A 72,089-nucleotide genomic window follows, 5' to 3' on the forward strand; every position below is an offset into this window, starting at 1 on the left:
ATCAATAATTCCATCCAAGTAGTCCTTGTGAAAGAGAGTAATGATATTATAAACACTGAATAGGAATCAAATCAAAATGATATGAGGTAAATATGTAAACTCATCAGGGGAAGATGAAGAATGAGCGTGTGTGTGTCTGTGTGGGGTAAAACCCGCTGCCATCGAGTCGATTCCAATGCATAGTCATGCTATAGGACAGGGTAGAACTTCCCCACAGGGTTTCCAAGGCTGTCATCTTTACAGAAGCAGACTGCCACATCTTTCTCCCATGGAGCGGCTGGTGGATTCAAACCACCAACCTTTCAGTCAGCAGCCAAGCGCTTAACCACTGTACCACCAGAGCTCCCTCTGTGTGGGGTAAGAACATTTAACATGTCTGCGTGTCTCTGAGGAAGAAAGATAAATCCTCATCCTCCATTATGAGAAGTAGCAAAATAAATAGGTCTGCCTTAGTCATCTAGTGCTGCTATAACAGAAATACCGCAAGTGGATGGCTTTTACAAAGAGAAATTTATTTTCTCACAGTCTAGTAGGCTAGAAGTCCAAATTCAGGGCATCAGCTCCAGGGGAAGGCTTTCTCTCTGTCAGCTCTGGAGAAAGGTCCTTCTGGTCAGTCTTCCCCTGGACTAGGAGCTTCTCCACACAGGAACCCCAGGTCGGAAGGCCACGCTCTGCTTCTGCTACTGCTTTCTTGGTGGTCTGAGATCCCTCACTCTCTACTTGCTTCCCTTTCCTTTCATTTCTAGTGAGATAAAAGGTGGTCCAGTCCACACCCCAGGGAAACTCCCTTTATATTGGATCAGGGATGAAAAGGGTGTCACAATTCCACCCTAATCCTCTTTAACATAAAATTACAATCACAAAATGGAGGACAACCACACAATACCGGGAATCACGGCCCAGCGAAATAGATACTCACATTTTGGGGGGGACATAATTCATGACAATGTCATTAAGAGACATGGAGGTAAATGCTAAAAGAATTGACTGGAGGAGTTGCAAGCAGCAGGCTCTAAGGAGGTAGAGATGATGGGGTTTGGGGACATGAGGGGGATGCTGCTCTTCATAAGGAGCTCTGCAGAACTATTTGATTCAACTATGCTAAAAATAAAAATACATAAATGAAAAAAATGATTTCGTTACATGATAAGGCACAATGGAAATCTCAATGAATTAAAAATACGGGCCACATTCTTTTAAACATGATATAGTAAAGCTGTATATGAACACATCAATGTTAAAAAAAATAAAAATAAACACAATTAACAACCTTTCCTAATAGAAATTTTTATCAAATGAGGTGAGGTAAGAAGAGAATGTCGGGAATAAGCCCATACCAGGGTTGAAACAAAATTGGTTCTTTTCCAAGTCAGTCAGCTGGCATAACATAGTCAACAAAGTTCATGTTCTGCATCGTAGAGAGGTGAGAAGCCTCTGGGGCCTTAAAAGCAGCCATCTAAAACACAACTGTCGGTTTCCATTCACCAGGAGCAAAAGAGTAAAAAAGTAACCAAAACCCCAGAGAAAAAACAAATCTACAGGAATGATAGCCTTCTTGAGCCATGGCCTCATCACCCCGAGACCAGAAGAACTAGATGGTGCCTGGCTACCACCGCTGACCATTTTGATTGGAGTCACAATAGATGGTCCTGGATAGAATGGGAGAAAAATGTAGAACAAAACTAAAATTCTTAAAAATGGCCAGACTAACTGGACCAGTTGAGACCAGTGGACGGACTCCCTGAGACTATCGCCCTGAGACCGTTTTTAAACGTTGAACTGAGATGACCTTTTAGCAAAATAGCAGAATGGTACATAAAATAAAAGGTATTACCCATAAGAACAGTGCTCTACTTAAAAACCATCTGTGTGAGACCAAAAGGTCAACATTTACTCTAAAGCACAGATGAGAAGATAAGGGGGCAGGGAAACTAGAGTACAGGAAAAAGGAACAAACAGAACATAATTAAAAAGAATGTTGACACATATTGTGAAAAAATGTAACTAATGTCACTGAACAAGTTGTGTGGAAATTGTCAGATGGGAACCTAACTGCATAAACTTGCACCAAAAACACAATAAAATGTTATTTTTTTAAAAAAAAACTTAGGATCCACCCCCCAGGATGGGGAAGTACCAAGGTCACATCAGAGAAGAGCAGAGTTATTATTGTAGCCTTCTAGGGAGAATATAATCTGCCACATTGTTTTTGTTAGGTGCCCTCTAGTCGGTTCCGACTCACAGCAACCCTATGCACAACAGAACGGAACACTGCCTGGTCCTGTGCCATCCTCACAGTGGTTGTTATGCTTGAGCCATTTCTTGCAAAAATTGTGTCAATCCATCTCATTAAGTGTCTTCTTCTTCAGTGACCCTCTACTTTACCAAGCAGGGACTGATTCCTCCTGATACCATGTCCAAAGTATGTGAGAGATACTCTCGCCATCCTTGCTTCTAAGGAACATTCTGGTTGTACTTTTTCCAAGACAGATTTGTTTGTTCTTCTGTCAGTCCATGGTATATTCAATACTCTTGGCCAACACCATAATTCAAAGGCATCAATTCTTCTTACTGCCACATTAGCACATATTAAACATAAACTAATTTAGAAAAAAAATCAGTCCCTTCTCAGTTAGCTCTGTATAGAACAATTCGGTATCTTTGGTTAGGACTAAGTAGAGACCAGGAATCATCCTACGTCCGTATTACCCTGACGTATGACGAAGAAGCTGATTAGCTTTCAGGCTCTTCACCCCACTCCCATTCCAACACCACCAAGAGGCAGAAAGAAAGATGAGCAGCTGTAAGCCCTAAAGCGGGCTGGCATAGAAGAGCAGAGAACAGGCCGATGAAAAGGATGTAGCTAGCAGAAGAGAGAGGGTTTCTGCGAGCTCACCCTACGAAGGTTACTCAAGTCTTCCACTCCAGAACTTGGCTCCCTGTCCCAACACCAGCCGCTAGTCAGCTCAAAATTAGACTCTTGTCTTCCATCACAGGCCAAACCAACTTCCAATGTAAAATAAAGAGTTACATATTTTTGAAAATAAGCTTTAGAAGGTATGGGAAGCAGTCAAGGTGTTACAAACAAGATTTTAAGTCTACCCACAGGGACCTCGGAGGAAAGGTCTGGCAATCTACTTCCGAGCAATCAGCTGTTGAAAACCCAGTGGAGCACAGTTCTACTGAAACACATGAGGTCACCACAAGCTGGCATGGACTTGATGGCAACTGGTTTTTTGATTAACTGATCTGAACCGGGGAAGGTTATTCAAAGTATAAAACAATAAGTCAAATCACAAAGTAAATATTGGCATATTTGAATATATTAATTTCTTTAATTCTGTATGTCTAAAAGAAAATTTAAATGAAAGTAACATTTAAGTGATTAATTAGGGAAAATTATTACCTATGTAAATGATAAACCATTAATATCTATACTACATTAAAAAATTCCCACAAATCAACAAGCAAAACCTTAATGTGTCAGTAAAAACTGGGGGAAAAACCATGAGCAGAAAATTCATTAAAAAAATTATAATAATAAAGTGGGCACTAAACATGTGATAATTGGAAAACACGTCCAACTCACCAGTAACTTTTTAAATTATAAATTAAAATCCTATCAGATTGAAGTAGATTTTTTAAAGGCAATAGTCAATACCAGTGGGCGTGAGGAAAAAAAAACAAACATGTATTCTCATAAACTTCTATCAGAAATTCCAATTGGAAAGCTATTTGACAATATGTATTAAGAGCCATAAAAACGTTCACACTTTTGAATCAATAAAACCACTTCTAGAAATCTACCCTAGGTAAATGAGAGCTGTTGTAAAAGATTTATGTACAGAAATATGTATCGCACGGTTATAAACTCACAATAGGGAAAAGATTCAGTAAACTATAGAATTTCTCTGTAATGGACTATTATGCACAAATTATACGTCATATTTTTAAAAAATATTTAGTAGCATAAGTAGATGTTTATGATAAAATATTAATGTTAAAAACACATGGTACAAATTACATGCAGTAATGATTTCAATCTTATAAAATACACATAGATCAAATATTGCTATATATTCACATATACTCTATATGAGTATTAAAAAATACTGGAAGGAAATATAGGAAAATTAACAGGAGTTAAGCCCAGCTAAAAAAGCATGAGTGAATCTTACTTTTTTTTTTTTTTTTAACTTTTCTAAGTTTTCCAAAAATTTTTATAGTGAGTTTGAATTACTTTCACGGAACAAGTGAATAGAAATAAATAATTATTCTTCCATAAACAATATAAACAATAACTATATACATAAAAAATATGTATATAGTTATATAAATTTAGATTTTATGTACTGTATATAATCTAATTTTAGAGTTGATATATATAGTTATATATATTTACATAGTTATATAAATTTAGATTTTATGTACATATATAATCTAATTTTAGAGTCGGATATATATAGTTATATATATAATTACATAGTTACATAAATTTAGATTTTATGTACATATATATAATCTAATTTTAGAGTTGGATTGAAGTTTGCCTTTGCTTGGTAAACACTTCATCAAAGACTACATGATTATGACAAATAAGATTATAAAAGGAAATACAGTAATAAAAATAAAGGCTAACATTTATTGTGTACCACACATAGCATTACCAGATCTTTTACCATGTATTCTCTCATTTATGTGTGTCTTATTATAATTTCCCCATTTTATGGGGAAGGAAACTGAGTCTAAAAGTTTGTGACTTATCGAAGCTCACTCAAGGAGCCCTGGTGGTGTGACAGTTAAGAGCTCAGCTGCTAACTGGAATGAAGATTACAGTACAGAAAACTCTATGGGGAAGCCCTACTCTGTCACATGAGGTCACTATGAGTTGAAAACCCACTTGACAGCACCCAACAACAACGAAATGACAAAGGTCACCAAGTTAGCAAGGGTGCTTGTCAAGACTCATAGTGAAGTCTGACTTCAGCTGCACAGCTCTTGACCTTCTAATGGGTCCCAATCCTGACTTCATATTACACAATCATCTGACAAGCTTTAAGAAAAATGCCTGTGCCCAGGCCTTACCCCAGAACAACTGAATCAAAGTCTCTGAGAATGAAGATTAGGCCTCTTGAATGAACTCTCCGGGTAATTTTAAGGTACGATCAGGACTGAGAACCTGCAAGTCTAGTCAGTTCCTAACTTTTAGTTATGATTGCTAAGAGGCCTGTTAAAAATTCTGATGCAGCTAGCCGGGGCTGGGGCCCAGGAATCTGCATCCTTAACATACACTTCCAGGTGGCAGTAAAGCTGGTGGGCCACAGACTGCAAGGAGGTTAAAGGCTAGTATAGCAAAAAAAAAAAAAAAAAAGAGTGAGTTGGAATCGACTCAACTGGTTTAATCAGAATGAAAGAAAAATCGCATTTCAGGAAATTATCATTCCATATATATATATATATATGACTTACATGTCATCAGGCAGAAATTATAAGCACCCTCAGGCATTTCTGAAGTATCTATACATAAAAAATCTATCAACATGCCACTTGCAAATTACCATTATCTCTTACCACGATGTTGTTGTTGTTGTTGTTGCTGTTAATTGCCGTTGAGTTGGTTTAGACTCATAGTCAGGCTATCTACAACAGAACGAAACACTGCCCTGTCCTGCACCATCCTCACAATTGTTGTTATGCTTGAGCCCATTGTTGCAGCCACTGTGTCAGTCCATCTCATTGAGAGTCTTCCTCTTTCTCATTGACCCTTTACTAAGCATGATGTCCTTCTCCAGGGACTGGTCCCTCCTGATAACATGTCCAAAGTATGTGAGAGATACTCTCGCCATCCTTGCTTCTAAGGGGCATTCTGGCTGTACTTATTCCAAGACAGATTTGTTCGTTCTTTTGGCAGCCCATGGTATATTCAATATTGTTCTCTAATACCACAATTCAAAGGTGTCAATATTGCCATCAATCTTGATAGTTTAAGTGAATGAACAAAAGACGAAATGAATTACTAAATTATATTTTCTAGCCACAGTTATGACATATTATTTTTAATCAAGATTTCATTTATCCATATTAGCCTTCTTGTAAATATTGATATTGTACCAGAGCCTTTTTTCCCCTTATTTTCAATATGACAACCATTAAATGTTAATATCAGCAAGATTCAACCAAATCCAGTGTGGGATCTAGGTGGCAACATTACAGGCCTTTCCAACCACTGTCCGTACTTGGCTTACCACACCACAGAGAGATTTACAGGAGTGTTAAATTGCTTGGTGGTTTTGTGATTCAGATAAAATGCCCAGTTCTAAGGGACTGGAATCCATTGACAGTTGCTTCCACTTGAAATACTATTGTTGTTTTTGTTATCTCCCACCCTCCAGCTCAAGGTGACCCCATGCACAATGGAACAAAACCCTGCCCAGTGCTGCGCCATCCCCGTGATCAGTTGGGGGTTGGACCATTGTGATCCATAGGGTTTTTATTGGCTGGTCCCTGGAAGTAGATCGCCAAGGCTTTCTCCCTAGTCCATTTGAGTATGGCAACCTGTTCAGCATCACAGCAACGGGCAAGCCTCCACTGAGGGACAGGTGGTGGCTGCACATGAGGTGCCCTGGCTGGGAATCAAACCGGGGTCTCCTGCATGAAAGGTGAGAATTCTATCCGTGAGCCGTCAATGCCCTCCAGAACCAGTTTCCATGCAATCGATTCTGATTAATGGGTGAAATGCTATAAAGAGAGTCTAAGACCCAGGTGTGCAGGAAGAATGGCAAACTTTCTAGTCTAGTATGCAATCATCTGAAATGAATTCTCCTAATAAAAGTGCAAGGAGCCCTGGTGATACAAAAAGTTAAATGCTTGGGCGCTAACCAAAGGGATGGCAATTCACACCCACTCGATAGCTCCTGGTATCCGCTCCCAATAAAGATCACAGCCTAGAGAACCCTACGGGGCAGTTCTACTCTGTCACATGGGATCTCTATGAGTCCATATCGATTCAACAGCACCTAACAATGGAACAGATGGAAGCGCGTGGACCGCAGTAGTGTTGGGGACTTGCGTGGCTAACTGTCCTTTCTGCAATCCAGAGTCAAGAGCCAAAGTGCTCGGACCTCAACACCTGCCTCAGAAAGAACAGGGGGCTCACAGTCCAGAGGTCTTGGTTTCCAGTAGAACGCTTGTGGCTCAGATTATTCATGGAGTGATCCTACTCTGGTTATTACAGCAAAGCAGTAATACTTTGCATATGTCTGTGCTACAGGCATTTTTCATGGCACGACCACGGATTCCTTAGAGGCAGACCCAGACTAGACTAAGTGAGAGGGACAAATCTTTCGACTCAATTAAAGAGGGCAAATTTGGAAGGAAAATCCCTCTGGCTGCAAACCAGAAGCTGAAAGAGCGAACAGAACTCCATCATCAAGCTTTGTGGGTAATGATATACAAATGGCAAAATAAATTATGTCCACTTATCGTGTCTTTTACCCAGCCCATGGCTTGTACATTCTACGTCATCACAAAGCACTCATAGGGGCACATGCTACTTGTAGAAACCCTACGTGTATCACAGTAGAACTGTGTTCTACTTTCTCGGAAGTGGATTGCCAGGCCTTTCTTCTGAGGTGCCTCTGGGTGATTTGAACCACCAGCCTTTTTGTTAGTAGCATCCAAGGACAGCCTGTAGGAGGCATTTGTATTCTTTGTTCAATCCCAAAGGAAAACCTTAGAACGAGGTCTTGTCTCTCTGCCCACATCAGAGTAAATTAAGTCTGAAATAAGAGGAAAGGTTATAGAACCCCATATTATAGTATACGCACTGTACCCATTGCCAACGAGTTGATCTCAACTCATAGTGACACCACAGGACAGAGTAGAACTACCCCACAGGGTTTCCAAGGCTGTGATCTTTACAGAAGCAGACGGCCACATCTTCCTCCCGAGGAGTGGTTGGTGGATTTGAACCACTCACCTTTCGGTTAGCAACCGAGCACGTAACAACTGCACCACCAGGGCTCCTTATATTATAGTATATTACTCACAAAAGTTCCTTCTGGAAAAAAAACAGCAGGCATGAAGAGCTTATGCAACTGACGTTGTTACTTAACTCACTCACATAAAGGGGCACAAGCCCTGAAAGACCTTCACAGAGAGCACAGGGCCCCCCTGTCTGAGCAGGTGTGAGTGCTGCACAAAGGCCACGGTGGCATCTGCAGTGAGGCTCTCAATTTTTTTACTGCCGTTGAATGAGAAAAAAAAATTGATCATCAGCAAGACTGACATTTCAAGCAAAACACATAATTCTCCTAGAATTTTCAGCTGACCAGGAGAAGGATCACAAACACGGCTTCACATTGGCTCGTTCTGGTTCAGCCCCCTGAGAACTTGCATGTCCACCCCAGCACACTGAATCAGAATCTACATTTTAACAGGATGTAGATTCTGATTCGGTACATCCAAGGTGGAAATGGAAATTCTTAGCAGGGGATCAAACCAGATCAAACCGGTCGGAAGCCCTGATCACAAAGTCAGAATCTCCACAAGGCCGCAGGTCGCCTTCTAACCCAGATTTTCATGGGGCCATCATTCCATACAAATTACATAAGAGACCACCATGCTCCCAGCCAGCCATGTGAGCTGTGAAGTTTCAAAATGAAGTTTCAAAACCTGGCCCCAATCCTGGAATAAAACTCTTTGTTCTTTCAACAAATATGGCAGGCTCTCAAAGAAACGGAGGGTTCAAGGTCCACTTTCACAAACAAGGAACATCCTTACAGCAATGGCATCTCCCACCCCAGACAGCCACAGAAATGCACAAGAAGGTGAGTGTTTCCTCTCTGGACAAAACCCTGGCACCTCCGCTCCGCTTTGGTGTCTCAGCTCCAGCCACCTGCCATCCCATTCATTTCCAAGTCTCTTTCACTGGGGACTTAGCAAAGCCTTTAATTTTGTTTCCTTCAAAAGAAGACACACCTGCAGATGTAATTTTTGAATTAGAGGAGCACCAATAGAATCTATGTTACTGTTTTTCTTTTCACACTCATGCCAGGAAGTGAAGTTTGTGTGGGTGCATGAAAACTCCAATAGGACCAAGGAGGAGTTTCTGACCAGGGAGAGGGAGAAGAAGGAAGAGGAGAAGAGAAAGGGGAGGAGAGAAGAGGGGGAGAGAGAGATAGGAGAGAGAAAGGAGGGAGAGAGAAGAGAAAAAAAAGACAGAGAAGAGGTGGGGAGGAAGGAGGAGGCGAGAGGGAAGAGAGAATGAGAATGAATTAACCAAGCCCAAGGAGGAAAGACGTTTTTATAAACCCTAACACCCTCTCAGCAACCTTCGTCTCTTGTCAAGAGTTCCTCACAAGTTTTGCACAAGAAACTTAACTCCGGCCTGTTTAGTTAATTATGAAAAACCAACATGGAAACCATTATTTCAGTGTGTAAATTTATTCACCAGGTGTTGTCCGCCCACTGCCCTTCTGTTCTCAAGCTGACAGGAGCAGCCGGGGGCTCCTGAAGAGCCGATCCGCAGGGAGCTGTCACATTGTTCCAGAAGATGCCAGGTGGACAAAGCAAGGCTCCACTTCCCCACCCTACTGAGCTTGGATTTTAAAAAGAAAACTGCGTGGTGAAGCCAGGGCAGCACCCTGGGGTCAACGCCCAGCCGCCAGGCTTGAACTCTGTGTTCTGCTGGCAGATCCGTACAAAGAAGCCTCAGGGGCGCCTTGGGAAGACTTTTAATAGTAGGAGCCTGCACAGTATGATCTGAGCTCACAGGAGAGGGCTGCCTGCCCCATAAAAATCTCTCCCATTCATCAGTTTTCTTAGGTTTGGTTCCTTAGAAGCAGAACTAAGATAGGAATGCTTGTGGGATCTCAGGAGAAACCTGAAAGGGCGTGAGGAGAGCAGGAAGGGGAGGGGCTAAGCAAATATGGTTGCGGCTGATGTCAAGCTTCAGCGGACCCTCCCTGTTATGGATTAAATTGTGCCCCCCCAACATGTGTTGCAGCCTTAACCCCTGTACCATTGGATGTGATCTAATGTAATATAATGTAATCACTTTCCATAATGCAGTTGAATCTAATGTACTGTAATCAATCAGTTGAGGTCATAACAGTGTAAGGTGGGTCCTAAATCTAATCACTTCTGAGTTATATAAAGAGCAGCACAGATGCAGAGAGAAGCAGATAGATACTGGGGAAGACAGATGCCACCTGAGGACCGCCAAGGAGCCAAAGAACGCCTGGGGCTACTGACAAGGAAGAAATCAACACAGCTGAGATCCTGATGTGAACTTTTCACCTTCAGAACTGTAAGAAAATTGATTTCTGTTCTTTAAAGCCACGCACTTGTGGTATTTGCGTTATAGCCACACACACACACACACAAACAAAAAAAAAAACTCACTGCCATCAAGTCAATTCTGACACACAGCAACACTACAAGACAGAGTAGAACTGCACCGTGGGGTTTCCAAGGCTGTAATCTTTACAGATGCAGACTGCCACATCTTTCTCCCATGGAGCAGCTAGCGGGTTTGAACCATCGACCTTTCAGTTAGCAGCCAAGCGCTTTAACCACTGGGCCACCAGGGGTCCCTAGCAGCACTAGCTAGCTAAGGTATCCCTGGAAGTTTTGCAGCATGTGTTGAACCCAGAATGGGCCTGAGCTGGACACCACCAACTACTACCACCATGCCATGCAGTCATTTGTTGTGGGTTGCCCCTGAGAGAGAGAAGGATGCATACTCTCCCATAAAATGAGTTTCCCTGGAGATGGGGGGAACTGTGAGCCCTTAGAAGCCAGCACTTCAAGGCCCTGGAGATAGTGCACTGGCCCAACACAGTGGATCTAGGCGAGGCACCAAGGGTATCTCAGACAGTTTGCCTGTTGCACTAATCAGAGCCCTGCATTTCTTAACTTCAGTATTCCAGGCGCAGCTTACCCGGGGATTCTGATTGGTCAACATTTCTAGGGCTAAGAGTTTTGAGGAAGTACCATCTCAGCTGCTCAGTTAGTCTTGAGCCGTAGCCGATACTCATCAATTCATCACCCTCCTCTACCACCCATTCTAGGTCCCTTTCACCCTCAGCTGGCACTCCCGCTGGGCTAGGTGATGTGGCTGGTGGAGGGTTCTAACCTCGTCCCTGAGGGATCTGAAACCCTGATTACCAGGGCATTGTCAGATCCAACCAGCAAAACCATCAAGTCAGTTCTTACTCGCGGTGACAACATGTGTTTCAGAGTGAGCTGCATCCTGTAGGGTTTTCAATGGCTGTGATCTTTTGGAAGTAGATCACCAGGCCCTTCTTCCAAGGCATTTCTGGGTGGATTCAAACCCCCAACCTTTAGGTTAGTAGCCAAGTGCCTAATCGTTCATGCCACCCAGGGACTCCTTTATCAGACTGGGGTAGCTATAATTTCCCATTTACATGTAGAATTGAACATGAAAGAAATACCCCACCCAGCACACCATCTGAATGCAAAACGCTTTCCTCCCTGCCCCCATTATGCAGCATCAGCCCTCCTTCCTCATGATGGTCAGGGTCAATACTCTGCCAAGAGACAGGCTCTTTTTTTTGCCTATGCTTATTCTGGCACCAGGAGCCCAGATGACCAGTGGCAGCAATAGCTTTAAGTTTACTATGACTCCTACTGTGATCATCATGGAAGTGTCTCCACCTGGGTGTCAAAACCTATAGACCCACGGAGCCTAACATTGCAGAGACAAGAAGCATAAATTCTACCAAGTGGGTCACTGGAAGTGGTGATGGGCTGGCCATTCCTATTTCCATCCCTTGGTTTCAAGACCTAAGTATCATACTGTCATGGATTGAATTGTGTCCCCCAAAAATGTGTGTATCAACTTGATTAGGCCATGGTTCCCAGTATTGTGTGGTTGTCCTCCATTTTGTGATTGTAGTTTTATGTTGAGAGGATTAGGGTGGAATTGTAACACCACCCTTACTCAGGTCACCTCCCTGATCCAAGGTAAAGGGAGTTTCCCTGGGGTGTGGCCTGCGCCACCTTTTATCTCTCAAGAGATGAAAGGGAAGGGAAGCAAGCAGAGAGTTGGAGACCTCATTACCAAGAAAGCAGCACCGGGAGCAGAACGCGTCCTTTGGACACAGGGCACAGGGTCCTTGCACCTGAGAAGCTCCTTGACCAGGGGAAGATTGAGGATGAGGACCTTCGTCCAGAGCCAACAGAGAGAGAAATCCTTCCCCTGGAGCCAACACCCTGAATTTGGACTTGTAACCTACTAGACTGTGAGAAAATAAATTTCTCTTTGTTAAAGCCATCTACTTGTGGTATTTCTGTTATAGCAGCACTAGATGACCAAGACACGTACCCAATGGCCACTGGTCGATATGATATTACATTCTGAAGACTAGCATCCCAGCTCCACAGGGTATCATCTACAAACTGGAACCTCCGCTGTGCCTTCAAGAGAATATTTCACCATGATACCATGTCAGCAATTTCTGGATGATACAGCATGTTATAGAACCAGTGGATCCCTTGGTCCTGTGGTCACCACCATGGTTCCTTTTCCATAGAGGAGGTCTCTTGATTCAAGGTGATGCCTTGCAGGACTCCGTGTCAGATTTTAGATACTCTGTAAGCCCTAAGATAATCATGTTGACTAAGACACTGTATGTAGGAAAGGGAAACCCATACCTAAAACATGTGCTAATCTTTTGCAGGATGAATTGTTGCTTTTTCCAGGTGGAAAGGTTCCAGTATAATCAACTTGCCAATTCATTGGCCAAGGACAGAGGCTAGCTGACACCTACTGGTTGAGGCATCCTGTCCTCTTGGTTATTTAGCGACACTTTTGCAGTGAATGTTCTCCAGTGGGCATCCCTGGGCAATACAAAGTCTGCTCCCACTGCCTCAGGTCCATCCACAAGCCTCATCCCCAGACCTCCTTGTCCCTGATCTTCCAACCTTGCTCCTTCCCAGGCCCCTAACCAACCAGCTAAGCTACACACCAATGCCCATAAGTCTGCGTACATGCTTACTTTAGACACGTCATCATGAAGACCAAAAGGACATCATGTTTGGTAACGTAGAGGATCAGGGAAAATGAGAGAAACCTTCAGTGAGATGGATTGACACAATAGTCACACCAGTGGGCCCAGACATACAAATGGTCATGAAGATGGTGCAGGACTGGGCAACATTTCATTCTGATACGCATAAATTCGCCATGAGTCAGAGCCAACTCGATGGCCAGTGACAACAACAGTTTACCTACCTCAGACCACATCTCTCTCCACACAAAATGGATGACCACATTCTCTGCCTGAAGTTCTGCCCTTTGTGAGGATTTCTTCTCAGCACTGTCTTTTAGGTCCACTCCTGGGTAGAGTAACAGCATAGCAATTAGCTGGTTTGGCTTACACCAACATACTGTACAAACCCATTGGTGACCAAACTCAGGGTTTTTCCTCTTCTGTCAGCTAGTCATGGGGAACCCGCCGTGAAACCACGGGTACGAGGTGAGGAGAAGCATCAGTGCAACAGTGTTAGGTGGCATGGGGTCTGGTGTCTCCACCTCAGTTCATACAGCTACTTGTGACCTCCAAGCTCCTGGAAGCCAATCCTACAGGTAACATTTCCTTCTCACAATAAATCATTGTCTTAGTGCACGTCTGACATCTCAAGCCCGTAATAGACAGTTCTGGCTACATGGTCACTTGATGTTGGACAGTCTTTCTCAGGGCCTCATAGTTTCCCAGTAACTGCTTTTATATATGCTGTTGTTATTGTTAGCTGCCATCGAATCAGTCCCTGACTTACGGCAATCCCAGGAACAACGGAACAAAACGATGCCCAGTTCTGCACCATGCCGGAGATCAGTTTCAGACAGAACTGCTGTGACCCATAGGGTTTTCATTGGCTGATTTTTGGAAGTAGATCGCCAGGCCTTTCTCCCTAGTCCATCTCAGTCTGGAAGCTCCTTTGAAACCTCTTCAGCATCCTAGCAGCACGCAAGCCTCCACTGACAGATAGGTGGTAGCTCACATGAGGTGTACTGGCAGGGAATTGAACCCAGGTCTCCCTCGTGGAAGGCAAGAATTCTACCACTGAAGCACCATTGCCTCACCACAACCACTATTCAGGCACACACAATCGGTGATTGCCTTTTTAGCATGTGATGAGCAGGACTGGGTGTGAAGAGCTCAGCCCAGCCAGAGGAAGGCATGACTGTTGTCTTTCACATATTCTGTACTGGAAATACGAAACAAGACACCAGGGAGGCAAAAGGCCAGAATGAGAGGAGTTTTCTGAAAAATTGCTAATTTAGAGCCGTAATTCTATCTGTTGTTTTCAGACAGAGAAGAGCAAAGAAGGGAAGGGCCCAGCAGAAGACAGAAAGATTGGAGTACTGGGTTCGCTTTTGCTTTCATGTTCTGTGTCAAGTTTGAAAATTAGTTAAATGTGATTTAACCAAAAAAAAACCAAACCCATTGCCGTTGAGCCGACTCTGACTCATAGCGACCCTATAGGACAGAGTAGAACTGCCCTGTAAGGTTTCCAAGGAGCGCCTGGTGGGTTCCAACAGCCGACCTTTGTGTTAGCAGCCTGACTTCTTAACCATTGCTCTACCAACCAAAAACACCCACTGCCATTGAGTCGATTCAGACTCATAGAGACCTCATAGGATTTCCAAGGCTGTATATGTCTGCAGAAGCAGGCTGTCACATCTTTCTCCTGCAGAACCGCAGGTGGTTTTGAACTGCCAACCTTTCAGTTAGCAGTTGATTACTTTAACCCCTGCATCACCAAAAAAAAAAAAAAAAAAACCCAAACCCTTTGTCTTCAAGTCCATTCTGACTCATAGTCCTATAGGACAGAGTAGAACTGTTCCATAGAGTTTCCAAAGAGCTCCTGGTGGATTCAAACTGTCAACATTTTGGCTAGCAGCCATAGGTAGCACTACTCCACCAGCGTTCCCACTGCTCTGCACCACCAGGGAGCTCCTAAATGTTGTGAGTGGGGAGTAAAGCCTGGGAAGCAGAGGAATGAAGAGTATCATTGGCTTCTCCAACATGGTCATGTCTACACCAATCAAGTGCAGAAACAGACCTTGAGGCTACGATTCACAAATGGTTCTACCACAAGTAAACACATGAAATTGGACGCTTAGCGAAAGTTTTGACTTGGTTTACACATTCCATCTCCCATCTCCCAAATTCTCCTCACAGATTAAGGCAGTACACAGACAGGTCTATCTACCACTGAGTATTATCAACTAAGAACAGAAATTGTATTCCAGAGTTCCACTGTAACACACCCGTCTTGAGAGCTAATAAAAGCTTGACAATGAGCCCAGGATATAAGCTTGAAGGTGGTTCACATAGTTCTGTTCTTTCCCCCTCCACATTTAATTTTTAGGGATTTGGGGGCCAAAACAACTCTCGAGTGGTTTCAACAATAACACCAACAGCTGCTGTCGAATCAGTCAGGGAGAAACTAGCCTGACTGGTTATTTCACCTCTTACGTACAACCAAACCAAAGGAATAACATCCAACAACAAACAAGTTTTAAGACTGAGATTTTGAACTTTTTAACAAGCTGTGTTGACATGTAGCTACAATCTTAGTGTGCGAAACCACTTCAAGCAGAGCGATCTTTAAAAGCCGTAAATTAAAATCATATTTCAAGTCTTTGAAACCTTTGAGCAACAGATAAATCAGCCAGATTGCCCCCTGTTGAGAATCCCAAGTTTCTTCAGCATACCTAGAGCTCAAAAAGGAATTAAAGCAGAAAGTGAAGATGTGGTTTTAGATGAGTGATTTACTGGCTGCCAGGGGGTACGACCACATTGTCGTTTATGTGATTTCAGGACACAGCCCTTCCTCTAAACTTTCTTCTTAAGACCTGGGTTCAACTCCAATCACAACACTGATCAGTTGTGGCTAGAATTCTCTAGTATCTCCATTTCCTCCATACAGTGACTCCCACTAGAGCCAGAGCCCAGTGTGGTCTGGCTGGAGTAGAAGAGCAGGAATACATACCTACACTCATGGCAAAGGGCTGGCTCCCAGGAGAGACAGAACCAAAAGCAAACCAGTCACTGTCGATTCCAACCCATGGCGACTCCATGTAACACACATGGAGCTGAGTCACCCTAGTTACTGTAGACCTGCAAACATGGAAATGAATGCTTATCAGAGCACATCACTACCTTTTGGGGTAGTTTGTTAATTAAGCTGCGAAAGCCTTGCAGGTAGAAACAGGATTTGATAACTGAGTCACCAGGTCACAAGGTAAAAGTGGGTGCATTCTGGGGAGCAGGTCCAATGGGGGGTGTCTTTAGAGAGATATCCACAGATGGGAATGTAGAGCTGGGCTTGCTCAGCAGGCCAGGCAGCATCCCACCAGGGAGGTGTCCATGGCCACCTTGGGCAGCGGCATGCTGTTCCCCATTTGTAAGGTAGAGAGAGGTCTCTGTCCTCCACATGACTCCCAGCTGATGTGCCCTCGCAAGGCCAGTTTCTGGTGAATGCCCCTACCCATTGCCATCGACTCGATTCCAATTCATAGCGACCCGACAGGATAGAGTTAGAACTGCCCCATAGGGTTTCCAAGGCTATAATTTTTATTGAGATGTTTCAACAAGTGGATGCAGTGCTGGAAATACTCACTCATCTATGCCCAGAAATTTGGAAGACAGCTACCTGGCCAACCAACTAGAAGATACCCATAGTTGTGCCCATTCCAAAGACAGGTGATCCAACAGAATGTAGAAATTATCGAACAATATCATTAATATCACACTCAAGTAAAATATTGCTGAAGATCCTTCAAAAGTGGCTGCAGCAGTATGTCAACAGGGAACTGTCAGAAATTCAAGCCAGATTCAGAAGAGGATGTAGAACCAGGAATATCATCGCTGATGTCAGATGGATCCTGGCTGAAAGCAGAGAGAATGGGAATTCCAGAATACTGAATTGTGCTTATGAGGAACCTGTACATAGATCAAGAGGCAGTCATTTGAACAGAACAGGAGGATATTGCAAGATTTGAAGTCAGGAAATGTGGGCATCAGGGTTGTATCCTTTCACCATGTTTATTCAGCCTGTATGCTGAGCCTATAATTCAAGAATCTGGGCAATATGAAGAAGAACAGGGCATCAGGACTGGAGGAAGACTCATTAACAACCTGTGATATGCAGGTGACATAACCTTGCTTGTTGAAAGTGAAGACGACTTGAAGCACTTACTGATGAAGATAAAAACCACAGCCTTCAGTGTGGATTACACCTCCACATAAAAAAAAAAAGAAAACAAAAATCCTCACAACTGGACCAATGAGCAACATCTTGATAAATGGAGAAAAGATTGCAGTTGTGAAGGATTTCGTTTTACTTGGAATCACGATCAATACCTGTGGAAGTAGCAGTCAGGAAATCAAAAGGTGCATTCGCTGCATTGGGCAGATCTGCTGTAAGAGACCTCTTCAAAGTGTTAAAAAGCGAAGATGTCACTTTAAAGGCTAAGGTGCACCTGACACAAGCCATGATGTTTTTAATCACTTCATATGCATGAGAAAGCTGGACAATGAATAAGGAAGACCAAAGAATTGAAGTCTTTGAATTGTGGTGTTGGCGAAGAATGTTGAATACACCATGGACTACCAAAAGAACAAACAAATCTGTCTTGGAAGAAGTACAACCAGAATGCTCCTTAGAAGCAAGGATGGTGAAACTTCACCTCACATACTTTGGACATGTTATCAGGAGAGATCAGTCCTTGGAGAAGGACATCATGCTTGGTAAAGAAGAGGATCAGAGGAAAAGAGGAAGACCCTCGATGAGATGGATTGACACAGTAGCTATAACAATGGACTCAAGCATAACAACAATTGTGAGGATGGCATAGGACTGGGCACTGTTTTGTCCTGGTGTATGTAAGGTCGCCATGGGTCAGAATTCACTTGATGGCTCCTCACAACAATAACAATCTTTACAGAAGCAGACAGCCACATCTTTCTCCCATAGAATGGCTGGTGGGTTCAAACCACAGACCTTTTCTTTAGTAGCTGAGCGCTTAACCACTGTGCCACCAGGGCTCCTTGAATGCCTGTAAGTCTTCATCAGTATGAAACTCATTATCTCCCTTTGCCTTTCATCCCTCCCCTCCCACTGGGTGAATTCTAACACCTGGTGCAGCTATGGGGACTAGCAGCTGTGCCAAGTGGACCTCGGTCACCAGGCCGAGGCATATTCCTGAGGAGAGAGGGGAGAAAATGGTCATTCCTTCCAATCTACTGGAAAAGCTAAACACTCTTATAGCATGGGATGCAGATGGCTGTGCCTCGCCTGCGTGTAGACATATTCGGTTGAGTGGGATGAGTGAGCCCAATTCACTACCAACCTCAGTGTCTTCAAGAACCTCAGAAAGGGCCAATTCCACCCTTGGCAGACCCTCCAAAGCTTTGTCAGATCCAACTGGCTGCTATAAGCCTGGTCTGAGACCCAGGTTCAATTCTCAGCCAGCACACTTCATACACAGCCACCATCCGTCTGTCAGTGGAGGCTTGCGTGTTGCTATGATGTGGAACAGATTTCAGCAGAGCTTCCAGACTAAGATGAACTAGGAAGAAAGGCCTGGCGATCTACTTCTGAAAATCAACCAATGGAAACCATATGGATCACAACAGTCTGATCCCCAGTGATCATGGTGATGACACAAGAACTGGACAGAATTTTGTTCCACTGTGCATGGGGTTGCCATAAGTCAGGGACCACCTTGATATTAGCTAACAACAACAACAGGGTATATAAAAGCAGATGCTGGAAGCTATGAGGCCCTGAAAAAAGACTGAGTGTAGGCTAGGGAGAGACCAAGAGCAGAATCCAGGTGGAGAAGACAAAAATAGGGCCCTGCTTGGTTTAGAAAGCAGCACAGAGTTTCACTAACCTCAGTGAATGGAGGTGCTTCAAAGATGCATTATCCTCAGTCAGCCTCTGGTGCTTCCAAAGTCCACAGACTATTACTGTGTTTGGTTTTATCTGCTGAGCCAAGGATGGAGGTGTGGGGAAAGGTGAGGAGGTCAAAAGTGGAAGAATGTGTTACGCAAGTCACCGAGAAAGAAACTGACACAACCCAATACAGAGAAGGAAAAAAAAACCCGTTGCCATAGCTTCCAACTCATAATGACCCTATAGAACAAAGTAGAACTGCCCATAGGGTTTCTAAGGAGCAACTGGTGGATTTGAACTTTTGGGTAGCAGCCATAGCTCTTAACCACTGCACCACCAGTGTTCCCCAACATAGAGAAGGAAGCTGTAAACAATTTTCATCATAAAATTTTTAAAGAGAAATTTTAAATTCAAAGAAAGTGCAGAAGAATTCATGCCCCCACAGCTTGGGTCTCTGGCACAGACTGTTGATGGGCTATGCAGACAACCTCAGGCTGTTTGAGGGTAAGGGGTGCCCTGTCTCTTATACGTACCTCTGGGGTAAATTGCCTTGTAACTTCTGTCTACCATTATATAAAGGAACCCTGGTGCCGCAATGGTTACGCACTCGGCTGCTATCAAAAATGTTGGCAGTTCAAGCCCACCCGGAGGCTCTACAGCAGAAAGACCTGGCAATCTGCTCTTGTAAAGATTACAGCCTAGAAAACTTTATGGAGGACAGTTCTTCTCTGCCTGGGGTTGCTATGAGTCGGAATGGACTCAATGGCATACAGCAACAACCATTACGTGAGCAAGAAATAAAACCCTAGAGTGCCTGTATCTAGCAACTGAGCCGGCTTCAAAGTACTCCACACTCGTCTCCTCAAAATGGGTATGAAAGTAGAAACCTTCCCTAGAAAAACCTTCTTTGCCCTTCATATACCAGTTTAGAAATAGGAATCTTCACCACCTTGGCATTTTTCAAATCTTTCTTTTGAGCTAGAGCAAACGAAGCATGGAACCACTTGATGGTTTTGTAAAACAGCATGAGGGGTCTCACGTGACCACCACTGGTTTCTGTTCAGCTACTTGTCACTATTAACAGAGGTGGTCGGCACTGTCCAAAGTGATGACATTTAAATCCCTCTTCAAAAGACAATCTGATTTGCATAGTAAAGACCAAAAAAAAAAATGCTTAGAAGATATAAAAGCTTCCTGAATTCAATGCAAATTGAGTGTGAGCAAAAAGAAAATTTTGTGTATACACGTAGTCCCCAGCTTACGACATATTCAAGTTATGACAAACCTTCTGAATGAGATTTTTTTTTTAATACATCTGGTTAGAAATGTATACCACATACAGTGGTAAAATACACCTGTAAGTTTATATGTAATGTTTCCAACCCCCGAAAACAATTAAAGATAAGATTTATAAAGATAATGATAATAAAAAAAACAATAATAATGAAAACTAAAAAAAAAAAAAAAAAACTTCAGAACCGACTTACAATGCCATCGTTGGATCAGACCCCATCATAAATTGGGGACTACCTGTACATCACTACAAAACTGTTGATGGAGGATACTATAAAATGTCTTTTAAAAAATAATGTCCAAGCTTTATATAAAGTGTCAAAAAACTGAAAACAACTTGTCAACAGTAGAAGGAGTAAATAAGTCATGAAACATTCATACAATGAAAAAAATTAACTACTGATGCATGGAAAATCGAGTACGAATCTTAGATTTGTTGTTGAGTGAAAGACACCAAGCATGGAAGAGTGTTTAGCAAGTGATTCCATTTATATGAAGCTCAGAAAGAGGAGAAACTGATCTATGGAGAGAGACACAGGAGCCTCTTTCCGTATTCTTCTGTGGACCAAGGCCACCCCCATCAGTTTGTTGGGCTGTGGTGGCTTACACGTTGCTATGATGCTGGAAGCTGTGCCACCAATATTTCAAATACCAGTAGGGTCACCCATAGTAGACAGGTTTCAGTGGAGCTTCTTAACTAAGACAGACTAGGAAAAGGACCTGGTGATCTACTTTTGAAAATTAGCCCATGAAAGCTCTATGGATCACGACATAGAATATTGTCTGCTAGAGTGCAGGAAGATGAGTCCCCAGGTTGGAAGGCACTCAAAAAGTACAGTGATCACAACAATGAACTCGATCATGAAGATGGCACAGGACCAGGCAATATTTTGTTCTGGTGTACATGGAGTTGCCATGAGTCAGCTGACTTACCAGCAGCTAACAACAACAACATGGATGGAAAGGTTTGAAGGAAATGGAACCCCCTGACCTGCAAGGGAGAAGGTAGGAAAGGCCTTGAGAGTAGTAGGAATCCCATGATCCCAGAACATGTCCATGTACCTCTTCCCTAATTTCCTCCTCTGATCACAGTATTTTTGGACAAATCTGTGTACTTGGAACCAATTCTCTTCCCCATTAAAAGGGTTGCTGTTCATATACCTCATACGAACCCAGCCTTAATCTGTGCCAGCCCACAAAATTCAAAGATGCACTCTAATAACAGAGGTACAGATAAGAAGACAAATTATCAATCTGTGCTGCAGATTCCAAGTTTTGTAGCCAAAGAACTTGGGTAAGGTATTAGCAAACACATATAGGGCACTTAAGATGTACAGGCTCTGTTCCATGTGGTCATTTAATCTTCTTGATAACCCTGGGAGGTGATAGTATTATTGTCCCCATTTTACAGATGAGGAACCTGACACCAGTAAGTAGAAATGGGATTTGAACCAGGCAGCCTGACACCAGGATCCGTATGCTTAAACGGATCATTTGCCATTGAGTCAGTTCTGATTCATAGCAACTGTACGGGACAGAGTAGAACAGCCCCATACGATTTCTGAGGATGTAATCTTTATAGGAGCAGAATGCCATCTTTTTTTCCCACAGAGTGGCTAATGGGTTCAAAACCGCTCACCTTTGGGTTCGAAGCCGAGCTCTTAACCACTGCACCACCAGGATCTGTATACGCTTAGCCAGTATATTTCTTCTATCCTGCTTGATAAGTCGCTGGGTGGCACCAGTGGCTTGGACTAGACTACCCCCCTAAAGGTTGGAGGTTCCAACCCATCCAGTGGCGCCACAGAAGAAAGACCTGGAGACCTGCTTTGACTAAAATTACAGCCAAGAAAGCCCTGGGGAGCAGTTCTACTCTGTAACACATGGGGTCGCCATGAGTCAGAATCAACTCGACGGCAATAGGTTGTTTTGTTTAACCTGCTTGATATTTCTTTACATTTTCCTCCTACTGTATCTCCTGAGGAAACCTTGGTGGCATAGTGGTTAGGAGCTATGACTGCTAACCAAAAGACTGGTAGTTCGAATCCACCAGACGCTCCTTAGAAAACCTATGAGGCAGTTCTACTCTGTCCTACAGGGTCACTATGAGTTGGAATCAACTCGACGGCAACAGGTATTGCTATCTCCTGAAATATAACATATGAGGTAGTTTATTAATAGAAAATTGTTTTATCATTTTGTTCTTAATGCTATTAGAGTTGCGATAAACTTTGACTTCTGAATGTGTCTCTTCCCTTTCGCTCTTAGTGGAGAGAAATGGAAACTTGTATTTGACTTTCCATCCGCCCATACCACTCCGATGAAAGCCAAGCTTCCCCAGTCAGCCAAGTCTGGCATTTCCAGCCGTAATCCAATGTGCCATAAAATGTTTCAGAAAGGTATTCTTTTACTCCTTGGAATGGCGATCAAATTCTCCTCAACAGAATCCGAATGAATTTTATACCAAACTGAGACCAACCAAGGAAAGGAAGAGAGGGCCCCTGGTTCAGTAACAGTTATCTGAACCCTTGTGGTTTCCCCCTCTGCAGTAAGGAAAAGGGGTGCTTTAAATCACAGACATCATTGTCAATGAACACGAGAAAACTTAATGCGCTAGAGGGCAGGAGGATCAAAGCTTAGCACCTGGCCAGTTCCACATGGTGCAGATTAATAAAACAACGCTCTCAGTGACATAAATCTTGATTGAGCAAGGTTGCTCACGAACACACACCAAAAAAAAAAGTACTGTAGGGGTCAGATAACTGATATACAATCCATGGAGTCTCCTGATGGCAGAGCGGTCCCTTGCCCTAGCTCAGCTGTTGACACCAGGCAGTGAGACTTTATTTTGTTTTAAACTCCTTTTGTCTAAAATTGACATTATAGATTTTGGACCTGTACACAGCACATCTGCAAACCAGCGGAAATACCAAGATCCTGCGGGCTCCTTTGATTGTTCCATTTAAGATATCATGTGTGCTACCAACCAGCTCAGCTGCTGCAAAGCATTAGAGGACCTTACTTTGGGCTTGTAAAATACTTTAGAAATACTATAGACCGGGATTAGAGAAGATGAGTATTCCACATGGTCTCAGAAGGGATGATAACCCAGAGCAGGGCCAGAGAGTTAAATTGATCTATGAGCTACATGTGGGAAGCAATATCTTAAGCGTCCTGCACGGAAGGTGTGCATGTGAACGTGTGTGTTGGCGGTTTGGAGATGAAGGTGTCAGTGGAGCTCTAGAGAAAGACAGAAAAAGGGCAGGGCAGATACACAGGTCTGGTCTTTTTGTAGCTCTCTGTGACAGTCTGAAAGCAAACCCAAACCTGAATCCAAATACTCACTGCTGAGTGTCACTTTGGAATTTGGCTGACAAGTCTTGTGGCTTTTTTCATAAGTGAGAGGCAAGTCATATGGAAGTCGTGAGCCCAAGTGTAAGGTAGCAGAGGTTTTACTATTACATTCTGGGTAGGAAACTTTAGCAGGTGTTGATAATGTCCTGGAAACGTTCCCAGTGATAAAAACTAAGATAACTTTGATTTGTGTAGGCCATTTCAGGCTGCAAGATTCCGAACAATCCATAAAACTCTACATAGGCATAGCTAAGAATTTGAAATCATTGACTCATTATGGTTGTGTGCTTTATGCACATATAGGTTGTTTATACGTGATAGTCACGTGACGATGCTAGCCAGGCATAGGCACAAAATAAACACACTGTAAGTCAGTTTGTCGTACTGTGGTGGCTTGTGTGTTGCAATGATCCTGGAAGCTATGTCACCAATATTTCTAATACTAGCGGGATCACCCACGGTGAACAGGTTTCAGCTGCACCCGCAGACTAAGACAGACTAGGAGGAAAGGCCTGGCAATCTATTTCTGAAAATTAGCCAATAGAAACACTATGGATCACAACAGAATATCATCCGATTCAGTGCTGGAGGATGAGCACCCCAAGTTGGAAGGCACTCAAAATACACAGTGGCTGCAACAGTGGACTCAAGCACACCAACGATCAGGAAGAAGGCCCAGGCTGAGGCAATGTTTCGTTCTCTTGTATATGGGGTCACCGTGAATTGGAGCGCACTAGACAGCACTGATAACAACAACAATGACAACACCATCTGGCCATTATATAGCGTGATGCCCCAAATTCTTTTTTCTCATTTGAGTCTCACAACCCCCCTGTATGGTAGGAACGACAGATATTAATTGTTATTCCCAATTTGCTGATGAGGAGAATGTGCCCCAAAGAAATGAAATGTTTTACCCAAGCTTTCATGGATATTAAGTAACAGAACTTAATAGAACTCAAGGTGTCGTTTAACAAAGCTCAGCCTAAGTTCCACAGCGCTATAACGGTGGCACGCAATTGTCAATATGTAGTTGCAAGCACTGGACTTATTCTGGAAACCCTGGTGGCATAACGGTTAGGTGCTGCAGCTGCTAACCAAAAGGTTGGCAGTTCAAATCCACCAGGCGCTCCTTGGAAATTCTATGGGACAGTTCTACTCTGTCCTACAGGGTCACTATGAGTTGGAATCAACTCAACAGCAATGGGTTTTATTGACTTGCTCTGCTCTAACCCAGTCTCAAGAAACTTTGGGACTTAAGAATCCCGTGAGACGTGGAACAATGGCTAACTCTCCCAAAGCCATTTTGCCTTCATGGCCTTGCTGGGAAAATATACGCACTCCATCATTCTTCTGAAGGAGGGTAGCCATCCAGGCACAGGGCTGTGCAAGGTCTACTCTGGGTGTTGACCTTCCTTCTATAAAAACAATCTTCATTCTGTCTGGAGAATATGGACGATTATTTTTTAATGAGCCTTATACAACACATCCTTCAGCTTATCTATTAAATTTGAGGTATTGAGAGGAGAGGGAAGCAGAGAATAAGGAAAGACCTTTTCCAACTGAGCGTATGTTTACATTTCAATGATTTTTGTTGTTCCTTGTGATTAAAGAACATAGATGAAGAGGCAGTCATTTAAACAGAACAAGGGGATACCGCATGGTTTAAATTTGGAAAAGGTGTGCAACAGAGTTGTACCCTTTCACCGTATTTATTCAATCTGTATGCTGAGCAAATCACCCGAGAAGCTGGACTGTATGAAGAGGAACGTGGCATCAAGACTAAAGGAAGACTCGTTAACAACCTTCTTATGCAGATGGCACAACCTTGCTTATCAAAAATGAAGATGGCTTGAAGCACTTACTGATGAAGGTAAAAGACTACAGCCTTCAATATGGATTATACCTGAGTGTGTAGAAAACAAAAAGCCTTACCACTGGGACCATAGGCAACATCATGATAAACAGTGAAGAAATGAAGTTATCAAGAATTTCATTCTTTTTCAACCCACCATCAACACCCATGGATGCAACAGTCGAGAAATCAAAGAATGTATTGCATTGGGCAAAGTTAGAAAAAAAGACCTCTTTAAAATCTTAAAAAGCAAAGATGTCACCTTGAGGACCAAGGTGTGCCTGAGCCAAGCCATGGTCTCTTCAATCACCTCTTTTGTATGTGAAAGCTGGACAATGAATGAGGAACATGGAAAAATTGACACTTTTGAATTATAGTTTTGGCAAAGGATATTGGATATTCATTCCATGGACTGCCAGAAGAACAAACAAATCAGTCTTGGCTGAAGTACAGCCAGAGTGTTCCTTAGCAGCGAGGATACGAGACTTCGTCCTGTGGCTTATGTTGTGAACGTAGAGGCACCAAGACCAGACCTCGTCCTAAGCAAGCAGCACCTTCTTCATGCTACTCAGCCAAGGAACAATCCGTACCGTTTCCTCCCTCCTTACCATCAGCCGAACAGCCATTGTCACCACCCAACCCCATTCAGACCCCAGTGGTCCGTGGTGTAAAGACAGAAGAAACGTGACAAATGTTTTCAACTAAGCCTGGTCATTCTGGTGGGCAGTTTTAACTGTCTCGCAACTGCCATTTCAGAAAGGGCAGGCACGCCTGTGGAAGGCCATAGAAACTTCTGGAATAGCTGGCCTATTGAAGCTAGAGTGAGATGCTTTAAGCTGATTGCTTTGATCCACATTTCTTCAGCCCCAGGTATCCCCTGTGTGTAGCCCTCCCATGGAAGTCTATGAGCGTCTAGAACCCAGGGGAAAACAGGTAATATAGAATACAGAGCTTTGTTCTTTAGGGGGCTGTCAAAATTCTTTAATTTAAAATAAATTCCTTTTCTCGCTTGCATTCAACTATTCCTTTTTGGCTAAAATGTCTCCATGAGTGTATGTGTGTGTTATTTCCTGCTTCATTTTTTAAGGTTTTCCTTTAAAAAAAAAAAAGTCCTTCTATCTTGGAGAATCAGTTTTTCATAGGTTGAAGCAGAAACCATACCGACAAAAAGCTTTTTATTTTTTCAGATACATTAGCTGCAGTTATAACATCAAACCCTGGTGGGGTTTCAATCACGTGTGGCATACAGGCAATTTATGGCAAAATCAAACGATGCCAGGTCGTTTGGAATATAAGCATATTCCTTTAATTTACCTTTTTTGCCAAACTGTAAAAACATACCTTTGTGCATAAGTGAACATACCGGGTTTTAAAAAGTTATTTTCTCCGCAATCACAATAAGGACCCGGGAGTCAGGGCCCTGAATAGCTTTTCCATGAGTCTTCAGGAAACGTGGGTTTCTGTCCAGCTGCCTGCTGTAAGAGGCTCTGCCGAATGTGCTACGTTTCGTCTGTCTCCTGCCCCTAAATTCTGAAGGACACAAATTACTAACCGTAAATCTGCTTTCTCCACGAAGACTAAATCCAGTGGGTGATTTGGCAACTTTTTGTTATTGTTGAACAAACTGTCAGGCATTTTTTTCATTGACCTGTTTGATAAGCTCCCAGTTCCTCCAGTGACTGCCGTTAGGTAGGCTTGTTTTCCCATGCGGCCTGCTCTCTCCATCCGGATTGGACTACACTGATTTTGTTAATCTCTTGTACACAGCGTTGACCTCAGAAGCCAGCAGTGCTCAGCTCACGCGTGGACCTGTCGACAGGCAGTGCTCGAAGGTGGTTAAATGGATCACGGGAATTAATCAGGCTTGTACTCCAGAGGTTAGCTGCAGATTCAGAGTTCATTGTTCAGCAATAAACGCTACCAAATAATGTTTTAATCTAAACCTGGTCACTTGTTATTATTATTACTGTTTTAATGGGGCCAAAGGAAACCCTGGTGGCGAAGTGGTTAAGTGCTACAGCTGCTAACCTAAAGGTCGGCAGTTCGTATCCACCAGGCGCTCCTTGGAAACTCTGTGGGGCAGTTCTACTCTGTCCTATAGGGTCGTTATGAGTCGGAATCGACTGGACAGCAATGGGTTTTTGGTTTTTTTAATGGGGCCAAAAAGGCAGAGGAGAAAAAATACCTATGAGTGAATCGTGTGTCTGTATTTGTGGGTTTATGTATGCGTGTATTGAGAATATATATGTTCTTAATCTGTGTGTGTATGTGCTTATATTATATTATAGTACGTATTATACTATATGCTATTATATATTATACTATACCACATATGATATTTACTATTTTTTTTTATAATACTGTTATATATTATATATACACTATAGGGTTGCTATGAGTCGGAATTGACTCAAAGCAACGGGTTTGGGTTTTTTTTTATATCTTATACTATTGGAATACTATAGTATATAATATATAAAAGTCAGTGGTTTGAACCCACCAGCCATGCCAAGGTAGAAAGATGTGGCAGTCTGCTTCCATAAAGATTACAGCCTTGGAAACCTGTGAGGCAGTTCTTCTCTGTCCCACAGGGTCGCTCTGAGTCAAAATAAACTTGATGGCAATGGGTTTGGTTTTTTTGGTCTATACTATATCATACATATCATATACATTAGACTATAATATAGTATATTATAATATATATACAAACATGCATATGTACACATATGTACATAAACATACATATACATACATATATACACACCTACATGCATACATATAAGTGCGTGTACATACATACATATACACATATATGTTCCTCAGCCAAAATAGCTTGACCATAGTCCCTTAGCCTTTTTAGAACAGGAATATAGAGTTTTTTTCTCAACTGCATAAGCAAAATCAAAGTCATCTCTAAGTGACTGTCCACGAAGAGTCCGTCTCTGACTTTTGCCGGCTGATCTCAGGCTCCGTGGAGGCCGTGGGCCCAGCAAGCTGTCCAAATCCACCCCCTTCTGTAGCTTGTGCCTCACACCCAACCATGAGCTTTCGGGCTTAGCAGAGACGTAGTGAGACGGTCATGTCCTGGCGGCCATTTAAAATGTGTATAAAAAAGTCTCACCTAGAGCCTCATCCGATATCAACTGAGGCATTCAGACGACTTGAAACCTGCCATGCATCACAATTTATTTTGCCAGGAGGTAAGAAATTGACCAGGGTTCAAAATGTAATCCTTCTTCAAATATTATTTCTGGGAACACTTTTCTCACCAAGCCTGACCCCACAAATCGAATCTTGCCTCCCCATCCTGGGTTCGCATTCCACAGGTTCTGCTCTAAAAGTAAATTGTTTATGTAGGCAAGAAGAAAGCTGGCCTTCTTATGCTGCAGAGAAAGTCAGGATTTTATTTCTAATAGTTTTTCAGTCCTGTCCTTTCGTCTCGCTCCAGATCACCAAATGAGTTTTATAGCTCACATTTTGAGTGTGTCTCATGAAAAGCCACCACCATGCCAAATTCAGCTCTCTTTTTTTCACTGTGATAAAAGTATATACTGTGTAATAAGACATTTGCCAATTCAACAATTTTTACATGTACGGTTCAGTGACATTGATTACATTTGTCATGCTAGGCCACCATCACCATATCCGTTTCCAAATTATTCCACCACTGTTGGAAGCTCAGTGCCCCCTAAGCAAAGACTCCCTTTTTACCCCCACTCCCACCCCTGGTATCCACTAATAAGTTGTGATTTCTATGCGTTTGCCTATTTCATATAAGTGGGATCATATGGTGTTTGTTCTTTTGCATTTCACTCATTTCACTGGGCATGATGTTTTCACGGTTCGTGGGTACAGACGGTCAGGAAAGCATGCAAAATTCCAAACCTCAGAAAATACACAGGCCTCACTTAAGTGAATCATTTCATTTGCTTTCCTTTGTCAAACATTCTCTCTGACTTGTTGATCAACAGAGCCTCTAAGAAAAAGAAAATGTCAGCACGAGCATTTCAACCAATTACAAAACAATGAGTAAGTGTCATGAATTATGTCCCCCCAAAAACGTGTGTATCAACTTGGTTAGGCCATGATTCCCAGTGTTGTATGGTTGTCCGCCATTTTGTGACTGTAACATCACCCTCACTCAGGTCACCTCCCTGATCCAAGGTAAAAGGAGTTTCACTGGGGTGTGGCCTGCAGCACCTTTTATTTTTCAAGAGATAAAAGGAAAGGGAAGCAAGCAGAGATTTGGGAACCTCATACCACCAAAAAAGCAGCACCAGGAGCAGAGCACGTCCTTTTCACACGGGGTCCCTGTGCCTGAGAAGCTCCTCCACCAGGGGAAGATTGAGGACAAGGACCTTCCTCCAGAGCCGACAGACAGAGAAAGCCTTCCCCTGGAGCCGTTGCCCTGAATTAGGACTTGTAACCTACTAGACTATGAGAAAATAAATTTCCCTTTGTTAAAGCAAGCCACGTATGGTATTTCTGTTATGGCAGCAGTAGACGACTAAGACAGTTAGCATTCGCACTTGTTTACTGCTTGCCAAAGGCTGTATGTTCTATCTGCTAATTGTCAGAGCCATACAGTGAGAGAGGGCTATTCTCCCCATTTCACACGCGGGCAAACTGAGGCACAGAGGCATAAATCTAAGTATGTGTAAGTCACAAAGCTACAAGCGGTGTATTTTGACCCAGTCTTCCCATTGCTCGGAAGAAAATAACCTAAAAGAAAGAAAAAGTTGTATACACAGACATGTTAATAGCTTAAAGATGTTAAATAAATTGCCCTGGCTCATTCAAAGAATTAGTAGAAGCAGCAGCTTTTGAACCCAGGCAGTCTCCACCAGCACCATGCCCTACACTACAATGCCCTACGACCTCCTCTGAGCAATGGGGTTATAAAGAAAGGCATGACGCTACCTTCAGGTGCTTGCACATAGCATAGGACATAATATTGATAAGAAGAAACAACCAGAAGGCAAATCAATGGTGATCGGTGTGGTAGATACCATGATGTGATGGGGCTGGAGAATGCAGAAAAGTACCCTGGAAGAACAGTCTTGAGCCAGATGCTGAGGGTGAAGGGGCTTTGGGAGACAGAGAAGGAGGCAAGGCACTGGCGAATAATATTTGTTATCCTTCACTGGGTAGGTTCCAGGTGCCAGACACACTTCTAATTTCTTCCTATGTGTCAGTTTAACCAAACAAGTTGTTGGGTCATTGATAATGTCAATGTTTGGTTAATGTCACCAGCTCCAAGAACCAGCTTTAAACTTGAACATTAAACCCTAGAAAAAAGGCTGTACCTGTAAGTAGCTGATAAGAGAATTCCAATGGAAAATATTTGCTTATGAGTCCCCAGCTCACCAGATAGCATACCTGGAGATGGCATTGGAGGAGTGAGGGGAGAGAAGACAGACAAAATGTGTTCCCATGTCCAAAGACGAGCTGTCCACCATCATAAGAAAAACAGCTTCTTCAACTTTTCTGTTTTACACTCCTCGGTACCTGGCTTCCCCACCTCAGAGTCCAAACTAGGGACCCTAAGATTGTTGTGCTTCTTCCGAAAAGAAAGATTGACCAAAGACAAATTTCTGGAGAAGGGGTGAATGTGACCCATCAGCAGCCAACACTCTCGGCAGCTAGGAGGTGGGTGTTCCAGCCCAGCTGTGGGATCTGGACAGAGCATCAAGGGTGTCCACTACATGGTCCCACCATCAAACCTACATTCTAGCCTGTAAAAAGGAGAAAGGGACATTCTCATTCTCTTTTAGGATGCTTCCCAGAAGGCACGCATACCACTGTCATATACATTCCTTCCTGAGCATTTGGATCAAAGGTTCTATAGCAGAATTCTGATCAAAAGGGGGGAAGTATAGAACAGAATTTCAAATTTTCATGGACTTCAGTCTTTCTAGAGCCATGGAGCTGGATGAAGCCCTGAAACTACTGCCCTGAGATCATCTTTAAACCTCAAACCAAAAATACCCCTTGAAGTCTTCTTAAAACCAAACAATAGTTGAGCTTAACTTTTTAAAAATGCCTGCCTTGAGCATTTTGCTCTTTTAAGAACTATCTATATGGAATCAAACTGACAACAGCAACCCAAAAGATTAGATAGAAACTTTAGGGGGCAGTGAGTTTATGTTAATGAAGGAGGAACAGTTTAGAACAAGAGGGTGAGAATGGCTGCACAACTCAAAGAGTGTAATCAATGTCACTGAATCGTACATGTAGAAACCGTTGAATCAAATTGGTGTATATCTTGCTGTGCATATTCTCAACAACAACAAAATAAATGAGATTAAGGAAAACAAAATTTAGTGACCCAGCCACAAACAGGAAATAGTCTCAGAGATCACATACCAAAACCATTACCTATGGTTTCTCTGGAAGCAGTGTTTTTAATTATTTTATTGATTTTTTTTTTTTTTGTATATCTGTATTAGTAAGTTTAAGAAGCCCTGGTGGCACAATGGTTAAGCACTCGACTGCTAACTGAAAGGTGAGTGGTTCGAACCCACCAGCCACCCCATGGGAGAAAGATGTGGCAGTCTGCTTACGTAAAGATGACAGCCTTGGAAACCTTATAGGGAAGTTGTACTCTACCCTAAAAGATCGCTATTAGTTGGAATCAACTTGACAGCAATGGGTAGGTATTAGTAAGTTTTCCACAAAGACTTCATATTACTCAAGAGATTACTTTTATTTAAGCCACAAGAAACCTAGAAGAACACAGGATTGAATATGTCCCAACCCTTTGGAGAGGAATGACTTTTGAAGTGATAGAAGTCGCAAAGACAGACGGATTGACTAATAAAAATGACAGTTTTGGTATGCCAAAAACAAAATAAAAGGCAAGCAATCTGAGGGGAAAAAAAAAAACTATTTACAGAAAACATTATATGAAAATCTCATGCCATGCAATCACAAAAACACTATTCTAAAAGTTAACTAGGAAAAGAACATGGAATAAACAGACAGACAATGCAAAACCCGGAAAAATCAGTAAGAAACACATTTTTAAAAATCAATTTTGTCACTAATTTAATAAAAATAAAAACACAGCTTATTAAATGTATTGAATTAATAGTAATTATGCTGAGAATTGTGTGAAGCTGGCTCTTATTGTACGGTGTCTGTGGTCGTGTAAATTGGGGCAATACTTTTGGAAAGCCATTTGGCAAGAATCATAGCGAGCTGGAAAACTGATTAGCCTTTGATCCAGTAATGTGCTAGGGAAACAATCCAAATAAAGAAACAGCTATGTGCAGGGAGAGCAAACTGCAGGAAATAATCCAAATGTCAACAATGAAGAAATGCTTAAATGCATTGTTAGTAAATCTACTCGATAGAATATAATGCAACCATTAAAATTATGTGCATGTTGATTATGTAATATGATAGAAAAATCCTTACGTTACATGCCAAACACAGGACACTAAATTTCATGGTCTTTTTAGAGTATGGATGAGAAAATAGACTGGAAGAAAATAAGCAGATATGTCTGGAAAATTAACAGATTTTTAAATGTAGCTATTTTTATTGTCTCTATTGTCAAAGATTTTCTTTAAAGGATATTGGAAACCCTGGTGGCATAGAGGTTAAGTGCTACAGCTGCTAACCAAAGGGTTGGCAGTTTGAATCCACCAGGCGCTCCTTGGAAACTCTGTGGGGCAGTTCTACTCTGTCCTATAGGGTCGCTATGAGTCGGAATCAACTCGATGGCCCTGGATTTGGTTTAGGTTTTAAGTGAGAGCTATGAAGACTATGTATCAACATAGAAAATTATGTTACCTGAAGAATGTATATTCAGTTGTGTGTATATATCGATTGCCCACAGCATAATAATATTCTCAAGAAAACTATTAAGTTGGCTCCTAGAATGATTTTACAGATGAATTTTTATCTCATCCAATAATCAAAGTTGCATAATTAAAAAAATTTTAGTTAGAAGTAAAAAAATAGATCTGAGCCACATGATAATGTATCCATATTATCAATAATATTTTTCAAGCCAAAAAAATGTGAAATATAGAGTAAGAAGCTTAGATCTAGATTTCTCTGTTTCTTTCAGTTTGAGTTCAAAACCACAAATCATTAGCCAGTGTTTACTTTTCTCAGCAATTAGGATCTCATACGGCAAGGGTTTGAATATAGGAATACAGGCATCTCCCCTTACCCAAGGTTTCAGGTACCCGTGGTCAACCATGGTCCACAGTGCTTGTGTTCAAGTAACTCTTATTTTACTTAATAATGGCTCCAAAATTCAAGAGTAGTGATGCTGGCAATTCAGATATGCCAAAGAAGCCATAAAGTGGTTCCATTTTATTATTAGTTATTGCTGTTAATCTCTTACTGTGGCCAATTTATAAATTAAGCTTTATCATAGGTATGTATGTATAGGCAAAAACACAGGATATAGGGTACTATCCACGGTTTCAGGCATCCACTGGGGATCTTGGAACATATCCCCTGTGGATAATAGGGGACTACTGTATAGGAACAAGAGACAGACGGACATTAGTGTTCTGCACACTAGTTCCTGAGTGGCATTAAGCAGCCCGAACTCCTGGGGGGAGGAAATTAGAAGAGGCATGATGCCGCTTCCCAGTTCCTGAGTATTTCATAATCAGTTTTCTATAATCAGTCTCCCATGAGCCTGGCCCAGGTCCAAGAAGAGAAAATAGATGAAATTTTTACTTCTTCATCAGCCTACAATCCAAGTAACAAAAAGGAAAAGAAGGCCTTGGGTCTGCTCTCTTCCCATAGCAAATACACACAGTGAGCCAACTACCCACACGTGATTTGACTCCTGACATTTCCCCACCCCCACGGGGTCCCACAGGACTTGTCAGTGACCAGCAACTCTCAGGAAGTGGAACTCTGATGACCAAGTTTCGAGATGACTGCCTGAGCTCCAGGCACCCAGCTGGTCCCCATACGTCACATTCATTGAGAAGAACTGGAGGACTCAGGAGCAATGACTCCAAGCTACCACTGTTATGTCATTCTCTGTTTGTGGTTATTACTTGCTGCAGAGTTGGCTCCGACTCAAGGTGACCTCATCCATGTACAACAGAATGAAACATTGCCCAGTCCTGCACCATCTTCATCGTTGTTGGTATGCTCCAGTCCATTATTGTCACGATTGTGTATTTTGAGTGCCTTCCAATCTAGAGGAGTCATCTTCCAGCACTATACTGGACAGTATTCTGTTACAATCCACAGAGTTTTCACTGATTTTTGGAAGTAGATCACTAGGCCTTTATTCCTAGTCCATCTTAGTCTAGAAGCTCCACTGAAAACTGTCCAAGATGGGTGACCCTGCTGATATTTGAAATATCGGTGGCATAGCTTCCAGCATCACAGTAACACGCAGCCACCACTGTACAACAAACTGACAGACGGGTGGTGGGTTCCCTGTTTAGTACCATGGTTTCCAAGATGCATTTGAGAGGAGCTGGACAGTTAGGGAAAAGGCTGGCTGGCAGCCCAACAGGTTGGCTTTTGGAGTTTAGTCAACGGCATGACTTATGCAACTGGGCTGCACAATGGCCAGAGTCTTTTCCGAAGGCCTTCAGGATGATTTCAGCTGCTTAGTAAGGTTTCATCCCACTTGCCGACACCACCTCTTGGGGGTTATTCACGGGTTCAGGTATTTTTCCAGGTAACCTGGTGGTATTTCTCTTCAGTCCTCCAGCCCAGCACTTTTCCACAATTAGTAGTGACATGGAAAGCCAATGGCATTGTGCCCATGGGCAAAGTCAGATTTGGTGAACCCACCCAACCCAAAAAATATTTGTCAGAGAAGTCAAATACTAAACTATTTTTTAATCATAACTCATCATAGCACGTCTAACTGACATGCCACCCTTTCCTCCTCAAGAAGGCATTTCAGAGTATCAGTGGGCAATGGACATATTATAGGGGAAACTTTCAAAACACTGAAATCTATCCACAATTCAATTATTAGGAAACGGGCATTGCAATATTAGTAATAAAAAATTACTTGTGACATAATTCGGAACTATACTTTCAGCAGGACTACTGCCTTCACGGCCCAGCAGCCCATGACGCATTTGGACTTAAAGACGTCAGTGGCGAACGTACATTGGCTCCATTCTTGCTGTCAGAGTGCTGAAGGAGGGCTTAGCCCTTTGTGGCTTCAGCTCCAGTTTTTTGCCAAGCCGTATGGTGTTCCTAGTGTTCTTTCCGAGGCTGCAACTCCCGCAGAATCAAATCCATGGCTTTCCTCCTCTTGTCCAGAGTTATATCCATCAAAGATTCTCAGAGAGTGAGACCCAGCAGAAAGAACTCAGTGGTGACCCCAAGCCAGGCTGCTGCCAACAGTAACTCAAGATGGCAGCAGCAAAGGGTGCCGGACTTCGCTCCCTCCTGCTCCCCAGATACCATCTGTTGCCTGTTGCATTTTCCCCCACACCATTTCAAATTCTGCCAACTATGGCTTATGGTTATGTTGGTTGTGAGATAGATCATACATACAAAAGAAAACAGACTATGCATATGTACAGTTTAGAGAACAACAAAAAATGAATTCTCAATACCTGACTTAAGAAATAGAACATTACTACTTTGGACATGTCATCAAGAAAAACCAATCCCTAGGAAAGGACATCCTGTTTCATACAGTAAAGGGGCAGCAAAAATGAGGGAAACCCTCCGTGGGATTGACAGGATAGCTACAGCAATGAGCTCAAACATACCAATGATTATGGAGACGACACGGGAATTGTCTCAACACACACGAGAATAAGGTAGAGTAAGGGGCTGATAGACCTCTTTCCACCAGGAAAAAGGGTGGGAGAGGGGCATTTCCCCAGTACAAATCCCATTTTAAATGTAAGGGTTTGCACACACAGAAGAACCTGTTTTACAGAAAACTCATGGAGGAATGAGGAGGCTGAGGGAGAAGTACATTGTACTTGATTTCTCAACACAGATGTGAAGAGTGAAGAGGTGCAGTCATCCCCGTGTCCAACCATCTCCTTAGAGGTAAGAACAGTCAGATCAGTCCCCCCAACTAGAGGCTGAGCAACCAGTCTCTGTACACTCCGTATACGCAACCACAAGCAAAATACCTGTCTCCCTACTCTGCTTTCCACGGAGCAGTTAGTGTTCAGCAGTTAACTTTCAAGACTCTGAGACGCATCCAAAATTCAGATTATTAGGAAACGGGTGGTGTGTCGTCCCATGGTGGCTTGCGTGTTGCTGTGATGCTGGAAGCTATGCCACTGGTATTTTAAATTCTGGTGGGATCAAAGCCCTGGTGGCGGAGTGGTTAAGCATTTGGCTGCTAACCGAAAGGTCAGCAGTTCAAATCCACCTGCTGCTCCTTGGAAACTCCATGGAGGCAGTTCTGCTCTGTCCTACAGTGTTGCTGTGAGTCAGAATTGACTCAAGGGGTTGGGTTTGGTTTGATTTGGCTTGTGTTTGCGATATTCCAAAGCCACTTAGCACTTCTGCCCAATTTCTCACTTATATGTTTGTCATCCTCTCCGTAGTAAAACCCTCACCAAATGACAAACGCTTCCCATATCTGCTAGAATCTCTGTTGGAGGGAGTGGCTGCACTCTCTGTGGTCAATTAAATCCCTACATCAACGATGACGGAGCCCCTTCTCAACTCTTCGTATGCTCCGCGAATTCCAGCTGTGCTGCTGGGTCTTGACCTTAGCGCTTTGCTCTCCTCTGACTGCCTGACCATTTCATTTCTCCTTGTTAGTGGCCTCTCAGCCTTGTAGAGAAAAGACAAATGATGGACCTAAACCGAGTACAGGAAAGGTCAGAAAAGCAGAAGGCAGGGCCATACGTCATGGAGCAATCTATGAATTACAAATGAGGCACGTCCTCTCCTCAGTGAGAGAAGGCAAGTAGTAGAAGACGCATTCTTTCATATTCCAGTGCCCCCAGGTTAGCCACATGGAGCTGAGAACATCCTTACCAACTCTGACAAACGTTGCCTTGTCCATCCTGCAGGACTGAAACCCTGGGCCTCTTAATAAAGCACTAACGACCATTATAAGGAGCCCTGGTGGCGCAAAGGTTAAGCGCTTGTCTGCTCATGAACAGTTGGTGGTTCAAATTCACCCAGCGCCTCCATGGAAGGAAGAGATTACAGCCAAGAAAATGCTATGGAGCAGTTCTACTCTGTCACATGGGGTCTCTATAAGACAAAACGATGTGACGGCGCCTGATAACAATGCCATCACAGGTTGACGTGTGTATGGCCTCTTATGTTTTAAAAATTTTTTTCACAAGGAATCACGCTGCCGATGGACATACAACGAGTAACTTCGTTCTCTTAACATTTGTCAGAATGCATAAGGCAGAACCATTTCCTCCGTCATGTGAAGACTGGGAAGCTAGGGGTTAAAAGCAGACTTATGGAGAGAGAAACAGTCCTGGGCTCACATTCCAGGTTTTCCACTTACACATTGAGTGACTTAGGCAATTTATTTAACCTTGAGGAGACTCACTTTCCTTAACAATTAAGATGGTAATAATAATCAGGCTTACTGTTTTGATTTTCCACCACCCATCTGCTGGTTTGTCATGCTGTACTGGCTTGAGTGTTGTCGTGATGCTGGAAGCTATGCCACCAATACTTCAAATACCAGCAGGGTCACCCATGGTAGACAGGTCTCCGTGGGGCTTCCAGACTAAGACAGACTAGGAAGAAAGGTGTGGTGATCCACTTCTGAAAATTAGCCAGTGAAAACCTTATGGATCACAACAGAACACTGTCAGACTTGCTTGCTTTGGACACATCATCAGGAGAGGTCAACAGCTGGAGGAGGACATAATGTTTGGTCAAGTAGGTGGCCCGAGAGGGCGAGGAAGATTCTTGGTGAGATGGATTGGCACAATGGCTGCAATGATGGACTGAAACATGCTGCTCATCATGAAGATGCTGCAAGACTGGACAACACGTTGTTCTGTCGTACGTAAGGTCACCAAGAATCAGAGTCAAATATAGATAGCAGCTATCTGTCTTCATTTTGAGTTTAGGGAGATTGACTCTCATACACGTTAGCCCTTAGTATAACATCCAGCACAAAGTGGGTGCTCAGTAAATATCTGTTGCTAATGTTACTTTCCAAAGTACATGCTTACAGTCTATTTTAGGAATACACAATCCCTCTATATAGGTAAGAAAATTTGAAAGACATATGGAGAAGTACAAGGTCTCAAAAAGACCCAGGCCAGCTTACTGCAAACTCCAGGGCTCTCTATTCACATGGGGTACAAGAAGCATGCCCTTTACCTTGTATCCTAACCTCTACTGGATCGTGGCGCTTAGAAGGCCTTCCCTGAGCCAGTTTTGTTTACTTATTATCCTTTGAGGCTTCCTTCAAAGAGACCATCTGTATAGTAATTCCATGTCCCACCAGTCTATACCACCACTAATGGATCCAGATGAATTTGCCAAAAATAAAAAGCAAATTGGTCAACATGTTAAAGTGATTAAACCAAGGACTTGGTCAAAATGAATATCTGAAGTGACTGGTTTTTCAAAATTTAGATATTTTCCCTATGCTTCAATTTGTTTTTTGGTTTTGGGGGGGTTTGTTGTTGCTGTTCTTTGTTTTGTTTTGTTTTTAACTTCCAATTCATTTTAGGCATTCCTGGGTGGTTCAAAAGGTTAAGCGCTCAACTACTAGTCAAAAGGTTGGCAGTTCGAAGCCACCCAGATTTGTCTTGGAAGACAGACCTGGCGATCTGCTTCTGAAGGGTCACAGCCTTGAAAACCCTACTCTGCACACCTGGGGTCGCCATGAGTCTGAATCAGCTGGATGGCAACTAAATGACAAAACAAATGCCAGTTATTCCTGGTCTGTGCTGTTTGCAATAGCAAAAAAATATTGGTTACAATCTAATCATCGACCATGAGAGATGACTAACCTACCAGTGTGTTTGTGTGGTGGTGAATATCACAGTTACTCTCCCGTGTTTACTAAGCCGTTTCTCGTCTCTACTCTGTACTCCACGAGACTGACCCACACTGGACGGCTTCACTGGACTCCTCTGCTCTCTAATTTCTGATTGGGTTTGGCCAAAAAAAGGCACTAGCAGGAAATCAGAAATGAAGGGGGAAAATGGAGTCCAAGTAAGGAGACTGATTTTTTTTTTCAAGATATGCAAAACATTAATGTTTATTTTTATTACATGAATTAGTCACCTATTTTGTTTGGGTAAAAGCAAATTTTATTTTTGAAAGCTTTTTTAGGTTCCCTTTTGACTTTGTTTCCCATACTTTTCTCTTTGAGATATTGAGTTATTATTAAACCATTAAGTGTCCTTATTACAGAGGTTTCTGGAGCCTTACTTTCAACATTGGGGGCTAACAACTCCATTTAACTTTTTTGTTATTTGATTCTTTTTTTGTAACTGTTGTGAAAAATATAGATAACACAATATTTGCCAATTCAATGAAACCAATTACATTAATTATTTATTCCCCCAGCTCGCTCCCTGCCAATCACAGCAGTTTGACTATATCCCTCTCCCTGAAACTTGAGGGAAATTAATTGAAACTCCTGAAAGGTGGCCCTTGTTGTGAAGCGCCCTCTCTGTCTCTCTCTCTCTCCCTGTCTCTGTCTCTCTCTTTCTCTCTCTGTGTGTCTCTCTCTATGTCTCTCTCTCTCTCCCTCTGCGTCCCAGTAAACAAAGCTCCCTTTGCTCTTTCAGCCTACGGAAGGAATTGTTCCCCATTGTTACTAGCCTCAGGGTGCTGTACCATCCTTTGTTGCTCTTCCTAAACCTTCCCTGCTCTTTTATTAATCTCTCCTCAGCCCCCAATTTTAGTACAGCAGTGTTTCCTTCTGGAGCTCTGCCTTATACATTTAATGAAAGTTGATAGAAGGTGTAACTTGTCATGGGGGTAATTAATTTTTTTTTTTCTTTGTGTGCTTTAGGTGAAAATTTACAGCTCAGATTCATTTCTCATTCAAAATTTATGCACATATTGTTAGGTGACAGCAGTTGCAATCCCCACAATGTGACAGCACACTCCTCCTTTCCACCCTGGGTTTTTTTTGTGTCCAGTCAACTGTAAGCGAACATGAGCTCTTGTCCTGTCCTATTAGCAGATGGAAATAAGATGGATAGCACACCTCCAGTTGCAAGGGAAACACAAAGTGGAAATTTATTATTTGCGCAGAAGAGGAACGACTTGGGGCTTCATGGCTGAAAGACCAGGAGCTCCCTGCCCCAGGGAAGCCAGGAGCTTTTATGTCCTTGAGTCCTGAAGGGACAGAGATTGGCACCCAAAACCCAAAACCTTGAGGGTTCCTATGCCCTTATTTGGAGATCTGGGTGCTGAGTCATGTTACAAAGGAAGGGACCTTTCAATCTGCAAAGTATCTCCCTCCCCAACTATTCAGGTCCAGGGTCAGGTTGAGGACACAGTTCTTCAGGTTCTGTGCACGCACCAAAATCCTGGTTTGCACATGCGGGATTCTGGCGCCAAATTCAAATCGAGGCTGCGGTTGTCCTGTGGTCGGGCCTAAGCACAGGTAGAAGCGGGGCTTGGCAGGCTGTAAGCAGAGGAAACCAGGGCAGGTGGGGGAAGCCTCAGCGGCTTCACACCCAGCTCCTCTCCCTTCCTGCCTTCTCGTCCTGCCTCCAGAAAGGGGCTGCCCATTTGGTCTCGTGTATCTGGTGGACTAAGAAGCATACTGCTGATGAGTATTATTTTTTGTTTTATAGTCCAGTCTAATCTTTGCCTGAAGAGTGGGCTTGGGGAATGGTTTTAGTTCTGGGTTAAAAGAGAGTCCGGGGGCCAGTCTCAGTCAGACCATTAAGTCTGGTCTTTTTACGTGAACTTGAGTTCTGCTCTGCACTTTTCTCCCGCTCCATGAGGGACTCTGTTGTGTTTCGTGTCAGGGCAGTCATTTAGTTGTACTTCTGAGTGTCACAAGTCACCTCTAAGAGGATGAGAATCTTTTTCTCACCATCACTTCCATTAATGACAGTAACCTTGACTCGGGGACTGAATGACGTGGAGATCCATTCTTAAGCTGTGTCTACACATAAAATATTCTATAGTTTGGGCTATGGCCATCACTGATCAGTTTAAGCAACTGCAGTGGAGATCAATTTCAATCCACAAAATCGAATCTAGTAGAAATATCATGTCTTTCTTTCCGAGAAGTCAGTTTCTAATTTGAGTCCTCAATAAGGTGGTAGGAAATCTTGATGGCTCTTTGATTTCCCCTCTTTCCCTGGGTTGTGTCCAAGTTCCAAGGATGGGGATCAGGGGAGCAGAGAAGCTAGAAAGTGTGCCATTCCTCGGTTATTTGTCCGCATACTTGGCCAAAGAGATGGCCCATGTCTTATCCCTATGGCTTCCTGAGGCTGTTTACATAGTCCAATAATGCAAGTTTCTGTAAGAATGTCTATGGTCTTGCCTATCTAGACACACCTTTTGGGTTCTTGCTTCATCTATGGGGTGCTTCCAGGACCCCCACCTCTCTAGTGCCCACAGGTCCTTCATCTTGTCTGCATCTAGTTCAGGAGAATATTCTATTCTATGAACCCTTGGTTCTGCCAGGCCACTCTACTTCTTGTGAAGCTCCTTCTCCTTTTCACTTCCTTGGTGAGTACTTTAAGCCTGCATATGGGTTTGGTTTTTTTAAAACAAAAGCCATGAAGAACTACAGACTTGCTTTTCTGCTTTCAACCCTACCATTGACATCCCTGAGGAACTGAAGTGATTTATATATGGGAGAGAGAAAAGAGAAACAAATTACCACAAATTAATATCTCAAAATCTATTACCTACACCGCCAACGTCATGAAAAATGGAGAAAAAATCAAAACTGCCAACGATTTCATTCTACTTGGGTCAACAATCAACATCCATAGGAGCAGCAGTCAAGAAATCAAATGATGTATTGCATTGAGCAAATAGACTGCAAAAGATCTCTTTAAAAAAAGACAAAGATGTCACTTTGATGACTAAGGTATGTCTGACCCAATTGCCTCAGAAAATGTTAGACAATCATACAGTCATATAAGGGTCATGAGTCCCTTGCACAATTGTCTAACGTTTTATCTTCCAATGTGATTTCCCTAAGTGTTGTAAATCCTGTCACTATGATGTAAGAAGATGGATTAGCGACAGTTATATTGATGAGGTCTACAAGATTAGGTAGTGTCTTAAGCCAATCTCTTTTGAGATATAAAAAAGAGAAGTGAGCAGGGAGACATGGGAACTTCATACCACCAAGAAAAGCAGTGCCAGGACCTGAGGTTCCTGTGCTGAGATGCTCCCAGACCAAGGGAAGACTGATGCATCACAAGGACCTTCCTCCAGAGCCGACAGAGAGAAAGCCTTCCCCTGGAGCCGACGCCCTGAATTGGGACTTAGCCTACTCGGCTGTGAGAGAATAAACTTCTCTTTGTTAAAGCCATCCACTTGTAGTATTTCTGTTATAGCAGTGCTAGATGACTAAGACAGTCACCAGGTGTCAGAGCCAACTCGAAAGCAGCCAACAACAACAACATAGCCAAAACCAGTTCAAGAGAGAAAACTATGACCTGATACCTAGCTTTGCCCTCAGCACCTGCATTTGAATTTGCGTGGCTGGAGTAGTTTTTACTCTGCCATACCTTGATGATGTTACCTGAGGTGGCCTTGCGATCCAAACATAACAGCGTCTCTAGAGACGAAGGCATCTAAGAATTGTTCCACTCAGTTACTTTTCCTGCCTGAAATACAATTTTCCATAGCATTAATTCATCTAAAATACTGAATCTGCCATTATTTAATTAAAAAAAAAAAAAGACATTGTCATTTAAGAAAAAATAGAAAAGTAGGAAAACTTAAGTTCACAGCTCCAAAAACTTGAAATACATCTTGATGTCAAAACCCCACAGTCCTTTTTCAACCAGAAGTAAGCTCTTTTAGACAAATGGGCTGCATAAACCAGAAACCGCACCAGCCTAAGACCAGAAGAACTGGATGGTGCCCAGCTACCACCAATAACCGCCCTGACAGGGAACACAACAGACTGTCCCTAGCAGGCAGAGAAAAGTGTGGAGCAGAACTCAAATTCATGTAAAAAGACCAGACTTCATGGTCCCACAGAGACTGGAGGAACCCCTGAAGCCATAGCCTCTGGATGCTCTGTTAACCCAGAACTAAAACCATTCCCAAAGCCCACTGTACAAAGATTAGACTGGACTATAAAACAAAAAACAATACTCGTGAAGAGTGTGCTTCTTCATTCAAGCAGATACACGAGACCAAATGGGCGGCTCCTGTCCAGAGGCAGGATGAGAAGGCAGGAAGGGACAGAGCTGGATGTATGCAGGTGGGAAATCCAGGATGGAAAGAGGGAGCGTGCTGTCACATTATAGGGATTGCAACTACTGTCACATAACAATACGTATATAAATTTTTGTAGGAGAAATTACGTCGAGCTGTAAACTTTCACCTAACACACAATAAAAAAAAAAAGGAAAAGAAATAAGCTCTTTTCCCTTCTCAAAGAAGCAGGATTTCATCGTGAAGCTGATTGCCAGAATAACGCACCGATGACTGAATAATTAACCTCTTGATCATCGTTTTAGTAGACTTTCCATTTATTTCCAAAATGGGCACTAAGCTTTCAGGGGAGCGTGTTTTTTTCCCATATCAATTTGTAACATTTTAAAATAGCAGATATGGTTAATGACACAGACTTTCTAAAGAGGTTTCACCGTGAAGATATCACCCACATACACACCAAATGATTTTTTTTTTTCTAACTTTTCGGAAATTGTGCACAATTGCTCTGCCAGCCGGAACTGTGTGGAGCATTGCTTGGCAGCAGTGCTAAAGTCAGGCCCCGCCGACTTTGAAGGTGAGCATGAAAGACGTGCATAGGATTCTAATATTTAAGCCCAGCTGGAGAACGTTACAGACCCTACCGAGCTCCCACAAGATGTGACAAGGATTCGTTGCATTTCCTGCTCTCAGTGCAACCTCTCCCAACCTCAAATACCCTGTAATCCTTCAAGCCGTAAGCAAGCTCCTGCCTCGGGCTTTTAATATGTTCGACTTAACACACCTCCTCACCTCTCATCACAAGGCCTCCCAAACCTGTCACACCACTCCACTTCTGACCAGGAAAAGCAGAAATAAATTCCTGAATTAATTAAGAGTCAATCCAAAGCACCCAGCCATTTTTTTTCTTTTTAATTTTGGTGGAAATACGCGCAGCCAAAGATATACCTTTTCAGAGATTTCTATGTGTAAAATTCGGGGAGTAGTTACATTCTTCGAGTTGTGCTACCATTCTGGCTATCCTTTTCCATATTAATCCACCAACATTATCTTGAACTCACTCTCCCCAAGCCTTCCATTCAACTTCTCAAGCTGCCGTGGTCAGTTTGATCCTACATAGATAATTCTTTAAAAGAGCACAATGCTCAGCCATGACAAGAGATTCCCAGAGGTCAAAACTCTAGAGAAACGGAAAGGACTCTTCCAGTTGTCTTATGGCAGAAACACCCCAAAATCCCACCTTCTCTGTGGATCTCAGAACGGACCAAGCCAGGTAAGTGGATTCAGTCCGGATTTTTCGTTTGTATTCTAAACAAAAGGGAAGACACTGTTTAGTATAGCTAGATGGCCTATGAAAAACCAAGCAAAGGGGCTGCTTATTAGTCGCCTTGAGGCTATGGATGGCTCAGTAATAGAATTCTCACCTTCCATGGGGCAGACCAGGTTTGATTCCAGTCAGTATACCTCATGCACAGCCACCACCATGATGCCGAACAAGTTTCAGTGGAGCTTCCAGACTAAGACAGACTAGAAAGAAAGGCCTGGTGATCTGCTTCCAAAATCAGCCAACGAAAACCCTGTGGATCAAAATGTTCAGTAATGGTAGCCAGGCACCATTCAGTTCTTCTAGTCTCCAGCAAAGGAGGCAGTTGTTCATGGAGGCAATTAGCTGCACATTCCATTTCTTCCTCCTATTCCTGACTCTCTTTCTTCCTCTGTTGCTGCAGGTGATTAGAGACCAGTTGTAACTTGGATGGCTGCTTGCAAGCTTTTAAGACCATTGCCGCTATGCAACAAACTAGGAGGCAGAACAGAAACACTAAACATATTATTAGGCCAATATACTGGGATGTGTCCTGACACCATGACCCTAAACCTCTAAACCAAGGAACCAAATCTCATGAGGTGTTTGGTTATATATAAGCACCCTCAGCAGTTTCTCTCTCTCTCAGTTTTTTTTTTTGGTCATTGTTGTAAATATAACATCTTGATCAAAGATTCTATAGATGAATCCTGATCAAAAGGGGGGAAATGTAGAACAGAATTTCAAATTATCATGGACTCCAGTCTCTCTAGAGCCATGGAGCTGGATAAAGCCCTGAAACTACTGCCCCGAGATAATCTTTAAAACTCAAACCAAAAATATCCCCTGAAGTCTTCTTCAAACCAAACAGTAGTTCAGCTTAACTAGTAAAAAATGCCAGCCTTGAGCATCGAGCTCTTTTAAGAACTATCTATATGTGATCATTTTTTTTTTTTTTATATGTGATCATAGTGACAACAGCAACTTGAAAGATTAGATAAGAATGTTAGGGGGCAGTGAGTGTATGTTAATGGGAGAGGAACAATTCAGAAAAGGCGGGGAAGGATGGTTGTACAGCTTGAAGATAGTAATCGATGTTACTGAATTAGAAACAGCTAAATTGGTGTATGTTTTGCTGTGTACATTTTCAACAAAATAAAATTAAAAGAAAGAAAGAAAGAAAATCTCATGGATCACACAGGTCCAATCCACAACCAATCGCAGGGATGGCACAGGACCAGGCAGCCTTTCATTCCGTTCTGCATGGGGTCACCATGAGTAAGGTGCCAACTTGACAGCAGCTAACAATATTAGCTGTCTTGGAGTCCACAGTTAAAAACGAATACTTATTAAAATTTTAAAAGTCCCTAAGAAAACCTGCCAAGCATCCTATCCATATTCAGGATCCGTTTGTCTGTCTTTTATACACTATGGGATTAGAGGCTATTATTCAATGATGCGTATGGTAAATCCCAGTCATTCACCTTCTCGTGGGTATTTATCAAAGTTCTATTTAACTAATGTTCATTTTTGAGTCCTTAGCTTGCCTGTGAAAGACTGGATCGTTTTGAATCTCTGAAGTCTGAAAAGCAGGCATTCGCCAAATTCTTTCCACTCGTTTAAGCTTATTTACTGATTTTTTTAAACCTCCTAAGTGTAACATTCCACAAATCCCACAGATACCCTCTCCAAACACCTGGCTTAGTTGTCGAAAGGAAGAGAGCAGCTTGGGGCAGGAAGATTGAACTGAGTAAGCTCTGGCCTGTTTTCATTTAGGAAATTCCCTCCACCAGTGAGCAGACAGAGGGGCAGAGCAACAGAGAACTTCCAGAGGCTTCCATCTGCTTGAATTAATGTGTTGCTACCCAGAATCTGAATGTTGAGCTTAAGAACTTGCATTTGGGGGAAACGCCACGTGTGTGTGAGTACGCAGGGCGGACTGAGAGGGAAACCAGGGCATGTGGCCGGCTTTACAGAGCATGTCTGGGTGCTATAAATCACCAGCTTTACACGTTACACAGAATATCCATACACAGGGCATGCAAGTGTTATTACAATATTAGAACCATATCCCCTTCCGAGATACTTTTACACCTACCTTACTGAACTAATTACACGTACATCATTTTTCATGTCATTTCTTTTAGGTGTTTGCTTTCTCGTGTTCTGTTACTGTCGTTTGCATTTATCCACGTACAGGTAGAAAGCCCAATAAAACTAATTGACAATGTCTTAGAGTTAACGAATTTTTAAAGTGTCTAACATAAAACATATATGCAAAATCTAATTGTTTTCTTGCCTAGCAGCAAAAAAAAAAGATGGTGAAATGAGTGGAAAATTGCCCTTCTTTATATTAACAATAATGTATAATACTTCAGAACACCCTTAATGAGAGATGTGACTGATCTTTATGAAAAACCACAAAGCTCGATTGAGGAACATTAACATTTTTTACTGAAACTAGATACAATGTACTTGGAGGGACCAAAAAAAAAAAAAACCTGTTGCCATCTAGTTGATTCTAACTCATAGTGACCCTATAGGGTACGGTAGAACTGCCCCGTAGGGTTTCCAAGGACAGCCTGGTGGATTTGAACTGCCAACCTTTTGGTTAGCAGCTGTAGCTCTTAACCTCTACGCCACCAGGGTTTCCACTTGGAGGGAAAGAGTAGGTATTTTGAAGAGGTCAATCCATGCCAAATTAGCACAAAGGTTTAATGCAATTCGAATCAAAATATCAATTTAATTTTTTTTTTATAAATTGATAAAATGATACTAAAGTTTATCTGGAAAAATAAATGGGCAAGAATAATTAGAAACTGAAAAAGAAGGTTCACTACAAGTCAGAATCGACTCAATGGGAATGGGTTTCGTCTTTTTTGTTTTGAAAAAGAAGTGGAATAGACACCAGTATATTACCAATAGCTATTAACACATAACACTGCAAAAAATAAAATAACTGTGGTATTAGCACAAGAATATAAAAACAGATCTGATAGAACTGAAGACTTGAACCAGAAACAGATCCTATTAATGTATGTCGTTGGCGTTGTTAGCTGCCTTCAAGTTTGCCCATGAGTCAGGGTGACCCCACGCACAATGGGATCAAGCCGTTGTGATCCATAGGGTTTTCACTGACTGATTTTTGGAGGTAGACTGCCAGGACTTTCTTCCTAGTCCATGTTAGTCTGAAAGCTCCGCTGAAACCTGTTCAGCATCATAAAAACACCCAAATCTCCATTGACAGACGGGTGGCGGTTGCTCCGAGGGACATTGATCAGGAATCAGACCTGGGTCTCCCACAGGGAAGGTGACGATTCTATCACTGAAACACTGGTGTCTCCCTAGTAATGTACACATTGAAAGAGTACAAGGTTGATATATGCTAAAGGTGGCTTCACTAATCGGTGGTGAAAGGTGCTGGCACCATGGCTTCAGGAGACACCCGTCAGTTGTGGTCACCTAATCTTTTGCACATTCTTCCTACATTTTGATAATTTCCTGAAGTGTGCCTTCCCTAAATAAGTTCCAGAAAAACTGCTTCCACAACCAGACACACCCACACAAGACGTCTCCCGACGACCAGTGAGGGAACCAGCCGTCGGTGTGGCCCAGGCCCATTTTGCTGGGACAGGCTTCAGCAGAGGCACCTGGCATATTCCTCACCCTCCCAGCCCGTGGCTCTGGGGGTTGCTGGGAGGTACCCCAAGGCTGTCTCTGTACCACTCAGTTGTTGAGGAGCTTTCTAAAGCATATTTCTTGTCTGCTTAAGCGAACCAGCGTGGGTTCTGTTGTTTATCACGAAGGCACCAACTGAGAGCTGTTTGAATCCTCACCTCACTCCACACGCATATGGATATAAATTTCAGGCAGATTAAGGAATAAATGCTGTTTTTAAAATCAAATCATTATTGTATGATCCCACTTACGTGAAATATCTAGAATAGGTAAATTCACAGAAAACAAAGTTTATCACTGGCTACAGTGGTTAAGTGCTAAGGCTGCTAACCAAAAGGTCGGCAGTTCGAATCCACCAGGCACTCCTTAGAAACTCTATGGGGCAGTTCTACTCTGCCCTACAGGGTCACTATGAGTCAGAATCGACTCGACTGTGACAGGTTTGGTTTTTGGTTTGGTGCCAGGGCAGGTGAGGGGGAAAAGGGGAGAATTGCTGAAGAAACACTGAGCTTCTGTTAAGGGTGATAAGAAAAATCTGGAAACGGGTAATGGTGATGGTTATGACATGATCAACATAATTGATGTACACAGAAGAATGCTTGAAACGGTAAATATTTTGTTAGCCGTATTTCACCACAATTAAAAAATTGTAGGAATTTTTGAATCGGTGTAAGTTCTGCTGTGTATATTCTCAAAAACGACAACAACAAATAAAATAAATTTTTGTAAAACAAGAAGAAAGGAGAAAATGTATACGAAATAATCTTCAAGTGAGAAAGACCTTTTAGGAGAAAAAGCAAAAATACCCCAAAGGCAAAAGATGGATAGTTCGCAAAACAAACAATACAGTAAATAAATAATTTTGAAAACCCAGTTGCCAATTTGGAAATGGATAGTGGTGATGTTTGCACGTGGCGAACAGGATCAGTGTCACCGAATGGTACCTGTAACAAGGGCTGAATCGGCAAATGGTTTGTTATAGACATTTTTATCACAATAAAACAATTTAAAAATAACAAAAAAAGTTTAATCAATTTTTTTCAAAAATCAAACCATTTTTAAAAACTTGAAAAAATATAGATGTACTATTTTTTATTCATGGAGAAGGACTCCTTAAGCAGCAAAAGCAAAAAAAAAAAAAGGAAAAGAGAAATATACTTTAATGCCTTAAAATGTTCTACTTCTCTACATCAAAGGGGGATTCAAAAGGCTAGTAAATATTTGTTTGTTTACTTTTATATCTGTTATAAAGCTCACTAGTAATGAAAGAAATGCAGTGAAAATATGTCATTTTCACTTATCAAGCTAGCAAAGGTTTTATTAACAATAATAATACTCAATTCTAATAAAAAAATTCCTTCATTTACCCGATTGGCAGGAATGTGAATTGGTGCAAACTTTCTGGAATACAACTAAAAAATCAGTATATTGAGAGTCTTTAAAATATTTCTGCTCTACATAAAACCAGTACTTTTACTTCTAGGAATCCATCTGAGAAAATAAATTATTTATACTTCACTATAAGTCTTTTTTTTTTTATAAGTCTATATTTCTATGTTTTCTATATTTGAGCAATGAAGGGCTCAAATACAGCAAGAATTGTGAGGATGGCACAGGACAGGGCATAGTTTCTTTCTGTTGTACTTAGGGTCACCATGAGTTGGAACCGACACCTAACAACAACATACTACTTTTATAAGCAGAAAAACAAAGGTATTGCAAAGCTACTAGGCAAAGCCTCAATGGAAAAAAAGGCTACGAGGAAATCTTCCAGTAAGACTGCTTTAACTTAAGACTTCCCACCCCGAGCATTTTAAATTGTGTATGCACGAACGAAAGTGAAGACAGACATATTGAGTCTACAAGTCAGAAGTCTTTTATAGCAAATCGGCCCTGTTTTTCAGGCACGTCAGGAGAAAGATAGGTAGAGATGTCCACATTCTCTCTTACAAGCAGCAGAGAAGGAAGGCATAACCAGGGGGTCCACACGCCATTGTAAGCCAGGCACAGGGCAGGGAAAGAAAGAGGGAAGGTTTTACAGCTCTCTGAGGGTTTCCTCCAGCTCTGGGTTAAGATGGATAGTCAACCCACACAGCCCAGAAAAACCACAGGGAAATTGAAAAGAGATCGTGGAAGAAAGTTTTCTCTTTCTAGAGTGTTTTTGTTGTTGGGTGCCATCGAGTAGATATTCGACTCAGAGTGACCCTGTGTGATGGAGTAGAATTGCCTGTATTAAGCATTATACTCTTGTCTTAGTCATCTAGTGCTGCTATAACAGAAATGCCACAAGTGGATGGCTTTAACAAAGAGAGGTTTATCCTCTCACACAGTCCAGTAGGCTAGAAGTCTGAATTCAGAGCACCGGCTCCAGGGGAAGGCCCTCTCTCTCTCTCTCTGTCGGCTCTAGAGGAAGGTCCTTGTCATCAGCCTTCCCTTGGTCTGGGAGCATCTCAGTACAGGAACCTTAGGTCCAATGGGCACACTCTGCTCCTGGCACTGCTTTCTTGGTGGTATGAGGTTCCCATGTCTCTCTGCTTGCTTCTGTCTTTTATATCTCAAGAGATACTGGCTTAAGACACTACCTAATCTTGTAGACCTCATCAGTATAACTGCCACTAATCCATCTTATTACATCATAGTGAATGGATTTACAACACAGGGAAATCACAATAGAAGATAAAATGGTAAACAATCACACAATCATATAAGAGAATCATGACCTAGCCAAGTTGACAGATATTTTTGGAAGAGACAATTCAATCCATTACAGCTCTTTTAAAGAATTATCTATATGTGATCAAATTGACAACAGCAACTTGAAAGGATAGATGAGAGCTTACAGGGGAAGTTTGTGTGAATGATGCTGAAATAGTTTGGAAAAAGTTATCAAGAAAGGTAGCATGACTTAAAGAATATAACCAATGTCACTGAATTGTACATGCAGAAATGTTGAATTTGTGTATGTTTTATTGTACATATTTTCATTGATGGATGGATGGACGGATGGACAGACAGATGGACAGATAGATAATGAAGGTAACCACAAAAAACCATCTCCAAAACTACCATGTCTCCCACTCCACCTTACTCCTGAGCAAGTTCTCCCCATTTCTTCCCCTATATGGAGATCCAGGCTGGCAACCTTCAGCCTGGTCCTTACTACATCTGTAACAAAATCAAGCCTCTAGGGTGAAGGAGGCTCATCTTGTTCCCAAGATGATCGGAGTGGTTGCCACCTTGGCCTATCTTCTGCCGCATCTGACCATTTGACTCCCATGACTTTACCATCTACCTGGACCATTTCTAACCTACTTCTGTCCCAAAGCACACTGCTCACGCATGCACACCCTTGTTCCAGCTGCCCCCCATTCTGACTCCCCTTGCATTCAACGTCATTAGGGGAGATGTGTCCCAGTGATGTTACTAGGGTTGGTGCCACCCGGTGTGGTAACCCATGATATCACCCGCCCCATACTAATTACCACAGCATTGTAGCTAAAACATAAGAAAATTTGACAAAACCAATAACTATAAAAACGTGCTTATAGCACAGGCAGATGAAACCATGTGATTTGAAGTGTCATTGTAATTGGGTAATAATGACAACTCTGATCAGAGTGCATTTCAAAGAAACCCATTGCCATGGGGTGGATTCCCACTCACAGATCAGAGCACATTAGAAGATTCTAAAGTAAATTAGCGTAGAGTTTTAGCCTTGTAGGCATATTGATACATGTAAATGGGGCTTACAGAAACTTTTGTTGTTGTTATAACTAACTACAGGGATATTTTTATAAAATATAACAAATTTCTTCTGAAACAATGCACAAGAGTTTTATAGACAGTCATTTTGGTGTCACCCCCTCTGACAGTGTCGCCCAATGTGGTATGCACCCCCTACGCCCCCTAATGAGGCCACTAATGTGTCCCTCCCTGGGCTCTCCCCTTTGCTTGGAAGCCTGGCTTCACCCTGATCACCCGCGTCGGAGAGCCGCACCAGGTCTGGGCTGCCCCCACATCCGCCCACTCTCCTCTGGAGCTAGCACCTCCTTCTGTAATCCACGGAAGTCCCAGCTCTGCTGGGGGATGCCTGGTGAGGATATGGAAGCCAGAAAATGTTGAGATCCCTCTCCCCAAATGCATAACACACTTTCAAATTCTCATGGAACCCAGACTTTCTGGAGCCATCGAGGCTGATGACCCCCCAAAACTACTACCCTGAGGAAATCATTAAGCCTTGAGCCAAAACATCTCCACTGAATATTATCCCCAAATTCTGGCAGATTCTACATGCACAAGCTTCGTGGTCTTGGGTGACTTTGAAAGAACCGATAATCTCTACTTTATGAACTGTATGGTCCTTGGACTTAAAAACTCGCTCTTCTTGCTCCTGAGGTCTGCATGACTAGTTCCATTAGCGGCCTCTCTTGTCCAGGGTCTAACCTCACTTTCTGGAAGACCCATCTCACTCCGGCAAAATCTACTGCAGATACCAAGGAAAACAAGTTTTCCCGCGCCCTGGGAGCCTGCCTCCTCGCTCTGCAAAACACCACTCCCTTCTCTCCGAGCCTCCCAGCCCTGCCCACTCCACCACTCCTGCAGAAATCAGCCCTCTTGCTCAATAAATCATCCTTACATCTCCCTCCAGACCGCTTCCTCCTTCTCCCTTGCCACTTTCACTTACATACTGATGTCAGAAGAGCTGGGGTGGGGGAGCCTACAGCCAGGGGGAAGAAGATACATTATCTTCCTGGCATTTTCCTAATAGGGTCTTCCCCTACCCCTCCTCCTTTCAAAATCTGAAGGGAGCTACACAAGCTGGAACAAATTTTCTTTCAAGCCTCTTTAGCTTGCTTGTGCTTTTTCCATTATCATTTTTACAGCAGAGATTTTAGCGAGGATTCACAGTGAGTCATTTTATGGGGCGGTTCCATCTGTACCATCTGCAGGTATGAGTTTCCCTTCCCTCTAGACATTACGTAGCTCCGTATGGCAGCCTGGACAGGGGGTGGGGACTGCCAAGCCAGGTCACATGCCAGGAGCCCATCACTCATCCAAAGGGGGCAGGCAGGGTCTGCTTACAATTAGCTTCAACTCCTGGTTCTGGTTGAGATGTCCCTTGGCTTCAAATTCTTGCTAGAACCCTGCTGGGCCCAGGAGGAGTTGGGGTTCTGCCTTCTTGGCTTCTTTCTATCTCTCTCATTGCCAACTGTCTCTCCCTTTTCCCCTCTTCCATTGCCCCCACCTGTCTCTCTTGCCATTACTCCATCTCTTCTTCTGTCTCTCTTCCTCTCTTTCTTGTTCTCCATCTCCTCATCTTCCTCTCCTTCCGTCTCACCTTCTCCTCTCAGCCACTTGACCTTGTCTTCATCTCCATGCTCTAGTCTTTCCCCCTTCTCTGTCCTTTCTGTCTCTGGTCCTTTGCAAAGAAAAATTTCATGTCTCTCTAACAGGGAATACAGCTATTTCTCACCATGTAACCACAATGTCAGCTTGCAGAACAAATTAAAATAATCATAAAAAAGAAAACTTCCCAAGAGAGATTCTCCAGTTTAAAACATATTGAAGACGAATAAGGGCTTGTATATAGTACTAATTGCTGGAGGAAACACATCTAAGCCCCTGGCGGGGGGGGGGGGGGCGTTGGGAAAGCCATCTGTAGAATGAGAATTAAAGGAGGGAGCTCTTTTTGAAATGAGGATGTAGGACTCCACCAGAGCAGTCACTCCAATGTTACCAGCCACTAATTTAGCCCAAACTTTAGAATAAACATCCTCGGTTCCATTCATCATAAAACATCATAACCAAAAAATGAGGTTTTGATTATGAGCTTGCCCCAGTAATGCACACTCGTTTGCATATGATTTGCATCCTACTCGTAAAAACTGCATAACTCCATAAACCAAGACTTTAAAATCTTCACCACTGTCAATCACTTTAAAGGATCCCTTGTACTGACAAAAGGCCTGTCTTTTAGTATCTCACTGGAAATAGCACTCTATTAATTGCACAGGTGACCCTACTTCATGGCTTTATAACACTCACCATGCTAAGTCTTCTAAAAAGAGGGGCTAATGGGCTTTTATTTTTTAGCATCACAGAGATCCTCATGTATGTGACATTAGAGATACTCAGCGCATTGTCAAATTCCAATCATTCCCTGCTTTGATAGCTTACATATTACATAGTGAGTTACTTAACCCCCACGGGCCTCAGTTTCCTCATCTGTAAAATGTGCACAGTAACACCCACCCTGTAGGATCCTCAGGAAAAGCTGATGAGCTGCTCCTTCTCCTTTAGTGAGAACTTGGTAGATAACGCCAGACGCCCTTTCCTTTTCTTAATAAGCTACCCTAGCGGGTACTGGAAACCCTGGTGGCGTAGTGGTTAAGTGCTATGGCTGCTAACCAAAGGGTCGGCGGTTCAATCCACCAGGTGCTCCTTGGAAACTCTATGGGGCAGTTCTACTCTGCCCTATAGGGTCGCTATGAGTCGGAATCGACTCAGTGGCACTGGGTTTTTGGTTTAGTGGGTACTGTCGATTGGGCCTCAATCTGTGTTGTAGGCTGTTGAGTAATGGATGATTCCCATGGTTACCAGTTTTTTAAAATGATTTGACCCCCTTTTGAACAATTTATTTCATTGCCCCACTCTTAGCACTGTAATGGCTTGAGCTAATATTCATTTGCCAATTAAAATGAGAGAAACCCTCGATGAGACGGATTGACACAATAGCCATGACAATGGAATCGAACATGCCAATGACCATAAAGATGGCACGGGACTGTGTAACATTTTGTTCTGTTACACATAAGGTGACCGTGAGTCAGAGACAACTCAAAAACAATTAACAGCAACAATATTTATCTAGCCAAGTGCTACGCTGGGTGTTCTGTAGGCATTATCTCATGTAGTCTCACAACAACCATTTAAAAAATATATCATCCTCCTTTGTCAAGAAACTGAGCCCCACAGATATTACACAACACCTCTAATATCACAAAACTAGAAAGTGGCACAGCTGGGAACTTAAATCCAGTCTTTTGGACTTAAAGCCCATGTCCTCTTACAACGGTGGAGCAAGGGGCTTCAGGGAAGAGTTCAGCTAACAATTAGAGTCTAAAGACACAATCCTATTCTCTCTAATCAACATGGCGACCACTGAATACTGTCACCATAGTTGATTTGGCTAATAGGTATATCTGTGAACAATCTAGGAAGCTAACAGCAATGCCTAGAAGAAACCTTGGTAAAATTATAGGCTGCTCCAGCATCGCTCCATCCCAAGAGCCAAACATTGACTCTGAAATGGTAGGAAGACCATTGAAAGTGGAGCCCAAAGTCCTGGGTTTGAGTCCCAGCTCCACTTCCAAGCTGTGTGCCCATGGGAAAGCCATATTGCCTCTTTGATCCTCAGTGTTCTCAGTTTTCAAATGTTGAAATATGACTAGTATGAAAGGCTGAGGATTGAGTCAAGTAATATATGTTAAAATGTCTCTTAATAAATGTAAGGTATTTTTATTTTCCAGCACAGTTTTCCAAAGAGTACACAATATGAAAAAGCTGAGCAATAAGTGTGGGGCTGAGAGATACTAGTCTGTGGGCTACTAGGCCAGGCAAGAGAATCCTGTCTGCCACTATCTACTATCATCTACTCCGCTCCAGAAAGAATGAGGGGTGGAGATGGTGGAACTTCTGACGACATATCAGTAAGAAATAAAACATGCACATCAATTTATGGCAGAAGAAAAAAAAGTCTATACTTTTTACTACACATCCACGTTTTTCATACATTCTAATTTATATATTAACATCCCGTTGGCATTTATGGGTTTCAGCACTCAGTCTACTCCAAAATCTAGAAAAAGAGGTGGAATCTCAGCCCCATGTGGAGTTTGCTTCTCTTTGCCCAAAGGTGGCTCATGTCTCTCAACAACATTTGGTGTCACTAATCACAAGAGGTTCTTGATTCACTGGCCAACCTTTCAGGGGGTAGATGAGTCACTTTTCAGTAGCCCTTACCTCTTCTTTCTTGGGAATTTCCAACGGGCCCAGGTGCAACAAATGCTTTCCTGGACCCTATGTAGCAGCTTCCATTTTGTCATCGCTGTTTCAGCATTCAGAAACCCTGGTAGCATAGTGGTTAAGAGCTATGGCTGCTAACCAAAGGTTGGCAGTTCGAATTCACCAGGCGCTCCTTGGAAACCATATGGGGCAGCTCTACTCTGTCCTATAGGGTCGCAATGAGTCGGAGTTGACTCAACGGTAACGGGTTTGGTTTTTGTTTTTGTTTCAGGATTCAAAATGGCCATGAGCCTAATGATAGAAACCAGCATGTAGATTTGTGGCTGTGGAGTCAACCGGAAATGGAAATCACGGCTCTTCCTGTCCTTTTGCTTGGTTCCAGCGGGAAGACTGTCTTCCTAAACCACTTCTCATCAGAAAATAGCTGAACTGAGGTGAGCGTGAAGAAGAAGGGCAGGTTGCTAACCAACTGAATGAAAAACTTCCTCAGATGGCATCATCTGATCATGGAAGAGCATCATATGAGTTTCCAGAGCTGATCAACAACTCTCTGTGACTCTGACAATCCTTTCATCTCTCTGATTTCTGTTTTCTCCTCTATAAAATTATACGATTCAACTAAATGGTCTCTTTCTTAGCTCACTATTCTATCCAGTAATTTCAGTACTAACAGGATGGAACAAAGCTAAAATACTCTGATATTTGGTGAAATGCACTTAACTATTTACCCCAAGAAAAACAGCAGTTCTCTCCTTTCAAAAAAAAAAGTTCGATTAAGAAAATAGTTCCAGAAAAGATAATACTGGCTTTCCTTTTCATAATGTCAGTCCACATTGGACGTCAAAATCAGAACACTGAGAACTGTCTTAGCTCTGCAATGAAACATGGATTTAAAGCACCTAGCACGTGGTCCCACCACCTGACAATCAGTGTGTCATACTGTGGTGGCTGGAGTGTTGCTGTGATGTTGGAAGCTATGCCATCAGTATTTCAAACAGCACCAGGCTCACTTGTGGTGGACGGGTTTCAGTGGAGCTTCCAGACTAAGGCAAACTAGGAAGGAAGGTTCCAAAAATTAAGAAAAAAAAAAAACAGTGCCATCAAGTCGATTAGCCAATGAAAATCTTACAAATCACAACAGAACATTGTTCAGCTTGCTTTGGACATGTCTTCAGAAGGGATTAATTGCTGGAGGAGGACATCATGTTTGGTGAAGCAGAGGGCCAACAAGGGTAAGGGAGACCCTCAGTGAAACGGATTGCCACAATAGCCATAACCATGGACTTGAACATGCTGGCAATTGTGAGGATGATGCAGGACCAGGAAATGTTTTGTTCTGTTGTGCATGGGGTCACCGTGAGCTGGAGCTGACTAAAAGGCAGCTAACAACAATAATGGGCACTCATCCCTTCCTCGTCTAGTAGCTTAGTGTCATGGATTGAACTGCGTCCCTCAAAAATGTGTGTCACCTTGGCTGGCCCATGATTCCTAGTACTGTGTGGCTGTCCACCATTTTGTCATCTGATGTGATTTTCCTATGTATTGTAAATCCTATCTCTATGACGATAATGAGATGGATTAGCGGCAGTTATGTTAATACGGCAGGACTCAATCTACAAAATTAGGTTGTGTCTTAAATCTATCTCTTTTGAAATATAAAAGAGAGAAGCAAGCAGAGAGACAGGGGGACCTCATACCACCAAGAAAGTAGTGACAGGATTAGAGTGTGTTCTTTGGACCCATGGGACCTGCGCAGCAAAACCCCTAGAGAGGGTGAAGATTGATGGCAAGGACCTTCCCCCAGAGCCAACAGAGAGAGAAAGCCTTCCCCTGGAGCTGGCACCCTGGATTCAGACTTCTAGCCTCCTAGACTGTGAGAGAATAAACTTCTCTTTGTTAAAGCCATCCATTTGTGGTTTTTCTGTTATAGCAGCACTAGATGACTAAGACACATAGAAACGGAGATCTCATACTCGGAACATCATTTCTCCATTGTACAAGATGAGAATTGTCATTCTTTACTCAGAAAGAGTTAGATAGATTTGTCTCTGTGATGGCACATAAGGAAACTAGTTTAATTGAGGAGAGTTTTTTGTTTTTGCTTTGGGGAAAATCTTAGGGCATTTATTTGTGCTTAAATTTCATTTTTCTAGTCATAGGCTGGGAACCCTGGGGGAACAGTGGTTAAGCGTTGGGCTGCTAACCAAAAGTCAGCAGTTCTAATCCACCAGCCTCTTCTTGGAAACCCTATGGGGCAGTTCTACTCTGTCCTGTAGGGTCGCTATGAATCAGAATCAACTACACGGTGATGGGTTTGATTTGGTGGATTTTCCAACCATCTTCTTTGCAGCCTAAGCTATCTTCAGCAGCTGCACTCAGTGCAAAGGGCTGTGCTCTGGATGCTACAGGATAACAACTGAACTGGGTCTGCACACCCCATGGTGGTCACGTGAGCACAAGCTCAGAGTTCTAGGGAAGCACCCATAGGAGCACTAGGGCTGGCAAAGACACGGAGCCCCTCACTAAGGTAGTCCCACCTTCAGCAAACATAACCTAATTTTATTATAGAAAATACACCACCATCCAGTAGTTGCTGTCAAGTCAGCTCCAACTCATGGTGACACTGTGTGTGTCAGAACAGAACTGTGCTCCAGAGCGCTCTCAGTGGCTGACCTTCTGGAAGTAGACCACCATGCCTTTCTTTCAAGGCTCCTTTGGGTGGACTCAAACCTCCAACCTGTGGGTTAGCAGCCAATCACCTTAACCATTTGTACCACCCAGGGACTATATAGGGACCCTATAGAACAGAGTAGAACTGTCCGTTAGAGTATGCAAGGAGCACCTGGTGGATCTGAACCGCAGACCTTTTGGTTAGCCGCCGTAGCTCTTAACCACCACACCACCAGGGTTTCCATAGGAAATACAGGCAAGTTTAAGAAAAAAAAAAGTCAACCATTTTCTCACTACCAGAGATAACCATTGTTCGCATATTTGTGTAGATCCTTCTAGAATTCATTCCCATACGAACGTGCGTGTGTGTGCCTGCATTTTGTAAAAATGGGATCAGAGTATATTAAAAAAAAAAAAATTAAACTGCTCTACAACTTATTTTTCTGACTCTTTATTGTTGTTAGATGGCATAGAGTCAATTGCAATTCATAGGGACCCTACAGGACAGACTAGAATTGCCCCTATATGGTCTTCTAGGCTGTAATCTTTATGGGAGCAGACTACCAGGTCTTTTCTCCCGAGGAAAGGCAGGGTACATTTCAGTTAGCAGCTGTGCACTTAACCATTGTGCCACCAGGGCTCCTTTTTCTTAGTAATACATACTATTCTATAGTATTTTTTAAGGTATCAATTCCCCCATTCAGGTTGTTTCCAACTTTGTTAAAATGTGTACACACACACAAGCATGCACATTTGCACGGCATTAAACTCTGGAAGGACATACACAAAAAATATCATACTGCGATAAACATTATGAAGATGCATTTTTTCAACGAACAACTTTTTTTCTGGTTTTTTGGGTTTCTTTTTAATATTCTCAGGGGTATAATGACAGATTCCAAGCCTATGCATATTTTTAAAGCTGCTGGTCCTTCCCACAAAACTGCAGGGCATTTTATTTTCAGGGCCAGCCCCTGTGCTTAAGTGTACTGATATCAAGGGTGCCCAGGATCAGATGCAAAGCCCATCTGCTAAGAAGCTGGTAGGTAACAAATTGGACCACTTTCTACGGCATTAAGGTGATTACTGCTTAGTACCCAGAGGCCTTTCAGCAATTTCAAATAAAATATTCCTTCATGTCAGACCCATAATCACCTTTTCAAAATCGTGCCGTGGAGAGCCATTGATATGTATTTGGTGTGCAGGGCATAAATCTTCCAGCTCCACGCTGCAACCTGCTCAGCCTCCTCCCTCACCGGAGCTGTGCAGCTAGCAGGCTGGTCAGGGCAGCTGAAAAGCACATGTTCTGGTCCTCAGCTCTCACCTCCTCTCCCGCCCCTGCCCAGCTTCCTTCTGCCTTTGGACTCGTGCATTTTCCCTTTGATAAATGCTTTCAGAAAAGTCTCTTACAAGACGCTTAACTATGCACATATGTCTTTCAAAACAATCTCGTGATCTGGCATCAAGCCTATCCATATAAAGGAACTGTGCTCATCTGGTGCCAAATGGGAATGTCAGGGCGACCAAAGCAGAGGGGACGTGGTGGGTAACAAAGCAGGTTCCCACCACTTATCTGTCAGTATATCGTGCCGTGGTGGCTTGCCTGTTGCAGTCATGCTGGAAGCTACACCATCAGTATTTCCAATATCAGCAGGGTCACCATGGTGGACAGGTTTCAGCAGAGCTTCCAGACTTAGACAGACTAGAAAGAAAGGCCTGGTCATCTATTTCTGAAAATTAGCCAATGAAAACCTTGTGGATCACAACAGAACATTGTTCAATACAGTGCTGGAAGATGAGCCACTTAGGTTGGAAGGCACTCAAAATACAGTGAAGATGGTACAGGACGGGACAATATTTCATTCTCTGGTACATGGGGTTACCGTGAGTTGGAGCTGACTGGATGGTAACTAATAACAACAGCTACTTGGATCCCAGCCTGTCTGACCCAAGCCATTTGTCTGGAGGAGTGGAACACAGCCACCTGCCCTTCAAGTGAAGAGTTGCACATGGGGACAAGGACGGGGTGGGGGGTCATTCCCCAAGAAGTTGTCATGAAAACTAACTTGTGAGGGGATGTTCCATCATCAGACTTGACACCTCTCACTTCACTATTGTTGTTATTGTTGTTAGGTGCTGGTTCCAACTCATAGCGACCCTATGCACAACAGAAGGAAACACTGCTCAGTCCTGGGCCACTATCACAATTATTGCTATGTTTGAGCCCATTGTTGCAGCCACTGTGTCAATCCATCTCATTGAAGGTCTTCCTCTTTTTCACTGACCTTCTACTTTACCAAGCATGACGTCCTTCTCCAGGGACTGATCCCTCCTCACTACATATCCAAAGTATATGAGATGAGTCTCGCCATCCTTGCTTCTAAGGAGCATTCTGGCTGTACTTCTTTCAAGACAGATCTGTTCATTCTTCTGGTAGCCCATGGTATATTCAATATTCTTCACCAACGCCACAATTCAAAGGCATCAATTCTTCTTCAGTCTCCTTTATTCATTGCCCAGCTTTCACACGCATATGATGTGACCGAAAATACCATGGCATGGGTCAGGTTCACCTTAGTCCTTAAAATGATATCTTTGCTTTTTAACACTTCAAAGAGGTCTTTTGCAGCACATTTGCCCAATGCAATGCGTAATTTGATTTCTTGACTGTTGGTTCCATGGGCATTGATTGTGGATTCAAGTAAAATGAAATCCTTGACAACATCAATCTTTTCTCACTTCACTAGGAAAGCAATAATCCCTCGAAGTGCAAACCGCTTCCCAAGCCTGCACAAAGGAGTCTGGCTCCTCCAAGCATGGCCAGGAGCCCCCATCCATGTTCCCTGGTATTCTCTGCTTCAGACACGCTCAGCCGCCTGGCTCACGTTACCCACACACACAGGCTCACCCAGGCCTGGATGTTTGCATGTAGCCTTGCCAACATGGCAGCACTTGAAAGAGCCGTGCTGTGATTTTCACGGCAGTCTTGTGGCCAATGCCAAGTGACCGCTAAGCTCTTGAAATGAATCCTGAGCACCTGGCACAAGAGCGTTGTTAAAGTTCTTGTCTGTGCAGGACCTGAAGGATTCGGGGAACATCTGAGCGCCGTGGGCTTTGGCTGCTGCTAACGGTCATTCCGAGTTCAATGTCATCCTTGGATGTCAGAGCTCAGAAGGAGCTGCTGGGGGAGGAGGAGTCTGGAATTGCTGTCCAAAGACTATACCTGCATTACGGCAGCTTTGCATCACGGCAGCTTTGCACGAGCTAGCTCTTTCAAGGGGACAGGGAGGTGGCTTGGTCAGCGTAACATGGGGACTGTTTAAACACACTACATCCTTAGCAAGTGGGTGTCTTCCCTCAAAAGAGCCCCAGTGGCACAACACTTAAGCACTTGGCTGCTAACTGAAAGGTTGATGGTTTGAATCCACCCAGCAGCTTCACAGGAGAAAGACCTGCCGGCCTACTTCCATAAAGATTACAGCCTAGGAAACCCCATGGGGCAGTTCTACTCTAAGTCAGAATCAACTTGACAGCAACGGGTTTGGTTTTTTGGTTTTGAATCACGTACAACAGAATGAAACGTTGCCTGGCCCTGCACCATCTTCTCAATCGTTGTTGCAGCCACTGTGTATTTCGAGTGCCTTCCAGTCTAAGGGGCTCATCTTCCAGCACTGCTATCAAATGATATTCTCTTGTGATCTGTAAGGTTTTCTTCGGCTGAATTTTGAAAGCAGACATCAAGTTTCTCTGTAACTAGCCCCACCTGCCTGGTATAAATTGAACTGTGCCCCACCACCAGCACCACCCTCCCCAAATAGGTGTTGGAATTCTAACTACTATATTCATGAGTGTGATCCTGTGGGGAAATAGGGCTTTCTTGGTAGTGCTAATTAGATCACACCCAAGTAGGGGGGAAAAAAGAACAGTTGCCACCCAATCGATTCCAACTCAGGGCAACCTCACGTGTTTTAGAGCAGAACGATGCTCCACAGCGCTTTTAAGGGCTGTGATCTTTTAGAAGTAGATCACCGGGACTTTCTTACAAGGTGCCTCTCGGTGGATTCAAACTGCCAACCTTTCCGTTAGTAGCCAAGATTTTAAACATTTGCACCACCCAGGAACTACCCAAATAAGGTGGATAGTAGATCTAACAACTTCTGAGTTATAAAAAGAGCAGATTAGATTCAGGGACATGGGTGCACATACTGGGGAGGACAGAGGCCATGGGAGGATTGCCAAGGAACCCAGGGCTACCAACAAGGAGGAAATCAACATTGCCGAGACCCTGATTTGGACTTAACCTCCAGAACTGTGAGAAAATAAATCTCTGTTCTTTAAAACCATCACTTGTGGTATTTCTGTTCCAGCAGCACTAGAAGACCAAGACATGATCCCTCACTACTCCTCAAATATGCCCTACCTATGAGTCCCACCTCCACGATGTCTCAGAGCGGTGGACATCCTCTCTCCTGTGCAACCCATCACTCTGTACTAGTCCAAATCCAAACCACATTTCAAGCTCCAGGGCCTGGGCCACTTCCTCCAGGAAACCCTTTTATATTTCTCCCACATTCACGGCCCTAGCTTTTTTCTGAACCAGTACTTTTGATCTACTCCATACCGTCTACCATTTATATATGTCCTTCACTACCTGGTTTCTGAATCTTGTTGTCTTCCCAAGGAGACCATACGCTCTTTGTAAACCACAAATATGGCTTTCATTTCTCAATGCACAACTCACTAACGGAATGATCAATGACACTCTTGATTTGGTTACACAGATTTCATGTTACTGTATTTCACAGAGAACTGGTGAATAAAGCCCAGTCAACACACCTGTTTCTTAATCAACTACTACGAAGTCAACAAGATTTTTTCCGAAACAAGATCCTTGGCTTGGCTGAGCTCGTGTGCAGTAGATCTTGGCCATTGGCTGACCATAAACTTAAAATGAACCAGTTGAGGAACATGGCCACTGAAAAAGCCAAGCCAAGGCAACCTGGGCCTGTGTCATGACAATATGGTACCCTGATGACGAATACAGGTCCCAAGCCTGTCTGCACTGAGCACACATATTCTGAGTGTTGCTTGTAGCTCTGAATGCTCCATTCAAGTACTGTGCCACGCGGAGAACCTACTGACCACCCAGAGGAATGTGACAAAACCCATAAGGGGATCTAGAAATGACTACAGACGAAGAAGCATCGAAGGTGTTGGTATGCTCAGAGTACTTTCCAATAGCAGAGACATTCCAGCAAACACAAAAAAGATTTGTTCTATGTTCCTCCATGGGGCAGAACCATTAGGTGGATGTTATAGATTGAATGTGTCCCCGCTCCCCCCTCCAAAAAAAAAATATGTATATGTTAGGAGCCCTGGTAACATATTGGTTAAGTGCTCAGCTGCTAACTGAAAGATGAGTGCTTCAAACCCATCAGCCACTCTAGGAGAAAGATGTGGCCATTTGCTTCCATAAAGACTACAGCACTGGAAGCCCCTACGGTGCAGTTCTTCTCGGTCCTGTAGGGTGGCTATGAGCCAGAATTGACTCAATGGCAACAGATGTAGTTCGTTTTAAAGTAGGTGTTGGAGTCCTAATCCCTAACCCTGTGGATGTAATTCCATTTGGGAACAGGGTTTTCTTTGTTGTTTTAATGATGCCATATCAGTATAGGGCATACCTTAAAGGATTTTGAGATATAAAAAGAGCAGATTAGACACAGACAGAAGAAAGTGAAAAGGGGGAAAGATAGATGCCACATGGTGATCTCTGAGGAATCAAGGAAAGAGGAACGCTGGGCTCGAGAAGCTGAGACAAGGATCTTCCCCCAGAGCCAACAGAAAGAGAGCCTTCCCCTAGGGCAGGTGCCCTGAATTCGGACTTCTAGCCTGGTGTTGGTGAAGAATATTGAATATACCGTGGACTGCCAGAAAAATGAACAAATTTGTCTCAGAAGAGGTATAATCAGAATGCTTTTTAGAAGTTAGGATGGTGAGACTTCATTTCATGTGCTTTGGATATGTTATCAGGAGGGACAAGTCCCTGGAGAAGGACATTATGCTTGGCAAAGTGAAAGGTCAGAGAAAAAGAGGAAGATTTTTTTTTTTAATTTTTATTGTCCTTTAGGTGAAAGTTTAAAAATCAAGTCAGTGTCTCATACAAAAATTTATATACACCTTGCTATATACTCCTAATTGCTCACCTCCTGATGAGAGAGCCCGCTCAAGAGAAAGACCTTTGATGAGATGGATTGACACCGTGACTGCAACAATGGGCTCAAGCATAGCAACAATTACGAGGTTGGTACAGGACCTGGCAGTGTTTCATTCTGTTGTCCATAGGGTCACTATGAGTCAGAACCAACAGGACAGCACCTAATAACAGAACAACAGCCTCCTGAACTGTGAGAAAATAGAATTCTGTTCTTTAAAACCACCAACTTGTTGTATTTCTGTTAGAGCAGCACTAAGAAACCATAACAGCAGATGTTTTAGGCACGAGTTACAAATGGTCTCAGTTTAATATGTGTATTAAAATCCCTTTGCCATACAGTCTACTCCAATTTATAGTGACCCTATAGGACAGAGTAGAACTGCCAAGGAGCAGCTGGTCAATTTGAACTGCTGACCAGCCAGATGCTTAACCACTCCACCACCAGGGCTCCAACAATATGTGTATTAACCAAAACCAAACCAAACCCAGTGCCGTCGAGTCGATTCCGACTCATAGCAACTCTACAGGGCAGAGCAGAACTGCCCCATAGAGTTTCCAAGGAGCACCTGGTGGATTCGAACTGCTGACCCTTTGGTTAGCAGCTGTAGCACTTAACCACTATGCCACCAGGGTTTCCACATATGTATTAGGTATATGTATATAGTGATTTTCCAGTTATTAAAAGTGTTGGAGCAGACATTATATATCTATGTCAGAGATGCTTTAGAAAAGATTTCTACATTGAGTAGAGGCTACAACGGGATGGCCCAATAGAAGCCCTACCACCTCCTCTGCCATATTTGCTGATGACGAGAAGGTGTCCCGACTTCTCTTGCCTCCTAAGAACATGACTATCACTTACTTACAGCATTCACGGGCTAAATCGTCTTCCTTTCTGAGCCAACCACAAGTTGCTGTATCAAGAAGAGCAAGCTCTGATGCCTACAGGGGAGAGACAGGTGACTATGTGTGTGGATCAGGTTGAGAATAAAACAACAGAGAATAGAAGGTCCAGTGTAGAATTAACCAGTCCATGCACTGCTCAAAGGTATTCAAATTCCAGTTATTTTAAAATATTGGGCCAGGCAAACTGGGACCCTAGATTGCAGCCCCTGACACAGGTCATCAGACAGAATTATTAAAGGATTTTGCTTTGTTTTGCTTGGTCTGTTTCGTTTTCTTGTGGCCATATATCATAGAGGTTAACAGCATGAGCTGTAAGACAAAGTGACCAGGTTCAAATTCTGGCTCGGTTGTTCTGGAGTAATTTCACTTCAGTGGGCCTTAATTTCTCATCTTTAAAATAGGGATGAGAAGAATACCTACCTAATTGGGTTGTTTTGAGGGAAAAAATGAAGTAATATATATTACATGCTTATAGTAGTGCCTAGCATCTAGTAGGAACTCAAAAATGTAAGCTGTTGTTGGAAGGTGTCATGGATTGAATTGTGTCCCCCAAAAATATGTGTCAACTTAGCTAGGCCATGATTCCCAGTATTGTCTGATTGTCCACGATTTTGACACCTGATGTGATTTTTCTGTGTGTTGTAAATCCTATCTCTATGATACTGATGAGGTAGGATTAGTGGCAGTTATGTTAATGAGGCAGTTGAAGCCATCCACTTGCGGTATTTCTGTTATAGAAGCACTAGATAACTAAGGCAGAAGGATATTCTAAAATGCATCAATTTGAGGCATTCCCAAGTGGCCATCTTCCCCTTAGGGCTGTATTTCCTGAACCACAGTTCCTGGAAGAGCTGAGAAAAATAAGTGCTCTGTAAAAAAAGAGTTCCATGATCAAATATTGTTGAGAAATGCTGCACCTAGTAGAAACTCTCTTGGAAATTTGCAATGCACATTAGCATGCTGTGATGGTTAAGGTTGGGTGTCAACCTGACTAGGCCATGATCCTCAACGGTTCTACAGTTATGATGTAGTTTGGCAGTTTTTTGTTTGTTTTACTTTTTATTGTGCTTTAAGTGAAAGTTTTCAAATCAAGTCAGTCTCTCACCCAAAAACTTATATGCACCTTGCTACATACTCCCAATTGCTCTCCCCCTAATAAGACAGCTCCCTCCCTCCCTCCACTCTCTCTTTTCATGTCCATTCCGCCAGCTTCTAACCCCCTCCACCCTCTCATCTCCCCTCCAGACAGGAGCTGCCAACATAGTCTCAATTGTCCACCTGATCCAAGAAGCTCACTCCTCACCAGCATTCCTCTCCATCCCATTGTCCAGTCCAATCCCTGACTGAAGAGTTGGCTTTGGGAATGGTTCCTGTCTTGGGCCAACAGAAGGCTTGGGGACCCTGACCTCCAGGGTCCTTCTAGTCTCAGTCAGACCATTAAGTCTGGTCTTTTTACGAGAATTTGGGGTCTGCGTTCCACTGCTCTCCTGCTCCCTCAGGGGTTCTCTGTCGTGTTCCCTGTCAGGGCAGTCATCGGTTGTAGCCGGGCACCATCTAGTTCTTCTGGTCTCAGGTTGATGTAGTCTCTGGTTTATGTGGCCCTTTCTGTCTCCTGGGCTGGTAAATACCTTGTATCCTTGGTGTTCTTCATTATCCTTTGATTCAGGTGGGTTGAGACCAATTGATGCATCTTAGATGGCTGCTTGCTAGCATTTAAGACCCCAGACACCACCTTCCAAAGTGTAATGCAGAATGTTTTCTTAATAGACTTTATTATGCCAATTGACTTAGATGTCCCCTGAAACCATGGCCCCCAAACCCCCATGCCTGCTATGCTGGCCTTTGAAGCATTCAGTTTATTCAGGAAACTTCTTTGCTTCACCTAAAGTAGCTCTTATCTACTATCTAATTAGTAAATGCCCCTCTCCCACCCCTCTCGCTCCCCCCACTCATAACTGTCAAAGAATATTTTCTTCTCTGTTTAAACTATTTCTTGAGTTCTCGTAACAGTCGTCTTACACAATATTTGTCCTTTTGCAATTGACTAATTTCACTCAGCATAATGCCTTCCAGATTCCTCCATGTTATGAAATGTTTCACAGATTCATCACTGTTCTTTATTGATGTGTAGTATTCCATTGTGTGAATATACCATAATTTATTTATCCATTCATCCATTGATGGGCTCCTTGGTTGCTTCCATCTTTATGCTATTGTAAACAGTGCTGCAATGAACATGGGTGTGCATATTATATATCTGTTCGTGTAAAGGCTCTCATTTCTCTAGGATATATTCCAAGGAGTGGAATTGCTGGATCGTATGGTAATTCTATTTCTAGCTTTTTAAGGAAGCACCAAATCAATTTCCAAAGTGGTTGTACCATTTTACATTCCCACCAGCAGTGTATAAGTGTTCCAGTCTCTCCACAACCTCTCTAACATTTATTATTTTGTGTTCTTTGGATTAATGTCAGCCTTGTTAGAGTGAGATGGAATCTCATTGTAGTTTTGATTTGCATTTCCCTAATGGCTAATGATCATGAGCATTTTCTCATGTATCTGTTAGCTATCAGAGCGTCTTCTTTAGCGAAGTGTCTGTTCATATCTTTTAGTTCGGCACCTTTTTAATGATGTAATCATTTTCGTAATGAGATCTGGTATAATGCGATCACCTCCATGATGAGATCTGTTGTGAATAGCCAATCAGTTGAAAAGGAGTTTCCTTGAGAGTGTGGCGTGCATCCAATATAGGTGGGCTTTCTGGCCAGGCTGCTGGGCTTTTGCTGGCTCTGAATCCTGCAGCTGGCTCCTGTTTATCTGACCTCCAGTTCTCGGGATTATGAGCTGGCAGCTTACATGCTGTCTTACCTGCTGATCTTGGGATTCATCAGCCTGCACGGCCTGTGAGCCAGAGGCCTGCTATCTGACCTTCCAATCTTGGATTCACCAGCTACGTGAGTCAGGAAAAGTCTCCAGCTTGACTCAAGGACTTGGGACTTTTCAGCCTCTACAACCACATGAGCCATTTCCTTTATATAAATATCTCTATATTATGCTGTACTGGTTTTGGTTCTCTAGAGAACACAGCCTAAGACACGTACTAACAGAACTAACAATATGTTAAGTTGGTTTAACCTGACATGTTTGACCACAAAACTCTATTCCTTGAAGCACACATCTACAACCCAAAGATCTAGTCTTTTTAAAAATACATTTTGGAACTTCCTTCTTTGGGAGTCTTCAATTTTCTTTCTCCAAATATTTTCACTTTCACAGTTTATACATACTTCTGCTTCCAAAAAAAGGATTTAAAGCAAAAGCTGATGGTGTCAAAGAAATTTATTTCTCTAAGTCAATCTTATTTCTCTAAGACAGCAAACTATAAGACCTCAAACTTTTCCCTCCACCAAACTTCCCTTCCATCTCCAGCTCCACCACAAAATTTTAAAGCCAGCATTGGTATTCATTTCTTTATCCTGGCTCAATAGTCTACGGTGCTCTGTCTAAATAATCACCTCCTATCCACTGCTGAATAGCTAAAGAACAGTCTCCACCCCCTTTCCTAAAGCTGCTGGGCCATTTTCCCGATTCTCCAGGTCAAATTATTCCAACCACTTGTAAGGAACACATGGATGGTATAAGCCATGGCACCTGACTTTGTGGAGCTCACCTCTATTGGAAGATACACTCATGCAAAAGTGAAAGAGATTCAGAATTAGCAAGCAAACTCTGTGATAAGCCATCTGAGTGGTCTTCCTTAATCTTGAGATTGACTTTCTTGCATTGTATTTGCAGTGGAGCAGCTTAAGGGACAGATCAATATGTTCCCAAGGCAGCAAAGACCATGGTATTTTCAATCGCATCATACGCATGTGAAAGCTGGACAATGAATAAGGAAGACTGAAGAGAATTGACGCCTTCGAATTGTGGTGTTGGCAAAGAATGTTGAATATACCATGGACTGCCAGAAGAACAAATAAAACCATCTTAGAAGAAATACAACCAGAACACTCCTTAGAAGCAAGGATGACGAGACTTCAACCCACTTACTTCGGACACGACATCAGGAAAGGCCGATTGCTAGAAAAGGACATCATGGTTGGTAGAGAGTCAGAGAAAATGAGGGGACCCCTCAGTGGGATGGATTGACACAATAGTTCCAGCAATGATCATGAAGATGGCACAAGACCAGGCAACATTTCCTTCTATTATACATAGAGTCGCCACAATTCGGAGCCAACACAACAGCAGCTAACAACAACATATGGCTTATGAAACAGTATCATATGCCCCATTTAATTCTCACAAGTGTCCTTAGAGATGGGGTCCTTGTCTCCAAAATAGTTTTTCCCAAATCCCACAGCTCATGAGTGGCAGAACCAGGACTCAGACACAGACCCTCCTGTATTCCAAATTCCACACCTTTTCCCTCCTTATACCACTTGCTATCTCAACCCCCATAAGGTGGTAGCAAAGAAGTCCAGTCAAAAATTAGAAAGCAAAAGACAGCAAAGGTTATCCATGCCCCCTAACCCAATGCAACAAGTGACATTCTAGTGTCACCAGGCAGAAGAACATGTCAACGTGCTCAGGAAGTTCTCCAGATCAGTGCCACTGTCTCCAAGGAGCAAACCTACCATTTCAAAGTCATGTGGGAATCACCAGAGAACCCCATTCTGATTTTCCTCTCATTAGAGACTCCTTGGGGTCCCCTCTTCCCAGGGACAATGGATCATTCTGAGAATTTGTTCCCTGAATTTGGAAGGTCTTTTCTAGTCCTAGAGGATGTTCATGGACATCTTAGAAAAACTGGGTTGACACCATGGGAAGATCACCCAAATGTGGAACCATTCAGAGGCCCATGCTCCCCCCTTTGTAGCATCATCCCAAGCCACTACATCAGCAGGAGGGTCTGTGGAAGCACATTGCTGGTGTATGATTCATCCTGGTCCGGCAACATCTGCTTCTCCCACCCGGAGCACGGCTTCTCCTTCCCTTCCCTCCCTGCCCACTCCTAGAAAACACCTCCTGATGATGGTTGAAGGTGCTTGTGAGGACAGAAGGAGGACAAGTGTCACCTTCCTGACCCTACAAGCAATCTGTTCACACCTGGCAGCCCCAGCTCTGATTGTCCTCAACTCCAGTTGTATAACTACAGATGTCTCTAATTTGCACAAGGTAAAGACGCCCGTGTCTGGAATAAATGAGACAGATAAATTAGCCGGGGGAAGGGAAGGAGTCAAAGGTGTCCCCCCCTCCTTTTCATCTGTGGCGATCCGGGCGTTCTAATCTATTGTACAAATGTCTGCACACAGCATGCCAACACTCGCTTGTAAACTCACAGGAGGAATATCACCTGGAGACAATGAATAATGTCTGTTTCATGCCTTTCACCCTAATATACTTTTTGTTTTGCAGGCATCATATGGATTAAGTTAGTAACACTCATCCTCACGTTATCAAGCCTCTCTCTCCTCCTAAATCATCCCTCCTTAGAACTTGACAGGCTATCACACCTTGTCTCATTTCATGCCGAAGCTTCCCACCAGCAGATTAGTCTT

Source organism: Elephas maximus, chromosome 9 (genome assembly GCF_024166365.1).
Source record: "Elephas maximus indicus isolate mEleMax1 chromosome 9, mEleMax1 primary haplotype, whole genome shotgun sequence".
NCBI lineage: Eukaryota > Metazoa > Chordata > Mammalia > Proboscidea > Elephantidae > Elephas > Elephas maximus.